This window comes from Monodelphis domestica, chromosome 1 (assembly GCF_027887165.1).
Source record: "Monodelphis domestica isolate mMonDom1 chromosome 1, mMonDom1.pri, whole genome shotgun sequence".
NCBI lineage: Eukaryota > Metazoa > Chordata > Mammalia > Didelphimorphia > Didelphidae > Monodelphis > Monodelphis domestica.
The window spans coordinates 469149047-469221135 of record NC_077227.1 but is presented as its reverse complement, the minus strand read 5'-3'; the positions used below and the strand labels follow the sequence as shown (position 1 = coordinate 469221135).

Below are 72089 nucleotides of genomic sequence, written 5' to 3'. Positions count from 1 at the left end.
ATTGTGGGTGTATAGGGGATGACTAACAGTGATCCACTTTCTTTTCCAAAAAAGCATCATGTTATTTAATCATAACATTTATTAAAATGCCCAGAAAAGAACAAAAGTTCAAAAGGAAGAGCAAACAAGAATTTTGAAAATAGCATAGAGTTTAAGTTATGGGTTTTTAAAAATATTTTTTTAAACCCTTACCTTCCATCTTGGAAGAGTGGTAAGGGCTAGGCAATGGGGATCAACTGACTTGCCCAGGGTCACACAGCTGGGAAGTGGCTGAGGTCATATTTGAACCCAGGACCTCCCCTCTCTAGGCCTGGCTCTCAATCCACTGAGCTACCCAGAAGCCCCAGGGTTTTTTTTTTAAGTAAGCAATGTGGCCAATATAATAGTGCATGCCTTTAATTCTTGTTACTAGAGAAGTTAAGGCTTTTTTAAAGGATTTAAATCTTTATTTACCTTAAGTAAATATTAATTAATATTAAGCAGCACTCTCCAATATCTAGATTTCCTCTCAAGTTTTTAATTCATAAATTCCTATTTAAGGAAAAAAAGAAAAAGAATGAAGGTACTTATATCCTAAAGTTGTTTGGGTCCAGAGGACCTCTTTGTAAAGGTTCTAGAAAAGGGAGAGGGCAAGTCCCAAACTCACTTCCTTATAGAAGAAGAGGAAATAGGATGCATTCCTTAGGGTTAAGCCTCCTCCAAATCCAATCAATCTCGTTCTTGATTGCTATCATATATCAGTGACTCAGTGGATCACTTGTGTTGAGGAGTACTGTGTGTCAGGGGAGCTAAGCCAATTGCAGTTTTGCACTGTCTAATACCAATATGGTGGACTCCAAGAACAGGATACAGGGTATGGGTGACACATCAGGCTGTGAGAAGGGCCAAACAAGCCCAGGTAAGAAATGGAGTCAGTTAAAGCTTGTGTGCCAACGAGCAGGGTGATCAGGCTGTGGGTGTCCACTGTACTTCTATCCTGGGCAAGATGGGATTAGTCAATAAAAACATCTCAAAAAACAAAAATAAAAATAAGCTACATTAAATGAACATTTACAGTTTCACATAAAATCCTTTTTTGTGTATTCTACTTGAATATGTGAATGCTTTTCTTTGGTGTTTAGGTCATTCTTTTTAAATAATTTAATTAAATGTTTTATTAAAACATTATTGTCTGAAAATTCATGTCTTTTTGTAAACACGCTTTTATCAAGCACTTACCATGTATCCTATGATCAGGTCCAGGGAGACCAAAATGATAATAATAATAATAGCTATTATTTACATAGTTTTTTTATACATATTAAGTCACTTGATCTTCAAATGACTATTTTGATCCTTAAATCCTGACTACTCCTGTCAGGCAGATACTATTATTATCCCTATTTTACAGTTGAGGAAACTGAGACTGAGAAAGATAAAACAATTTGCCCAGGGACACATAGCTGGTAAACACAAATCAGAGATGGGATTTGATCTCAAATCTTCCTAAGCCCAATGCTGGATCCAATATACCACGTAATTGCCTGGACAAATATATAATGGTCTCTCTCTTTAAGCCTAGTCGGAGAGACAAACCACACATATGAAATTTTATTAATGGGAATCACAAAACCAAAGCGTTTTTCTAGAGATTAGTCTGGAAGAACTCTGTAAAAGTTACAGAAACAATCATATCCTTTAATCTATTGAAAATATGCCCTAAAAGTGTTAGGAAAAATAAACAGACCAAAAAAAAATCTGTTTTTTAAAGGTTTTCCTAGAAGCATTATGTTGTTCTTCAGTCTTGCCCAACTCTTCATGATCCCAAATTGGGGTTTTCTTGGCAAAGATTTTGGAGTGGCTTGTCATTTCCTTCCCCGACTTATTTTACAGATTAGGAAACTGAGGCAAACAGGGGGAAGTGACTTGTTTAGGATCACCCAGCTAGTGTCTGAGGTCAGATTTGAACTCAGGAAGATGAGTCTTCCTGACTACAGGTGCAGCACCCTCTCTACTGCATCACCTAGCTGCCCAGAAGCATTATATGTAATTATTAAAAACAAACTAGAAGCAATCTAAGTCACCAACAATAGAGGAATGATTAAATTAATTGTGATCCAGTAATATAATGGAATAAAATACAATTAATACTGACAAGGATGAAGAATGCAAAGAAATCTACAAAGTCCTTTTTCTTTATTAAAATAATGCAAAGTGAAAAAAAAAAGTTGACCCAGAAGAATGAAATCCCTTCAAACCACAACCCCACAAGAAGAAAAGTGAATGAGTAAATTGACTAAGAAGAAAATCAAATGAGAACGAATAGATGCCAGAAGAATCTTCAATGAGGGGGATGTGGGAGAGCTGGGTAAGGCAGCTAGGTGGCTCAGTGGATTGAGAGCCAGTCCTAGAGACCAGAAATTCTGGGTTCAAATGTGACCTCAGACACTTCCTAGCTGGGTGACCCTGAATAAGTCATTTGCCCTTCTGTCTCAGAATGGTTACTAGGACAGAAAATAGAAGTTTTTAAAAAGAATCTTAAATTCATTTTATTTGGCATCATTGACAATGTTAAAGGTTTAATAAAACATTTGTTTAATAGATAATAAGTAGCAATAGAAGGGAGCTTATGTTAAGTTCAAGACACAAGTGTTACCTGGGGGTCTAGAAAGGGCAACTCGTGTAATGTTCCAGACCTAAACCTATAAAGATAGCAGGATTTGAACAGGTGGCAGAGGAAGGAAGGGCTTTGAAGGAAGGCAGAATGAAAAGCATCAACAAAGGAGCTGAGGTGGCATGTTTGTGCCACATTTATTGTTCAATCATTTCAGTCCTACTCTTCAGGACCCCACTTTGGGGTGTTCTTGGCAAAGATTAATAGAGTAGTTTACCAGCTCCTTCTCCAGATCATTTTACAGATAAGGAAACTGAGGCAAGCAGGGTTCAGTGACTTGACCAGGGTCACACAGCTAGTATCTGAGGTCAGGTTTGAAGTCAAGAATTTGAGTCTTCCTGACCCCAGGCTCAGCACTCTCCTGCACCACCTAACTGCCCACATCATGTGGCCATATTCACTATCTTTTCATTTTCTGGGGAGAATTCTAGTTCCAGACTGTTCAGAAACCAAAGGGCCAAGGAGCCTGAAAGCAGAATCAAAGCCACATCTCCAGGGTCCAGCTCCTCCTGAAATTCCCTCTACCTTCCCAAAGCCCACAGAAACTGGGCTAACCTACTCCTATACATGCTCCTACACTTCTGGGCTTTAGGTACCCTGGACAGCCCAAAGACTGTCTAAAACACTGTAGTCCTTGCCCTGGAGGTTTTCACTTACAATCTGGTTGAGGAAACAAAATATATACAACTAAGCTTTCTTCTGCTAACAAAACAATCATAACAATAGCTCACACTGGGAGAGAGAACTTTGCATTTGAGCCTCAAAACAATCCTGTGAGTTAAATGCTACTATCCTTTGGGTTTTACCAGTGAGGAGGATTGGAAAATAAGTGACTTGCCTAGGGCCACCCAGCTAGGCAGTGTCAGAGGTGGGATTTGAACCTCGGTCTTCTTGGCTCTATCCATTATGTCCCATTGCTTTAGGTCCTAGTATAATACGTTACCCCTCCAGAAGTCTTTGAAATTTTACTGGCTAACACAGTTATCCAAAGGAATCAATGTGTCATGTTTACCCAACAGGGTAAAATGTTTGTTCTGTACCCCCTCTAAGGCACTTATCATGTAATAGTCTGTGTTATGGAACAGTCAGGTGTTGCCAATAGAGCGCTGGACCTGGAATCAGGAACACTCATCTTTCTGAGTTCAATCTGGCCTCAGACCCTGCCTAGCTGTGTGACCTGGATCAAGTCACTTAACCCTCAGTTTTTGCCTCAGTTTCACCATCTCTAAAATGAACTAGAAAAAAGCAAACCACTCCAAGAAGGGGGATCCCAAAGAATAGGACAATAACAACAACAAATTGTGTATTATATTATTGTTAAATGAGACACTGTTTGTAAAGTGCTTAGCACAGGGGCTGGCACATAGTAGGTGCTTAATACATGCTAATTCCCTTATTGCCTTATCCCTCTTAAGGTATCATCTCTCTTCTCCCCTTACTAGAAAGAAAACTCTGTCTGGGCAGAGATTATAGTTTATCTAAGCTTTATCTTTCTGGAAACCCTTCTCCAGTAGCCTTAAGTATTTAATAAATGTTTATTTATTTGAATTTAAGTGAATGACACCACTGGCTTCTCCATCTAATGAACCCCCCCAAACCCCCTGAAGGCCCAGCCCGAGTTCTAGCTATAAAACCCACAGTTTCTGACACTGAGACTTCCCTCTCTTCTGTAGTCCATCCCACAGAGAGGGAAAGCCCCAAAGTCCTTTTTCCATGGCTCTCCACACGGGTTCCTCACTCCTCTTTTAAAAGACCAGAATGCTTGCCAAGGCTGAAGCAAACGACTTACCAGCTGGAAAGAAAGCAATCAGTATGAGAGGAAGGAAGAGCCCACAGATGGAGCCAACTCCAGACTTGGACAGCATGGAGGCAGAAGTCTCCTTTGCTTTCCAAAAGCAAGAAAAGCAGCTATGGGAGGAGAGAGGCTGAGAAGCCTTGAACACACAAAGCCTCTTCTCTCCAGGGGCCACTTTCCGTGGAGATGATTATCCTGCGATGCAAATGACCATCTTGTTGGGTCGCCTCCTCTTCAAAACAAGAAGAAGCAGTTTGTCAATGTCCATCTAGAAGAGAAGTTACTTAGAAATAAATTGGTATCTTTGTTAGACTCTTCTCTCTCCCCTCTAGAGAATGTTTCTGGATACGCTGGCTATCATGGTGCCATCTTCTGAGTCCACACGACTAAGAAGTAGCTGCTCAGCTCTTGTGGCAGAGGATGAGAGCGCTCAGGTGGAGCCCCTCCGGGGGCAGAAGGGAGGAGGAGATGAGATGCTTCCCCAGCCCCAGTTCTGTTGTTCTTGAAATTACTGACCGTTAATACGATCAAGTTTTAGCTCTAAATCCATTTCAAAATCCTCCAATTCTGGAGGATTAAGGGGGGGTGGTTGGATTATATTCTCCACCCCCTCATCTTTGAGCTTAGCTTTTCATCTTGGAGAATTGAACCATGGTGAAGCTCGCAAGGAAGCTGATTCTCATGGGAAAGAAAATTACTTACAGCAAACCTTAACCCAAAAGTCATACTTGGAGAACAAAGAGAGGTTGGGGCCAATGATATGATTAATTTGATTCAACAAATTTGTTGGTCTTGAATGCCTACTATGTATAAAACTCTGAGCTTGGCTTTGGGAATGGAATGATAAATAGGACACAGATCCTAATTAAAATCTAATCAAAAGGGGGCAGCTGGGTGGCTCAGTGGATTGAGAGCTGGATGTAGAGATGAGAGGTCCTGAGTTCAAATCCAAACTCAGATACATCCTAGCTATGAAACCCTAGGTGAGCCACTTATCCCCCATTGCTTAACCCTTATTGCTCTTTTGTTTGGAACCAATACACAGTATTGATCTAAGATGGAAGGTAAGGGTTTAACAAAAATCAGTGAACAATCATTTAGCAAGGGCCTATTGTGTGCCAAGCCTTATACTAGGAGTTGGAGATATGCTGGGAACCATCAGGCCATGACTCCTTGACAGAGTCACATGTGGTAGCTAAGGAGGCCACAGAGTGGCCCTTGGCAAGATGTGATTGCCCACTCAGTCCCCCCTTATATGACCTCTCTCATCAATGTCCCTTACCTATGAATTGACATGATTATTATTCCCCCTAGTCTCAAAAGGAATAATGCAAAAGCAAAATACCTGTACCCTAATTCTCTAAAACATCACCAAAAGATCAGACCCTCAAACCCTATCCCAAAAGACTATCATGGGTTAACTTTTACTTAGATACATAATCCCCAGTGAAACCATGGCTACAGGCCAAGCCCAAAACTTTTCCACTCACAGAAACCTATTCTCATGAAGTCAGCACACAAATCAATCATAGAGGCCCATACAATAAGTACAAGTACATCAAACTTCAATATGCCTCAGTGACTCGACTTCACAAACCAGTAACTTGCCAGTGGGAAACTCCCTAGTAAGAACCCTGAGAAATGATCAGTCTAAATTTGAATTGTGTCCCCAGTACCCCTCAACCTCAATGATATGATTGTTGAATTGTCTTCTAAGAACTGTTGATTAATTATTCCATTTTATTAAAAAAAATAAGTAATTTTCCTTGATTGTTTGTAAACTCAAAACTCCTCACAGGGTAATGAGAAAATTAATCCACCTGTGACAAAATCATTTATCTTGTATACTGTCAGTAATCACAATACAAGAATATAGAATGTTAATCAAGTGATTTGTTAAAAGTTAATGTATCACTTTTCCAATTATCTCTCTTTGAACATGTATGTTAGGTAATATATCTGTGTGCCAAAAACATGGGTATAAAAATAAACCCCAGGCCTGGGAATGGTGGAGCAGCTATCAGATGCAAAGCAATCCCATGACTGTAATGATTAAGCTGTCTTCCATTTGTTATTTTGACTGATCGTTCACCACCTGTCCAGAACCTCTGGGGTCGAGAGTGAGGCTGGACCTTGTTCGTGGCATTTTTGGCTTCAGAACAGGACCATTCCCGACTTCCCCGAAGCCCTAAAAGTTTCGAACGGATCAGGTTCTCCCCCCAGAAGAGGTCCCGGGCCCCACTGTTGATAGAGCAGAGTTGGGGGGGGAGTAATCCAGGGCTCCCAATAAAAGAGGAGCGGGATCCCAATATAAGAGGAGCAGTTCAGAACAGGTAAAGTCAGGAGAAGAAAAGGGCCACCATGGGACACAGTGAATTGAAAGAAAGCAAGCTATTCACTGAAATAATTAAACACAGTTTTCATAAAAGGGGAGCAAAAGAGAGAAAAGTAATCAAGTCACAGTTGACTAAGTTCTTGGAGCTTATTCAAAATTGCAGTCTGTGGTTCCCCAATGCAAGGTGTTGTGGCCTGATGGCTCCCAGCAGAGATACAGATAAAATAGTCCCTGCCAGGGGGCAGCTGGGCAGCTGGGTAGCTCAGTGGATTGAGAGCCAGCCCTAGAGACAGGAGGTCCTAGGTTCAAATCTGGCCTCAGACACTTCCCAGCTGTGTCACTCTGGGCAAGTCACTTGACCCCCATTGCCTAGCCCTTACCACTCTTCTGCCTTGGAGCCAATATACTGTATTGACTCCAAGACGGAAGGTAAGGGTTTATTTAAAAAAAAAAATAGTCCCTGCCCTTAAAAAGTTTGTTTTCTGGAGGCAGCTGGGTGACTCAGTGAATTGAGAGCCTGGCCTCAAGATGGGAGGTCCTGGGTTCAAATTTGACCTCAGGCATTTCTTAGCTGTGTGACCCTGGACAAGTCACTTGATCCCCATTGCCTAGCCCTTACCACTTTTCTGCCTTGGAACCAATATACAATAGTGATTCTAAAGTGGAAGGTATGGGTTTAAAAAACAAGTTTATATTCTATCAGGAAAGATTATATATATATATGTGTGTGTGTGTGTATGTGTGTGTATGTACATATGTGTGCATATATATAGATGTGCTTTTATATAACATGTGTATGTTTATATATCTATATGTATAATGAGAATTGGCCAATTAAGGCCCAGTTTTTAGAACACTGTACGTTAGGCCCTCTCTGACTTCTAGTCACCAAGAGGCTTGGTGAGCCTGCTTCTGGGCAATGGGATAGAGAAAGAACGTTTTGCAACAAACTGAATGGTGCATAAGTCAGAGTGATTGACAGGCACATGTGACTATATCATAACAGCATGTATAATGGAGGGATGCTTTACCCTCACTTCAGGCCTTTCCCCATGTGCTTAGGTACCCCAACAGTTTCTCATTGACTTATTGTCAACAAAAAATCCTTCTAAATAACTTGAGCTGGAACTAAGTCTAGAAAGGTCTGAGTAGACAAATCATTCACTCTCTTCTGTGACAGCTTTCAAGAAGAAAGAACCCCTGAAAGGGTCCAATTCAGGGGAAAGGGGCTTGTCTATATGCCCATGAGCCCACACATCCCTAATCCTAATATGTTACTTCTCTTCTGCTCTTAGGGAATAATAGCCAGTATTGATACAGCCTCTATCCCAGGTGCTAAGAGGAAAAGCTCATAGGGACAGGCAGCCAGCTGGACCCTGCTTGGGTCCCCCAACAGCCTCCTACTCACACCCAGGTCCACTGATTGCTCCTCCACTCAGCTGCTGCTACCCCAGAGCCTCTTTTCACTGAGCAGCCACCCTCCAGAGCAAGATGCCAGGCAGGAATTGTCAGCTATTCATCTTTCTGTCTAACAGCCAAATCCTACCTCCCAGCCTGATGTGTAATTAATTTCTATACCCTAGAACTCCAATTCCCATCATCCCATGTTCCTTCTCATCTTACGTGCTGACATAGGGGGGATATAAATTTGATGTAGTCCTGCCTTTCGGTCTTTCTTTCAGTGATAGTGAGCTGTGGAGGTGAGGTGAGGGAGAGGCAGGAGAACTTGCTCACATGGTTTTAATTTTGTTAGATAATTAGATTTTTTCCTTCTATCTCCTTTTTTATTCCTTCTACTTCAAGTAATTATTTATAAACTCTATAAAATATAATTCTTGGACTGTTGGATATCAATTGAAATCCTACACTGAGCAGGTTGTCTAGGCAGAACTCCTTTGGTGGATTCTGCATCTCTGCATCCTGCATTTCCAGAAGTTATTGGCCAAACCAAAACAAGAAATTGGAGATAAACTATATTTCGAATACTTTACATACTTTACTTTACATACATCCATACTTTCTGACACAACCTGAGGTTGACTTGATGGATGGCTTTATTGCTGAAGATATCCAATATGTCCACATTTCAACAATAAAAGATTTTAATGGGGGCTGTGGGGGAAAGGTGAGGAAATGTCTTAGAAGGCTTAAAAGGAGCTTTTCATTGAATGCTCCTAAACAAGAAGGATACATACAGAAGAAAAAAAATTGCCTTGGAGGTTTGTCAAAAGCCATTCTTTTCAACCACAGAAAATCATGAAGAGTGAGAGATCATCAAATCACTAAGGATGCTTTGGGACCTGGAGTTTTTTTGTTCCATTTCAGCATTTTCACCAAAGTTCATTGTGGAAAACATGTGAATTGGATGAATGTCAATGTCACAACAAGTGCAAGTGTCTTTACCTTGTGAACAATGTCTCAGCTCTAAAACAATAGGATTTCCAGGCATATCTGCTTTATATGGCCACTGAATGTATTGTGATATGCTTTGATAGACTGTATACATTGAAAGACCAGTCATTTCCTTTTAGACCCTTACTTTCTGTCTTAGTAACAAATCTAAGTCAGAAGGGCAATGGCCAAGCAAATGGGATTAAGTGACTTGCCCAGGGCTACATGGCTAGAAAATAAGACCAGTAGTTTCCAACTGCATGTGTACATAAAGAATTTGTTTCTTACTAACAAGTAAGGAGGCAGTTAGGTAGAAAAGTGGTTATAACACTGGACCTGGGGTTAGGAATACTTGAGTTCAAATCTGACCTCAGCAGAGCAGCTAGGTACCTTGATGGATTGAGAGTCAGACCTAGAGACAGGAAGTCTTAGGTTCAAATTGTCCACAAATACTTCCTAGCCATATAACCCTGGGTGAGTAATTAACCCCACCCACTACCTATTTCATAGTCTTTACCTCTTTTCTATCTCAAAACCAATACACAGCATTTATTCTAAGATGGAAAGTAAGGGTTTAAAAAAATCTGATCTCAGAATCTCACTAGCTATGTGGCCTTAGGCAAGTCATTTAACCATGTTTGATTCAGTTTTCTTACCTATAAGATGAGATGGAGGAGGGGTCATGAAGAGTCAGACAAGACTAAACACCACAAAATGTGTGCTAAACATTTTGCATATATCTGGTTTGATCCTCACAACCCTAGAAGGTGAATTCTATTATTACCTACATTTATGGTTGGTTAAACTGAGGCAGACAACAGGGATGTCACTTACCAAGGGTTAACCACCTACTAAATGTCTGAGATTAGATTTGAACTCAAAGTCTTCCTGACTCCAGATTCAGCTCTCAATCATTATACCACCTACCTGCCTGAAAGAGCATTCTGAGATAGTATCTCCTGAGCAATTGGTGAGATCAGCAGATCCATCCAGCAAGGGTAACTTCCAGATAACCAGAAAAACATAAAGACCCATCCAAGCCATCATAGGTTCTATGGATAAATGGCATCTCACAGCTGATAGTAAATGATCTCTAATAGTATCTTTGCTTCTAGTCTTAAGGTTGGTGAATTTTCTCAACTTTCATTTCTGTGATTCAGCTGGTTAGGGTCATCTGGAAGGCTCTTGGATATGATCTATTAAGGTATGATGATTAGAAAGCCTCTTCTTAACAAGGAACAAGTAATAGCTATCGCCTTGGCTATGAAGCCACTCTCTCTAGTTAAAGGCAGCCAACAAAAGCCAGACAGAGTTTCTTAAAGTAAGATTAAATTTACTCTTTTCAATTCCTATGATTTCTAACAATTTGAACTTTAAGATATCAGACAACCATCTGATATAGGAATAGAAATTTTCATATACAATATGTTATTGTTTAGTCATTCTAATCATGTCCAATCTTTTGTGACCCTCCTCTATTCCTAACACAGTCATATATTTTACTGTAGTAGATCTGTGCTCAACATTATTCTCAATAACAATTCATGAAAATTCCAGGAATATATTTGCCTTCACCTGGAAAGGTTTAAAGGGACATAGTCCAAGTTACCACAAGGCTTCATGGACAGTCCTATGTGGTTCTCGCAAATTCTAAATCAGGGTTTAGAAAATATTAAATTTCAGAATAGCTGTTTGATATAATTTGCAAGTGATCTTCTCTTGGCTTCACTAAATGCCACATTATGCCAAGAAGATAGCAAACATCTTCTTTTAGAACTACATAAGAGAGGCCACAAGGTCTCAAAGGCAAAGGTTCAGTGGTGTCTCCCCAAAGTGAAAATTTTAGTGTTCATTTTAACTGCTGGTGTCCACTCCATATTCCTTAAGTGCATTGAAGATATTCAGAAATTAAGCTCTCCCTCCACTAAGAAATAGTTAAGGGCAATTCTAGGAGCAACAGGGTTCTGTAGACAGTAGATCCCTTGCTATGGGGAAATCACTAAACCCCTTATAACTCTGAAAAAAAAATCAAATCCTGAACTGCTTATATTAGAGGCAGAACACCTGTCAGCTCTTTCAAAATTAAAACAGGCTATCCTGTCTGCCCCTGCTCTAGGCATCCCAGATTACAAAAAGCCATTTACTTTATATGTACATGAATACAGAGTGGTAGCTTCAGGTATTTTAACTCAAACTTTAAGACTTGTTAAACATCCAGTTGCTTACTATTTGGCCCAGCTGAACTCAGTAGCTTTAGGAGCACCACCATGTCTTAGAAACGTAGCTATCATAGCTTTATTAGTAACTAAATCTACTGATGTAGTATTGTGATAACCATTAACAATAATGTGTCCACATGAAGTGAAAACACTGTTGCTTAGCAAGGGCATAGAACACAGGCATTTCCTAATCAAAGACTCGCAAGGTCTGAGGTAACCTTGTTAGGCAATGAAAATATTACTTTAAAACACTGTACAACTCTTAACCCTGCCACCTTGCTTCCAAATTTACCAGTTTCAGGAGAACCATTACACAGTTGTGAATCTTTAGTGTCACCGACTGAAAAGCCTCAATATATTCTCCTAGACACTCCTTTAGACAATCCAGATTTAGTCTTATTCACTTATGATTCTTCTCTCATGAGGGACGGTGCCTGCTACACTGGAACTGCTGTAATCACAGAATTTGCTACTGAGTAGTCAGCTTCACTGCTCTCAAATATAAGTGCTCAAGGTACAGAACTGATAGCTTTAAATATGTCTGTATAATTGCCAAAGATAAGAAGGCAACAATTTATATAGATCCTAGATATGCATTTGGAATATGTCATGCAGTAGGTATGCTATGGCTTCAAAGGGGATTTTTAACCTCATCTGGAAAATGAATCACAAATGCAGAAATAGTTAATGAAGTCCTTTCTGCTCTCCAGCTACTTGAAGCCCTAGCTATAGTTCATTGCTCTGCCCATACAGGTGGAACTGACCCTGTGTCTAGAGGGAATCACCAGGCAGATATTATAGCAAAACTCACTGCCTTAGAAGGGCCTGAATTAATTTAACTTTGGCAGAGCAAAACCTTGTTGACTTCTTATACATGGCATAACTGTAAAGGATCAGTCCAGGCAAAGTACTATCATAATTCCAATAAGAGAGATGGAGATCATAGAGGCAAGGGGAAATAGGGAGTGAGAATGCCAGGAAATAGTCCTTGAAGGAGGTGTTAACTGAGTTGGCCCTTAAAAGAAGAAAAAGCCTGATTCATTCATTCTGTGTTTGATTCTGGCATAGGGTGTGAGATGTTGATCTAAAGCTAATCTCTCCCATACTGTTTTCCAATTTTCCAAGCAGTTTTTGTCAAATAGTGGATTTTTGTCCCAAAAGCTGGGATCTTTGGGTTTATCATAGACTGTCTTACTGAGGTCACTTACCCCAAGTCCATTCCCCTGATCCTCCCTTCTGTCTCTTAGCCAGTACCATATGGTTTTGATGATTACTGTTTTATATTACAGTTTAAGATCTGGTACTCCTAAGCCACCTTCCTTCACATTTTTTCATTATTTCCTTTGATATTCTTGATCTTTTGTTCTTCCAAATAAACTTTGTTACTATTTTTTCAAATTCTATAAAAAAGTTTGTTGGTTGATGAGTATGGCACCAAATAAGTAAATTAGTTTGGATAGGATTGTCATTTTTATTATGTTAGCTCATCCTACCCATGAGCAATTAATGTTTTTCAGATTATTTGGATCTAGTTTTAATTGTGTGGAGAGTATTTTGTAGTTGTATAAAAATGGAAACTTGAATCCAGGACTTCAATTCCCAGAAGTTCTTGCTCCACTTCCCCAGAATGCCCTCTAATCTCACTGAAACCTCACTTGGGCCGAGAGTGAGATGGGGTATTTAACCTGGTTGTAAAAAGGCTCTTCTCTTTTTTTTCCCTACTTCCACTTCGGAGCACACATGGCTCTCTACCTAGCAGGCAAGATGTGAGTGGTTGTGAATAGGTTCTCTGGGCCTAGACACGTGCTTTTCTTACTTGTGTTTTCTTTATATTTTAATCTTCAATAAACCTCATAAAAATATAATATTCCTTGCAGAGAGAAACTAATTTCTACCTGCCTCAGGCTCCCCCCTAAAATTTTAATCTTAACAGTTGTGTTCATATAATTCCTGCGCTTGTCTTGACAGATAGATTCCTAAGTATTTTCTACTGTCTATGGTGATTTAAAGGGAATTTCTTTTTCTAATTCTTGCTGCTGGGATGAGTTGGAAGTATATAGAAATGCTAATGATTTATGTGGGTTTATTTTATATCCTGAAACTTTGCTAAAGTTGTTGATTATTTCCACTAGCTTTTTAGTTGATTCCCTAGGATTCTTTAAATAGAGCATCTTGTCATCTGCAAAGAGTGATAGCTTGGTCTCCTCATTGTCTATTTTAATACCTTCAATTTCTTTTTCTTCTCTAATTGCTACTGCTAATTTTTCTAGTACAATGTTAAATAATAAAAGTGATCATGAGCATCCTTGTTTCACTCCTGATCTTATTGGAAATGCTTCCAATTTATCCCCATTGCAGATGATGTTTGCTAATGGTTTTTAATATATACTGTTTATTATTTTTAGAAAAGGCCTATCTATTCCTATGCTTTCTAGTGTTTTCAATAGGAATGAGTATTGTATTTTGTCAAAGACTTTTCCTGCATCTATTGAGATAATCATGTGATTTTTGTTGGTTTGCTTGTTGATATGGTCAATTATGTGGATGATTTTCCTAATATTGCATTCCTAGTATAAATCCTACCTGGTCATAATGAATAACCCTTGTGATCACTTGCTGGAGTCTTTTGGCTAGTATTCTATTTAAAATTTTTGCATCTATGCTCAGTGAAGATTGCATTTAGCTGTCTCCTGATTATAATAATGAAGGTACTTAGCTCTTCCTTTATTGTGAAGATTGAATTGTAATCCCTGGTCTATTTTTAAATTTTAATTCCCAAAGTGTTAATTCAGTATTTAAAGGGGATTTGCCCATACTAACCACTAAAGGTGCAAACTAACTACAAAAGGTGTTATCTAACCAAAAAAGGTGTGAACACCCATTTCATACATTGAGTGGGCAGTCCTGGAGAAGAGCATCTGCTGTGATTGGTAGACATGAAATTTAGGGGAGGTGACACAAGAGAAAAAAAGTCTTTAAATAGAGGAAACAAAGACTGAAGAGGATCAGTCACCTGGGCTTGGAGGGAAGGATCAGTCACTTGGAGCTGGAGGGAAGACAGACACTTGAAGAGAGACTGGAAGACAGACACTCAGATTTGGCTGTCTAACTTGACCCTGGAGGAGCTCATGCAGGAGACCTCAGACTGCTTTCCTTCTAGACAGTCACCATGGTGAGTGAAAGGCTGACTTGGTTTCCTTGCCCTTTCTGGAGGTATAAACCTCTGAGAAAGGCCCATCATCTTGAAACTCCTTCCCTTGCCTGGAGCTTAGAATTTCTACTTGGCTCAGAGGAAACCAGAGCTCTGCCTCTCTTTCTCCCCTTTTCTCTCTTCCTTAATATCTTCCCTCTATTGTAAAAATAAACTGCCATAAATTCCATTTACTTAAGTAATTCAATTTGGGGTTTAGAAATTAAATCCCTGGTGACCACAAATAATATATTGAGTCCAACCATAAATCTAAAAAATTTGGTTAACACCAATTTAATATTTCAGTTCATTAAGGAAATTTGTCTATAGTTTTCTTTCTCCGTTTTTATCTATCTGACTTTGGAATCAGTACCAAATATTTGGAAGTCTTATATTTTGTTAAGTGCTCATACTTTCCCCTGGAAGTATATAGTCAATTTTGATGGGTAGGTGATTCTTGGTTGTAGACCCAATTCTCTTGCCTTTCTGAATATTGAATTCCAAGCCTTGCAGTCTTTTAGTATGGAGGCTGCCAGATCCTGTGTAATCCTAATTGGTTCTCCTTGATATTTGAATTGGTTCTTTCTGGCTTCTTGTAATATTTTCTCCTTAGCTTGGAAGTTCTTGAATTTGGCAATTTGCTGTGTCCTACCATGGAATTCTTTTGCTCGTTTAATTTTGATTTTGTTGTTTTGAGGCACTCTGTCTCCATCAGTGGAGAGGATAAGAGCTCTGCTTCTACTCAGTAGTCATCTTGACCCAGAAGTCAAGGCTGATTCATCAAGTGAAGATGAGATGGATTGAGGAGGCAGGTACCATTTCTGGCATAAGCCAAGGCATGGAGGCAAGAATTAATAAGACAACAATGGAGAACAATTTGCTTGGAAATGTAACACAAGGTAAGGGCTTGAATTGATGCAATAATGAATATTGAGATGTGAGAGGGTATAATGGTTCTTTAATAAATAGTTTGGGACAGCGAGGTAACACAATGGTTAGACCATCAGGCCCGAAGTTAGAATGACCAAGGTTCAAATTTGGCCTCAGATACTTCCTATTTGTGGAATCCTGGGCAAATCCCTTAATGTCAATTGTCTAGCCCTTGCTACTCTTCTGTCTTAAAAATGATACTGAAACATAAGGTAAGGTTTTTAAAAAAAAAAAGTTTTTTTTAAGAAAAGAAATGGAATACAAGAAGGCTAGTAGCATCAGATAAGAATATAACCATAAGCAATAGATTTGGCCTTCATCAGCATAAAATTTGATAACAGAACTCATAGGAAGGGTGGATTTTAAAGGGAGAGAGAAGAAGCATATTCATAAAGCAGAGAACCTTCAGTATAAAGTTGGAGGGTCATATATTTGAAGTTAGAAAGAACCAGAGAGGACATCAAATCAAGCCGAATCCTTTTACAGATGAGAAAGCTGGGCTTAGGAAAGTTAAGTTACTTGCCCAAGGTAATCAAAGACAGGATTTAAACCTAAGCCCTTTGACTTCACAGCTGGGCTTTCTATATTGTATTAGGCTGCCCACAAAACAAGAGATAGTTATTATAGACTCAGGAGCTTTGTAATCACTGTCCCCTCGTTGTACAGCAGAGGAAACTACGATCTAACAAATCAATCAACATTTTTTAAGCACTTGTTTACTCTCAAGGTGCTTACATTCTATCTCATAAGACATGATATATATGAGTATATGTAGATAAGTAGTTTAAGGAGAGAGGGCAATAGCATTTGGGGGGATAGAAAAGTCTTCATGTGAAAGGTAAAGATTGAACTGGGCCTTGAAGGAATTGAGAGATTCCAAAAGGTCTGGTGGCATCCTCGAGTTTATTCAGTCAGTCTATTAGCATTTATTATTTATTTATTGCTAGCATTTGTATCTGAGGATACAAAGAAAGATAAAAAATGATCTCTGCTCTCAAGGAGCCCACAATCATTTTTTTTTAACTCTTACCTTCTGTCTTGGAATCAATAGCAAGTATTCATTTCAAAGCAGAAAGGTCTAGGCAATTGGTGTTTGTCCAAGATCACCCAGCTAGGAAGTGTCTGAGGCCACATTTGAACCTCTGTCTTTCCAACTCCAGGCTTGGTACTCTATCTACTGAGTCCCCTACCTGCCCCCAGCTCACGGTCTGATGGAGGTGACAACATGCAAGATGCAAAAACAGGAATCAGTATATTCAGAATAAATTGGTGTTCATCTCAGAGGAAGGCATTAAGATTAAGAAGAGCTGGGAAAGGCTTGTTGGAGAAGGTGGAGTGTCAGCTGAGACTTGAAGGAAGCCAGAGAAGTTAGAAAGTAGACCTAAAGAGGGAGAGCAAGCAAGCAGGGAGAATGGCCAATGAAAATGTTCTGAGTTTGTTGATGAGGAACAGCCAGTAAACCAGTGTCACTGGAACATAGAGTATGTGGGAAGAGTAAGATATTAGAAACCTAGAAAGTTAGACAGGGTATATGGAAAATCTTTATGAGATTGCTTATCATCTCAAGGGAGTGGGAGGTTGTGGGGGGAGGGAAGGAGGGAGAGAATTCGAGATCCATTCTTTGAAAAATATTGGAAAGAATTTTTACATATAATTGAGGAAAACTGTAGTTTTTAAAAAAGAAAGTTGGAAAGGGACCAGTTACAAAAGATTGTGCTTTAGTTTTGAATGGTGCCAATTCATTGTGTGATAGTAGGCAAGGCCCTTTATGCGACTTTAGAATGAGAGGATTCATTTGATCCTGAAGGTAATAGGGAGCTAGATGGGACCTGAAAGGTCATTCAGTGGGGCAGATAGGTAGCAGAGTGGATAAAGTATCAAGACTGGAGTTGGAAGGGCCTAAGTTCAAATGTGCCCTTCGATACTTCCTAGCTTGTGACTCTGGACAAGTCACTTAACTCTGATTACCTAGCCTTTACCACCCTTCTGTCTTGGAATTGTTGCTGACAGAAAATAAAGGGTTTTTTTCTTTGTTATTAATAGAATATATTTACAAATTACTCAGCCCCTTCCTCCTCTCCCCCTCCCTGAATCATAAAAGGCATCATCCAGGAGACAGCTATATATACATAAATTATGTCTTTCATGTTTCCATTTTTCAGTTCATTCTCTGGAGGTAACATTCTCAAGTTATTCTTCAAGTATTAAATCTGTGGCTGTGTATAATGTTCTCTTGGTTCTACTTTCACTATTCATTATCCCATGTAGTTCTTTCCAAGTTCTTTTTTTTTAATTAGCCTGCTCATTGTTTCTTATGGTACAGTAGCATTCCATCACAAACCTATATCATAATTTGTTTAGCTATTCCCCAGTAGATGGGTATGCCCTCGATTACAAGTTCTTTGCCACCACAAAAATCACTGCCATAAATATTTTGGAACATAATGGTTCTTTTCCTTTTTCCCTACTATCCTTGGGAAACAGACCTAGCAATAGTATTGTTGAGTCTAAAGGTATACAGTTTCATAACTCTCTGGATATAGAAAGTAAGGGTTAAAAAAAAAAAAAGATCCTATAGTATAACCTCCTCTCCCATCCTTTACAGATGAAGAACTGAGGTCCAGAGCAATTCATCAACTTGCCAGAGTCACTCCCAAGCTTAATGGCAGAGCCAGGACCAAGTAGAATCCTCTCATTCTAAAGCCACATAAAAGGACTAGCCTACTGTCACACAATGAGTCTGCACCAGTCAAAACTAAAGCCCAGTCCTCCCAATGCCCAGGCTAGTGCTCTTTCTAATTGATCATTGTCTGCATTCAATTCAGAGCTGAAAAATGAGTGTCTAATAGTATAAACAATTTCTTTAAATCATTAAGCCACCCGCAGTGATGTACAATGTCACAATTGGCTTTTAAAATAATCTAACCCTGCATAAGCCGCCAAACTAGCAAGCCACAAGTTGGAGGGGGAAAGGCAGGAAATTAGATCAAATGAATTCCTACATAGAATGTGATTATTAAGAGATGAAAGGTTTCCTCTCCTTAACTTAATGGGTCTGTTTTGGTCCAGAAAGGAGGCTGACTGCTGCACATTTGGCCAACAGCCGTTCACACAAAATGTGGCAAGGATACATGAGCAGTGTGTATAATTAGAAACACCAAGCCCAAGAGGATTTTTTTTTTAAGTCAGCTGCAAAATTGAGTTTACCATGCCCTCTAAGTAACAAGCCCCAAAGCAAGTCAAGACTAGGATGCTGATGGTGAATTGATTTCTGGATAATTAACAATTCATTCCATTACTAAATACTCAGCCTCTCTCTTAAACCATTCAGATACCCAGGGACAGAGAAGATCCCAGATTAAAGAAGGCTTGGAGCTAAATCTCTTTTGGAGCTCATCTCCAATCACAAAATCACAGAACATCCAAGCTGGAAGGGTCCTGTCCACACAATGTCAGAACTCTGCAGCTTCCATTTTCTTCATTCCCTCTGAATCTGTTCTTTCTCTGAAGGATTTCAGCCTCTTCATGTCTTCCTAGACTATCTATGACCTCTACTCTCTTTCCTTACTTTTTTCCTTCTTACTCTTGTCTGGGGGTTGATAAGTTCAACAGACAACTAGCCTTTCCTTATTTCTAGGGTCTTTTCTCAACCCTTATTTTTGACAAGGCTGATCAATACCTCTTCATGAATATTTTTTCCTTTCAAGGTATTTGTGACATGACCCTCTCCTGGTTCTATTCCTACCCATCCAATGACTCCTTCTTAGCCTATTTTGCTGGTTCTTCATCCAGTTTACACTTAACTATTTTTCAGTTTTTTCAGACCAACTCTTTGTGTCCTCATTTGGGGTTTTCTTGACAAAGATAGTTGAATGGTTTGTCATTTCCCTCTCCAGCTCATTTTACAGATAAGGAACCAATCAAAAGTATCTGAGGCTATATTTGAAGAAGATGAGTCTTCTAGACTGTTCTATCTATTTTGCCACCTGCCTGCGCTAAGTGTAGATATCCACCAAGGCTCTGTCCTGGCCTCTTTTTTCTTCTCACTCAGTATTTTCTCATTTGGTGATCTCATCAGTTCTCATGGGTTCAACTACCATCTGCATACAGATCTCAATATCTGGCCCTAGTCTCTCTCCCAAACTCCAGTCCTAGATTACCAACTGTCCTATGGAGATTTCAGACTCAACATATTCAAAACAGAATCTGTTATCTTTACTCCCAAAATCTCCCATCTTGGGGGCAGCTGGGTGGCTCAGTGGATTGAGAGCCAGACCCAGTGATGGGAGGACCCGGGTTCTATGACAGAGGCTGGCACTAGAGAAAAAGTGCCAGGCTGAAGAGTATGTGAAATTGATCACCTCGACGGGGGAGGGGCCCCAGGAGTGGAATCGAGAGGAGAAGACTCTGGCTGGGAGAGCAGTGAGCTCTCTTGGTCTTGAGAAGCTGAAGAGAGAAGTTGGAAAAAAGACTTTCTCCTGAGGGTTATCCACTTTTCCTGCTGGTAACTGGAAATCTTTCCTCCCTACTGAAGGGACTTCGGAAGAGAAACCTGAGCAGACTTTACCTCAGCTCCTGTTGCCCAGGGGAATTGACCTGACTTTCTCTCAGGGGGCTCAGGCTGCCATGGCCTGAGTTTCCCCCAAACTCCAGGAGGGAGGGGAAAAGGATTTAGATAGAGACAGGAACTCCCTTTCTCCACTTTTGTTTTCCCATTTTTTCCCTGCCCATTATTTCCTTTTGTATTACCTGATTGAGTTAACATTAAAGTTATCTGTTCCCCAAGGTAAGTGTGAGTGAATGGATCAAGGGGAGACCTTTTGGTCTCGAGTAGTAGAGGGGGGGCAAGAGGGACAAGAGCAAATTGGGGAGAGCAGCTTTAGCTAAGGAGGGAAGGCAGCAGGGGGAAAATCTTCAAACCCCCTCTCCTCTCTCTGAACCAACCTTTTACATCTGCTGTCTCCCCTGAACCCTGCTTTGAGAAAGGGGTTCTCCTCTCTTTCACCCTCCATACTGAAAGTCCAAGCTTCCCTCGGAGTACAAAACTTCCCGCTTTTATCTTTTTTTTAATACAGTTCAAATCTGGTCTCAGACACTTCCTAGCTGTGTGACCCTGGGCAAGTCCCTTGACCCCCATTGCCTAGCCCTTACCACTCTTCTATCTTAGAATCAATACACAGTATTGATTCTAAGACAGAAGGTAGGGGTTTAAAAAAAAAATCTCCCATTTTCTCAATTTTCCTCCTGTCAAAGGTACTGCAAACTTCCAATCCCTCAGGCTTATGACCTCCATGTCATCATCAAATCTTGTCATTTTAGCCTTTACAGCATTTCTTACTTCTTGTTCCCTTCTCTATACTAACATAGCCATCACTCTGGTATTCCTCACCTCTAGCCTGGAGTCTTTCTATTTGAAGTCCCTCCCTTATCTTTTCTATCATCCACTCAGGGAGCAGAATGGTTTTCCTGTCATCTCCCTTCCCAACAAACTCCTTGGTTCCCTATTATTTCCAAGATAAAATAGAAAATCTTTGGTTTGGTACTCAAAGCCTTTCCAGTCTTCTTACACTTAACTCTATTCACTCTACTTGCTGTTTCTCTAGCTGGATTCCCCATCTTTCACCCCTCCCCATATCCAAGCTATTGCCAGGCCTTTCTATTTTACCTTTGCAACATACCCCCTTCTCTCCTCAGACACCATAACCATTTCAGAGCAGGCCCTCATCTCCTCATGCCTTAATTATTGACACAGTCTGCTGGTGCCTACCTCCAGTCTCTCCCCACTCCCAACCCATCCTCCAGCCACTAAAGTGATCTTCCTAAAACTTGGGTCTGATCATATTACCTCCCCCTATGGCTTCCTATTTCCTCCAAGAGCAAACACAAAGTATGTTGTTTGGCTCTCAAAGCCCTTCACAACCCCTCTTCTACTTTCTCAGTCTTCTTACGCCTTATTCTTCTACACAACCTCTTCAGTCCAGTGGCACTGGCCTCCTGGTTATCCCATGAACACAACACTTTAGGCTCTGACCATTTTCTCTGACTGTCTCCTTCCTCCCACCCAATCCAGCCTCATGCTTGAAATTCTTTCCCTCCTCCATCCTGATTTCCTTTATGTCTCCATCCTATCTTCTATATGAACGTTTCCCCAGCTCCTCTTAATTCCAGTGCTTTCTTTCTGTCTTTTAATTATTTCCTATTTATCTTTTTTTTTTTAACTCTTACCTTCTCTCTTAGAATCAATACTGGATATTGGTGAAAGGCAGAAGAGCAGTGTTCTATTCTTTGCAGTGGAATGCAGAATGCATAAAGGGAAGCAAAAGGAGATAGGTCAAGAAAGGAAAGGGGAAGTCAGATTTTGAAAGTAATTTAAATTTCAAGCTGAAGTGTTTATATTTTATCCTAGAGGAAGAGGGATCCAGAGATGTTTTCGAAGGAGACCTGTGTTTGAAGGATTATTAATGTGGCTGCAGTGTGGAGGATGGATTGTAGAGAAGGGAGGTTGGATCAGCAGGGAAATTATTCAAGCTATTGCTATAGTATAGAGTCTGAATTAGCAAAGTAGTCACATAAGTGGATAGAAAAGAAATGCAAGAGGCATTTGGGGAACAGAATTGTCAAGATTTAGCAACTTCCACTATAGGGAAGGTAAGGGGAAAAAAATCAAAGATGAGTCTAACAGCATAAACTAAAAGGATAAAGGCAACCTCAACAGAAATAGAGAAATATGAAGGAGAGTTACATTTAAGGGGAATATAATGAGTTCCATTTTGGACGTGCTGAGTTTGGGATGACAATAGGACATCCAGGTGGAGATGGTTCAAAGAGAGTAGTATAAAGTAAACATAGTACTGGAATGATATTAGGCCTAATATATTAATTTGTGGCTCATCCAATAGAGATATAGTCGTTGAACCAAAGGGAGATAACGAAATGATCAAAGAAGAGAGCATAGTACGAAAATAATAGGGTCTAAGACTGCGTTTCCAAGGATGTCCAAATTTAGGGGGTCAAATCCACTAAAATAAAAGTAACATACTTTTAATCTGATTTTTAAAATGTAAAAATGTATTGATATCATTTTGTTTTTACATCACATTTGCATATTCCTCCTACCCACTCCCTGTCAGTTATCCCTTATAATAAATAATTTTAAAACAGAGGGGAAATTTTTCAGCAAAACTAACCAACACACCAAATAAGTGCAACATTATAGGTAGTGTTCCATATCCATAGTCCCCCACCTGTGCCAAGGAGAAAAGGAAATGCCTTCTCAGACTTCTTCTTTGGGAATTTAACAACATTCTGTTGGGATTGTCCTGTTGTGATACTTTCCTTTGCCTAGTTGTGATATTATTTACATGGCCCTGCATAATTAACTCTTTATCAGTTAATATGATATCACATTTTACTCTGACTTTTTAGAAATGCATACTTTTTTTTTTAACCCTTTCCTTCCCATTGGCTCCAAGGCAGAAGAGTGGTAAGGGCTAGGCAATGGAGGTTAAGTGACTTGCCCAAAGTCACACAGCTGGGAAGTGTCTGAGGCATTGATTTGACCCCAGGACCTCCTGTCTCTAGTTCTGGCTCTCAATCCACTGAGCCACCCAGCTGCCCCCTGCATACATCCCTAAAGCCAGAAAATTCCTTCCTAGAGACCATGAAAGTATTTCTTTAGTAATACATTAAAACAAGTATAATTTGTTATAGTGAAGGATCAACGCCTTAGGGGATGGTAACACAAGATTAAAGTCTTGCCCAGGACACATGGCCAGAGGCAACTTCAACCTTATCACACTCTCATCTCAAATCCCATGCTAAGGGAAGCTCAGTGGCTCAGTGGACAAAGAGCCAGACCCAAGTCCTGGGTTCAAATTAGACCTCAGATACTTCCTAGTTGTGTAACCCTGGGCAAGTCACTTATCTCCCATTGTCTAGCCTTTACCACTCTTCTGCCTTGGAACCAATATACAGTATTGCTAGGGTTCTCGGGTTTAACTGACATTTACAATCCCATCTCAAGACCTATTAAGTCTCTAGTTGTTGGGGCCCTTGGGATTAAATAGCAAGGTTTGCTACTTAAGACTCAGGAAGACTAGTATTAAAAACTCTGCCTCGAGCACTTATTAGCTACAGACAAGTTATTTAACCTCTCTGTGCCTTGGTTTCTTCTTTTGTAAAATGAGGGAGGTTGGACTTCATGACCTTTAGCGTCTCTCCAACTATAAATCTACTTTCCAAGGAATTCAAGACTTGCTGCTCAGAAACAGAAGAATGTATTTTTTGGAGGTCTTTTTCCAATCCTGGTGTTCTAAGAAGCCAGGGAGACCTCATCAAAGCAAAAGACAAAGATAGAAAATAACAACAGCAGTAAAGTAATAATAATTAAGTGGAAAATCTTTAAGGTCCAACCCTTAATGTGGAAAAGATGTTTCAATACTCCCAAATGTCTATGAAAATTATATGCCAATTGATAGATATTAAATTAAAATAAAATAATAATGCATATATAAATATTTATAAAAATAAAATGTAAATATTTATAAAAATAAAATGTAAATATTTTTTAAAGTTTTACGACTAAAAATTAAGGGTTTGTTTTTTTCTTTTAAAAAAGTAAACATCAACAAAATGCAGAAATACTTTTAGAGCAGCTTGCTGACGTGGAGAGACACAAGTTTCAATGTCACTTCTGATCTTGACTTTTAGCTTGGCTTTTAGCAAGTGACTCTCTAAGCCTCAGTTTCCTTACTGTAAAACTGGGAATGATAGTCTTTACTATTTACCACACAGGGTTGTTGCTCGAAGGAGATAATATATGCAAACGCTTTTTGCAAACCATACAACAAAGTAAGAGGAACATCAATTCTTTTTCGTCATCACTCTGTGTTCGCCCTCGACCAAGCTATACTGGAACCAGTGATCTCGAGCGCCCCCAGGCGTCTCATCCCCGGGACCACAAGCATTCATTCTGTGCTAGTTTAGTGCACTAAGCGCAGCACGCGGGTCAAAGGAAGTTAACGTCCTGGTTCTTATTAGCAGATTCGCCCCAATGCATTTTCCATTTTATAACAAAGCTGTCAAACATTTAATGACTCTAATACATCATCTTCGTGTAACAGGTCATTTTTATCATTTTTAAGCCATATTTTAAAGAAAAATTTATCCTCACTGCAATCCTTGTTTTAGTTCCGGCATTTTCGTTGACGCGTTCTTAGCTTGCCTCTGATTGGACAGTCATATGAATATATTATAGACGCAAATAAAAAGATTCGTTTCTTTATAATATCAGTCACAGACGCCACTAAATTTTACAACTAGAATATTTTTCCTTCAAAATTACGTTTGTCTTTTGATAATTAGATTTCTAAAGCAAACCAAAATTTTAACCATAATCAAAAAGTAGTCTCTATTTTGGGACTCTATATAAGTAGTGTTGCAACCTTAAGCTTGTGTTGTATGAAAGGAGAGAAGGTTAGCACTCCCCTTGATAAGGATGGAAGAGGTCCTAGTGGCCTTTACAACACACATACGGTTAAGGCATTGCCACCTACTCTGTGGCATCTAACCATGTTTTTTTCAGACGGGCATTTCGGACTATTTCTCTAAATTAACTTAATTCACTGAATTGCCACGCTAGGAAAGGCGGCAAAGGATCGTGTAAGTACTACTCGTAAGAGAACGGAAGTCCAAGCAGTGTAAACAGCTTGTTTACAGTTGTAGGTATCCTCTATTCGGAAACCCGTACTGAAAGCAGTAGCCCAATTTCTTTACTGGGAACAGAACGAAACCAGAAATGTTCCCGACTTTTCATCCCTTTGATACGTGTATTTTACCTGCTTTGCTAAACTCTGCAGAGTGCTTGTAACACTTTTCACGAAATTGCAGTGAGAAACAAATGAGATGGCAGAGGTTTTGAAAATATTTTTTCTTTCCTAGTTTTTGTTATCGTTGTTACATTAAAAAAAATGTATTTAATAGAATTTATTCCCAGGTTTCTCAGTCCCTCCTCTCCCTCCCTACAGGGATATGTCAACGGGAACTGGAAACCCAACTTTGCTCTTTGTCACAAGAGTTCGACTGGAGGGTGGAAGGAGATCTCAAGACTGAACAATAGACCTTAAAGTAAGTGATGATCAGTTTAGGTGTAGCTTCCCCCTTTGTAGCAGAGATCCGTTCCCAAGAAGACTAACACCTGAACAGGGACTAAGTTCCTTTTAGAATCTATTGTAATTGGGCCACTCCCCGTTAGCCCAGCCTCTAGCTATGATTTTTATTCTCAAACCTGTTTTTATCCCATCAGTGTAGTCTGGATACTCCAATTTCCTTGTAGTCATGGTAATGGCAATCAATCATACTTCCCTGTCCTTGGTTCCCCAAATGGAATATAAAGTTCTCCAATTTCTAATGTTCCTCAGCATGGTGAGCCTCTCAGAGACACATTCCCAGAATTCCAGGCTCTGTGTAGCTGGGAATATTGAAACTATCCCTTTCCTGATTACAGACTTGGTTTTTCTGACTCCTGAAGTACTTTTGTGTTTATTCCAAGTTAACAGATGGATGGATAGACAGATAGATGGATAGACAGGCAAGCAGGCATTGTCTTTCATGTTTCTATTTTTCAGTTAACTCCGGACATTTACAAGTCATTTTTCAAATATTAAATCTGTATCTGTATATAATGTTCTTTTAGTTCTGCTCATTTTATTCTTCATTACTTGATACAGATCTTTCCAAGCTTTTTTAAATTTTATTTTTATTGTCATGCAAAACACACTTTCATATTGGTCATTGTGGTAAGAGCAAAGTCATACCATAGCCAAAACTCCAAATAAGACCATAAATACACTGATATGAAAGACGACTCCACTTTCTCTTGAGGTTTGAAAGTGTTCCTCCTCCCAAGCCTTTCAGGATTGTCCCAGGTCACCACATTGTTGAAAGTAGCCACATTTTCATAGTTGATCATTGTCCAATATTGCTGTTATTGTGTACAATGTTCTCCTGGTTCTGCTCATTTCAATCTGCATCAGTTCATGCAGGTCTTTTCAGCTTTTTCTGAAATTATCCAGTTCATCATTCTTTCTAGCACAATAATATTCCATCACCATCATATACCACAATTTGTTCATCCATTTCCCAATCGAGGGACATCCTTTCATTTTCCAATTTTTTGCCACCACATAAAGAGCAATTATAAATATTTTTGTACAAATAAGTCCTTTCCCATGTTTTTTTTTTGTTGTTGTTGTTATCTCTTTGGTACACAGACCCACTAGTGGCATTACTGGATCAAAGGGTATGCACAGTTGTATACCCATCTGAGTATAGTTCCAAATTACCCTCCAGAATGGTTGGATCAGTCCACAACTCCACCAACAATGCATTAGTGTCCCAATTTTGCCACATCCCCTCCAACATTTACCACTTTCCTTTCCTCCCATATTAGCCCATCTGATAGGTGTGAAGTGGTACCTCAGCATTGTTTTAATTTGCATTTCTCTAATCTAGAGTGATTTAAAACATTTTTTTCATATGATTATTGATGGCTTTGATTTCATCATCTGTCTTTCCAAGTTTTTTTAACAATTAATTTGTTCATCATTTCTTATAGCACAGAAATATTCCATCACAATCATATATGACAATTTATTTAGCCATCCCTCAGGTGAGAACATCCTTTAGATTTCAAGGTCTTTGCCACCACAAACAGAGCAGCTATAGATATTTTAGAATCTTTGGGTTCTTTTCCTTTTCCTTTTCCACCATCTCCTTGGGAAACAGATCCAGCAATTGATCTATGAGTATACACAGCTTTGTTTTCACTCTTGGAATATTGCTTTCCAAAATGGTTGCATCAGTTCACAGTTCTGCACTAACAGTATGGAATTATTAGTATTCGTGTCCCCATTTTCACACATCCCTTCTAATGAGGCATTTTGCCCTTTTATCATTTTAGGCAATCTGATGGGTGTGAGATATCTCAGAATTGTTTTGATTTACATTTCTTTTGTTGCAATTCTGTTATCCTGTTTTGCATTTCTCTTTGGATTTCTCTTTTAGAACATTTTTTGTATACCTACATATCACCTTGACTTATTCATTTAAAACCATCTGTTCATATCTTCTTTTGCACATTTGTCAATTGGGGGATGGCTCTTATTCTCATAAATTTGACAAAGTTCTCTCTCTATATGTGTGTGTGTGTGTATACAATATATATATATATATATATATATATATATTTTTTTTAACCCTTACCTTCCATCTTGGAATCAATACTGTGTATTGGTTCCAGGGCAGAAGAGTGGTAAGGACTAGACAGTGGGGGTTGCGTGACTTGCCCAGGGTCACACAGCTGGGAAGTGTCTAAGGGCAGATTTGAACCCAGGACCTCCTGTATCTATCTCTATATATTTTAGATACGAAACTCTCTATCCAAGAGACTGTCTATGAAAAAATTTCCCCAAATTTTTGTTTTCTTCTAATCTTGGCTATATTAGAATTATTTCTACACAAACTTTTTAATGTAATCAAAATTATCCAGTTTACATCTCACAATTCATAAATTCTTCTCCTATCCATAATCTGTATGTTCCCTGTTCTCATTTGCTTATAAATATCTCCTTTTATGTCTAGGTCATGTAGCCATTTTGATCTTATCTCAGTGAATGGTGTCAGATATTGGTTTATACCTAGCCAAACTACTTTCCAATTGTCCCAGCAATTTTGATTGAACAGTGAGTCCTTACCACCAACACTTGGATCTATACTTCTGTCAAAACCAAGATTACTATAATCTTTTATTGCTGTTTGTGCTATGTCTATTCTGTTCTGCTGATCTACCTTTCTATTTCTTAGCCAGTACCAAATATTTTGAAATTTACTGGGTTTTTTTTTAGTTTAAAATCTGCTACTGCTAGAGTTCCTTCCTTTATATTTCCCCCATTAATTAATATTTTATATTCTTGATCTTTTGTTCTTCCAAATGAATTTTGTTATTTTTTTCCTGGCTCAACATTTTGGTAATTTAATTGGGATGGCACTGGATAAACAGATTAGTTTAGGTAGGATTGTAATTTTATTTATTTTATCTGTCAAGGTAAGATAGTTTTTGTGATTTTTTCTTTTCATTTGAGGGTGTAATTTGAATAATTATTTGATTTATTATTTTAAGTTGATAAATACAAAATAATGAAATGATTATTAATAGAATTGTTAAGGCTCATGTCAAAGTATTTTTTTTTAAACCATTACTTTCTATCTTAGAACCAGGGTTCTAAGGCAGAAGAGTGGCAAAGGCTAAGCAATGGGGATTAGGTGACTTGCCCACAGTCACCCAGCTAGGAAGTGTCTGAGGTCAGATTTGAACCTAGGACCTCCTGTCTCTAGGCCTGGCTCTCAATCCACTGAGCCACCCAGCTGCCAATATTGTACTTTTAATTATTTGACTTTGCTCATGTATGAACAATTAATATTTCTCCAATTACTTAAGTCTGACTTTATTTGTGTAAAGAGTGTTTTATAATCATGTTTGTGGAGCTCCTGGGTTTGTGAGGCTTTGAAAATCTTAAGGGGCTATGTAAATGTTAGTATATTATTATGTAGGGACCCGAATTCAAGGGATTTTTTGCTCAGCTTGCCAGGTCAAGACAATCTGACTTTTCAAGTACTGCTACAACAGAGGGAGAAAGGATGGTGGGGTGGAGAATCCTGTATCCAATAGTCTAATGTTATGAATTGTCCCCAACCCCCCTGGGTGACCTAGGACAAAGCATCTGCTAAACATTAACTGAACATTTGGCAAATCCTTTATCTTGGCATTTCGAGTCCTTCCTGGCTCCAACGCCTTGCCAGTTAGTGGTGTCTCCGACTATTTTATGCACACAGAGAATCACAGAAATGAAAGGGACCTCTGAGCTCCTGATCCTGAACAGAAAGACCTTTCTAGAGCATCCCTAATGTGTTATCCAACCTTCCTTTGAAGATCCTGAAAGGCTGAGAGCGGGTCACCTTCTGAGGCAGCCCGTGCCTCCAGGGATAACTCTAGTGAGCAGGAAGTTTCTATTTCCATCCAGCCAAAAATCTAACTTTCCACAGCTTCCCAACTCTGCCGGCTGGAACCAAACAGATCCAAGTCTAATGTACTTCTGTTCACATAACAATCTTTGGACGGATTTGATGTCGTCTTGAATATATCCCCTACTTTCTTCTTCACAGAGTTCACCATCCCCAGGTCTTCTGCTCTCCTGACTCGTTTTCTCTTCACTGTGAGCATCCACCCTACCTCACCATACAGCCACTGGAAATTATTTTGCATAGTCTTTGTGTGTGTATATATATATATAATTTTAATTTATTTAAATTATGTTTACATTATGATATTTATTATATATTTATATTAAATTATATTTATAAATTAAGTTTACATATATATATATATATATACATATATATATATATATATAATTGATTTCTGTGTTCAGGTGATTTATGTTCCAGTAAAATAGAAGTTCCTTGAGGGCAAAGTGTTTCATTTTTGTCTTTGTATCCCCGAAAGCCAAGCACAGAGCCAAAGGCATATTCCTGAAACCCACGTGTGACCACGTCACTCCCCTGCTCAAAAAACTGCAGCGACTCTCTATTGTCTCTAAAATCAAATACAAACTCTTCTCGTTGAAGTCCTTCCTCTAGGGATTTCAGTCTTCCTTTTCAGCTTTATTCTTCCAAACTGGCCTTGGTGCTCCTCTCACACAATATTCTTCCACCTCTGCCTTGTACAAATCGTCTTTCAGACCCGGAGAGCATCCGACTCCGTCTCCGTCTCTGCCTCACAGAATCCGAAGCTTCTTTCAAAGCTCAGTTCAAAGACCATCTACTCTAGGAGACCCGCCTCCTCAGCGAGTGCCCGCCCCCACCAAATTTTCCTGCACTGATTGTACATTTGTATCCTGGCATCTAGGACCGGACCGAGCACGTGGCACTCGGAAGTGGACAAGCACTCGTGAATTGACTCCCACTTGCCAAATGACCAAATGAACCACCTGGCCCTAGAACAGCAGGATCTTCCCGCGCCCGCGGGAGCCGACTTCTCTACGCACGCCCAAAGCCTGCCAGGGTCTCTTTGAAGTGTGGTAGCCCCAGCCGAACCCAGAACTTCAGTCCTGCTCCGACTAGCAGAGAATGAGACTAAGTGTCCCGCACCTCGGCCCGGGCACCCGGACCCTATTTAAGAGCAGAGGGCGCCATGTCGCGTTTATGTTGCCGATTGTGAAATGCACTCGGACCCGGGGGAGCTCTCTAGTAATAGTCAAAGAATTCAATAAGAGTCTGAAAGCTCAGGCAACATTCCTCATTTGCAACACCTCCCCAGATCCTGCCCCATGAAACAGTTACTCTCCCTGCCACCCCGTGGGGGCGGGAAACAGCCCCACTCATTCTCAAGACAAGTCTAGTCCAGCAAAAAAGGGCCCCCAATAGAAATATGTGCATCACGTGTATTTCAAGATGTTTGCAGGTGGGTATATGTGCATGCATGTATTATATGCATATAGGTGTACATGCATGTGCACGCACGTCTATTTTGTGATTGTGTTGTGTGCATACATGCCTTTGTGTATTTGTTTTATTGCATTGTGTCTGTACAAGTGTGTATACATGTGTGTTTGTTTTGTGTATGTTCATGTGTGATGCATGTACATTTTATGTATATCGCGTAGTTTATGTATATATGCATTGTGAATATGTGCATATACACGAACATGTTTTATGTGTATATTTATGCCTTTATGAATGTGCCTATATGTATGTGCATATAACGTGCATGTTTGTGGATATTGCTGTATTTATATATATGCATATATGTATTGTGTGTATATTGTATTTTATGTGTTGGTTTCTGTGTTTTGTGTATGTGCACATGTATGGCATGTGTATTTCTATATTTATGCATGTGTCTGTATTATAAGCCTTGCACATACATAGATGTAGATATTGCTGTATTTTTGTATATATAGTGTGTATTTCTGTATTTTATGTATGTGTATAGGTATTGTATCCATATGTATGTGTATGTGTGTGCCTGTTTGCACGTATGTGTGTGTATATCTGTGCGCATGTTATGTATGTATCCACGTATGTTTCCCCTCCCCCTTATACACACAGACAGACACATTTCTGCACCAAACAACCTTCGCCTCCGTCACGGAGAGCATGCTTCATCATTAATTCTCTGGAATCGAGGATGATCATTCTAGCGACTGCTGTTAGTTCTTTAGTGGCTTGATTGTTGCATCCACTGTTCTCCAGGTTCTGCTCATTTCATTCTTCACCATTTTGCCAAAGTTTTCAAAATTGCTCATCCCTGTGCCATCAATGCTTCTTACAAGTATCCTGGATCTGCTCACTCCCTGCTACATCAGTTCATATGATTCCAGCCAGTTTTTGCCATCACAAGTCAGAGCTGCCCAGAAATCCTTTTGTACATCCAGGATCTTTTCTCCTTTTCTTTTATCTCTTGTGTAAGCCCAGCACTGGTATTGCCCAAAGAGCAGGCGCTGTTCAGTGTGTGCCTAGAAACTGCTGAACCAAAGGCTTATATCCATTTACAGCCCCATCAACACTGTAGCAATGTGCTTGTTTTCCCAGTCTCTCAGTTACTTTAATTTGCATTTCTCTAGTTAACAATAATAACCAGCTTCATATAGTGCTACAAGGTTTGCAAAGCAACAACTCTGGGAAGTAGGTGTTGTTATTCTTATTTTACAGGTAATGCCAACAGAGGTTAAGTGCCTTTCCTAGGATCACAGAAATCGTCAGATGTTGGATTTGAACTCATGTCCTCCTGGTCTGACCTCATCTCATGACTCCAGGCCCAATGTGCTATCCACTGAACCACCTTAGCACCTATTAGTTAGCAGAGATTTGGAGAATTTTTTAATGTGATTTCTTCCCTTGATAACTCCATTAACCTTAGAATTGGGAAACTGCCTTTTTTCTTCCCAAACATTTGAATCAGTTCTTTGTCTTGGAAATGAGACCTTCATCAGAAAACACTTGCTGTAAAGATTTCTTTCCCCCATTGTTTCCCTTTGAATGTTAGCTTTATTGGATTATTTATACAAAACTTCTTAAATGTATGTGATCAGAATGACTCATTTTTCTTTATTTGTCATGAACTTTTCTTCTGTCATAGATCTGATTATTTTCCTCCTACCTTTCTCCAGGTACCCTCTTGGAGTTTTTTTGGTTTATAAGGGGGGAAGTACTGCTCTAAATTCAATTTCTTCCATACTGCTGTTGAATATTCCTTTTGTCAAATTGAAAGCTTTCATCCCAATAGTTAGGATCTTTATGTTGATCAAATACTAAGATATAGGTTTGCTTCTGTGAGTTTTCTATCTAATCTGTTCCACTGATTGAACTATTTTTAAACTAGTATCCAATTGTTTGATAATTACTTCTTTGTTGACTAGTTTGAGATCTGAAACTGCTAGGTCTTTTATTCCTATTTCTATTTCATTATTTCCTTAAGAATCCTGATATCCTCCCCACCCACCCCAACCCCTGCCAATCTAAATTTGATTACTGTCTTTTCTTGTTCAATAAAGTAATCCTTTGGTAATTTGATTGCTATGATAATAAACAAAATATAGGTAATATCATTTGTATCATATTGGCTCATCTAGGATATAAAATACATAATCTATTTTTCTTCTTTTTCTTTAAAACTGTAAAGGGTGAATATTATGGTTGAGACTGAAAAAATCTCAATTTAAATGGTCACCAAGGGAAATTCCAAATAACAAAATACTCAAGTCAGCTGCCAAATTTTTATGGTGATTTAATTACAACAGGAGGAAGAAAATATTAGAGGGAGAGAGAGAGAGAGAGAGAGAAGGAAAGAGGAAGAGAAGGAAAGGAGTCTAACTCAGAACCACTCTGGCTCAGGCTGAACCAAAGCGGGTGTTAAGGCCTTCGAAAGCCAAGGCAAAGGGGTCAGTCCTTATCACTCACTGTAATTGGTCTGAAGGAAAGCTGTCTGTGGGGCTCCTCCAAGTTCAAGCTCCAGGATCGAACTGAACTCTAGCCCTCCCCAGAGGAAGTCAAGAGAACTCCAGAGGCTGTTCTCTACCTCACTTTCTGCATCTCACATGTGCCAATGGTGGCTCAAGCTTGACTTAGGACAGCCCAGAGGTCTGTCCTTTTTTTTTGCATATGTCTGTTGAAGGCCATTTTCTCAGATAATTAAATTGTGAGTTTAATGCAGACCTTCCTAATCTTATTAAACTAAGAAGGGAGGAGAAATGTAGTTTCCAAGACCTGATTCTATTATTCCAAGTATCTCTATTGTTATTGATCAGGAAATAGCTAAATCAGATCTTCTAAAGAATGGTCTGATTAGGGTGGAATAGTTTTGAAATTCACACTCTCACCTTTTGTCTTAGAATCTATACTGTGTATTGGTTCCAAGGCAGAAGTGTGGTAAGGGCTAGGCAATGGGGGTTAAGTGACTTACCCAGGGTCACACAGCTGGGAAGTGTCTGGGGCCAGATTTGAACCTAGGACCTCCCATCTCTAGGCCTGACTCTTAATCTACTAAACTACCCAGCTGCACCCCATAATCTATTTTTTTAATTATTTAAATCTGTCTTGATTTCTGTAAACAATTGTTTATAATGCTTGTGTGTAATTTGGGGAGGAAACTCTCATGTAGCTCATACATTCTGCAAAAAATTTAAATGGGATATCTCTAACCCTTCCTCCTTGACTTTATTACTAATATATATTTTAAGTATTGTATGTTTGCTGGAGTTATTGTTTTATTTAAATTTTTAGTTGACTTTTTAGGGTTAAGTACACCATAATATCATCGACAAAAAATTGGTCATTTCTTTCTTAATTACCTACAATTATTCTCTCAATATCTTTTTATTGTCTTTGTTAGTATTCCTAGTACTGTCCACTAGAAGAGGTAATAATGGACATACTTGTTTCTCCTCTGAATTTTTTGGAAAGGATTCTACTTTATTTCCATTACATAAAATGGTAGTTCTTGATTTTAGATATATCCTGTTTATCATTTTATGGGAAAGATAATGGGTATCATATTTCATTAAAAGTTTTTTCTGACATCTCTAGGTATAATCATTTTTGTTGATATTATTGTTTGTGGCTTCCTTTTTTTTTATCCTATATTAAATCAACACATTTCTGGTATAAATCCAACTTGGTCATGGTATGTAATCTGTGTAATATTGCTTTAAACTTTTTTGCTAATATTTTATTTTAAATGTTTGTATCTATTGGATATTGGTCTATAGTTTTTGTTTCATCTCTCCCTAGTTTATGTATCAAGACCATTTCTGCATCTGGGAATTTGGTAGGATCTCTTCTATTGATATATAAAATAATTAAAACTCTTATCTTCTGTCTTAGAATCAATACTGTGTATTGGTTCCAAGGCAGAAGAGTGGTAAGGGTTAGGCAATGGAGGTTAAGTGACTTGCCCAGGGTCACACAGCTAGGAAGTATCTGAGGTCAGATTTTAACCTAGGTCTGGCTCTATCCACTGAACCACCCAGTTGCCCTCCAGCTGCCCCCCAGCGATATTTTAAAAAACAATTGATGTGATACTGGAATTACTGGTTCTATGAATATTGGGTTACAATTTACTTGTGAAGCCATTTGGATCCAGAGTTTTAATTTGGGTGTTTTCGATTTTTGTAAATATGTATTTAAGTTGTTGGTTTTACTGGCATATTGTTGGGCAAAATAATTTCTAACAACATACTTTTTTTCACTTGCTGTGAATTCTTTTTTGATACTAGTAATGGGGTTTTTCTGTTTTTTAATCAAATTAATGAATGGTTTATCATTTTTATTGTTATTCCTCCCCACAAAAAGTTCCTAATTTTATTTATTAATTCAATGGGGTTTTTGTTTTTAATTGTTTCTTTAATTTTCAGGATTTTTATTTTGGTGCTTAATTGGGATTTAAAATTTGGGGGGTTTTCCGGTGTTTTTAGTTGCATTTCCAATTATCTGTTCTTTCTTTTTTTTTGTTAATAAGAATGTGGAGAGATAGAAAATTTCCTATCAACAATATTTCCTCCAAGAACTGTATTAACTATGCAGGATGTTGTCCCATCTTTGTGTCAACTTGGAATCTAGAAGCCCCCAAACTTGTAGCCTAGAGAGACTAAATGAACTGCAGTTTACTTAGCTTAAGGGTGAAGGCTCCGGGTTTGACCTTGTCACAGGAGTTTCTCCCCAAGGGAAAGCCCTACTTCACTGGTCTCAGACTAACAATAGACTTTAGGATGTCAAGTGACTCTCCTTGTCTCCAGAAGCCTCTCCCAGTATAGCCCACCCTCCTTCTGAGGATAGAACTCAGGACCTTCAGCTTGCTGCCTACTGTGCCAAGTCTTATATCTCGAATCAATATCTCGAATGAAATTATGGATCATTTAAAATACTTTCTCTTTGACCCATCATTTCTTTAGAATGTTTAGGTTCTAGCTATAGAACTTTTTAAAAGTAGGCCTTTATTTAGTATAATTTTTATCACATTGTGATCAGTAAAAGATTTGCATTACATTTCTGCTTTTCTGGATTTGCCAGATTTCTGTGTTCAAAGACAATTTTTATAAGGATGCTAGAAATATGTACACTCCTTTCCATTCACTGACTGCTAAAGGTCTATCATAGCTCATTTTTCTAAATGTCTATTCAGGTCCTTAACTTCCTTATTTATTTTTTGGTTAGATTTATTTAGGGCTTATAGAGATAAACTGAGGTCTCCCCTCTATTCTAGTTTTTCCTTAAGTACATGAAAAAATCCAAAAAAGCATCCAAAAATTTTAACCAATAAATGAGGCCATTTCCCCAAGAAATAATATTGCTAGGGGACAGCTGGGCGGTTCAGTAGGTTGAGAGCCAGGCCCAGCAGTCCTGGGTTCAAATCCGACCTCAGACAATTCCCAGCTGTATGACCCTGGGCAAGTCACTTTAACCCCCTTTGCCTAAACCCTTACTACTCTTCTGCCTTGGAACCAACACGTAGTACTGATTCTAAGACAGAAGGTAAAGGTTTTAAGAAAAATAATATTGTTTATTAATGGAACACATGGTCCCTGAACAGAGAATAGGTCCTTGCATCAGCCTCTCATGTAAAAGACACTCCCTGAGCCCTGACATGCTCTCTTACAGGAAGGTGTGTACTCTTTCTAACTGGCCGGACAGCTCATCACTTGGATCTCCCTGGGCAGTCAGTCCCCTTTGGTGAGTATTTTGAAAGAGAAGGTAGACTTCAAGATCTCAACTCCACCCTGATCACCTCAACCCAGGGGAGTAGGACCTTAATCAAATTAAGAAAACACTGACCCACCCGACTTTCAAATGCCTTAGAGTATTCATGATTATAGATAAGGCTCTGCACAAAAGACAAAAGGTCTGAGCCCCATCTAGATGCCCTGAGACTGGCACTATTTCAGCCTGACCTTGGAAAGCCAAGGAGATTTGGGGGAAATGAATTCCCATAGAAATATAAGTAATAATTGGTACAATTCAGCACTAATTCTCCTCAGTAGATAGAAGCTGTGTCACTGAGTATATTTATGTAAAATGTTGAAATCAATTCATTATCTATTACCTTTCATCAAAATGCCACGTCTCCATTTAAGTCCATTTTTGCTGTTGCCTTGTCTGAAATTATATTGGCTACCCTGTTTTTTTATATTCAACAGGGCCATAATATATTTTGTACCTACTCAGTTGAACCGTGTCTTTATGTTTCAAGTTTGTTTCCTGGAAACAAATTGTTTTTGCTTTTTAATCAATTATGCTAGTTGCCTCTGGCGAGTAAATCCATCCCATTCAGTTGGGGGTAATTATTTCCTTCCATTCTATTCTCTTTTTCTTCTCTATTCTCACTTCTCTATTCCTCACTTTTTTCTTCTCTTTTTCATCTTTTTTTTGCTATCTTTTCTTTCCTAGATTCAAGTTAGTTTTGCTCATAACTAATCTTTCTTTGAATCTTCCATTTCTTTAATATTCTTTTTCCCAATTCCTGTTCCTATTGATATCCTTGATGAGCTAAATGTATTTTTACAATAAACCCTATATATGTTGTGCCTTCTTTTGATCGCTACTCCCCCACTCCCTACCAATGAAGCCTATTCAGTTCCTCAGTTACTTGTCACTCTATTAACCCTCTGAACTTTGCTACCTCTATGGTCTACTCAAATGTGGCTGGTCATATTCGGATTGTTTTGCCAGCTCCTGCCTTGGTGCACTCATTACTATCACCCCCCTGCCTACACAGAAACTTCCCTGCTTCTCTGGCACTTAAAGGTCCAAGATCTGGCGAGGCTAACACTTAATAATATTAAACAACTTCTGAAAAGTCTTTCTCAAGCCTAAGTAGAAATGACCAGTAGATGAGCCCCAAAGCCACTATTTGAACATTCACATTCACTTAAATGTACACCATGTTTATTATTATCCCTCCGTGCCCACTGCAAGTATTGCCCATTCCTTAAGAACAGGGACTCTCATTGTCTAGCTTTGTAATGTCCCCAGAGCCTAGCAAGTAAGTAAAACTTGTTCAGGCACTTCAACAATGTCTAACTCTGCAAGACTCCATTTGGGGTTTTCTCGGCAGTTACCTGAGTTTTAAAGAACTAGGGTTAGGACAAAAGAAAGGTAAAAATGATTGCCCAAGGCCTCTTCCAATGGGTGGAACTAACTATTATTACTCTAGGGAACACCTGAGGCCCACAGAGAGAACTCCCAATGGCTTCATTTTGCTGTCACCTAAGTATGGTTCTAGCCCCAAGCTGGCCCATACCCATTAAAAACAATAACAAGCTCTAGGATGCACATTTTTGCTGTCTGTTGAGAATTAACATGCTCTCTGATTTTTATCCAGGATTTTTATCCACAATGACTTCCTAAAGGCCATTTAAATCTGGATTGCCCCCACATTCAGGGAGGCTGCTCTCAGTCCTGGCTCATAGAAACCCTGAGGCCCAAACAGAAATGTTACTTTTATTGGTACCTGTTTTAAGGTGGGCCATTCTGTGAAACCAGTCCAGTTTTTCTAAACCCAAAGGGATTTTCCTATCCTTTAGGACAGTGATGGCAAACCTATGGCACAGATGCCAAAGATGGTGCTCAGAGCATTCTGTGGGCACCTGGCAACCCTCACCCCCCCCCCCATCCCAACCAGAGTTATTAGAAAGTCAGAGGGGGCAGTTGGGTGGCTCAGTGAGAGCCAGGTCTAGAGACAGAAGATCCTGGGTTCAAATCTGACCTCAGATACTTCCTAGCTGTGACCCTGGGCAAGTCACTTAGCCCCCATTGCCTAGCCCTTACTGATAGTACACAGTATTGATTCCAAGATGGAAGGTAAGGGTCATTATTATTAAAAAAAAAAAAAAAAGCAGAGGGATTAAAGGTGGAGATGTTCCTCTTCCCCTCTCCATGGTGCCTGATGACATTTTTGACTTGTTCTGCCCTTCTGCCTAGCAGCCAATGAAAGCACACAGTGGAGAAGGTGGGCATCTCACAAGCTGCAGAGCAGAATGCTCAGGCCACTCCCCTCCCCTCTCTACTTGCTCTAGACATTTCTCACTTCACCCACCCCTTTTGCCCAGCAGCCCAGCAGAAGTGCTTCCTCCCTTGTGTGGGATAAGGTGTGTGTGTGTGGTGCATGTGGCACTGGGGGGAGGGGAAGGGGAGGCACGGCATGCAGTCTGGGGAGGGGAAGCATGGCCTGGCACTGTCTCTAAAAGGTTCACCCATCACTGCTCTAGGATATGCTTTCTGATTATACTCAGCAAAAAGACAAGAATTTAACACAAAAACCTTATGACAATAGTAAATTTCATTAAAAAGTTCATATTTTAAATGATAAACTAAACTAGGTAAAATAAGTTTACCTTCCATCTTGAACCTTACAATAAAATTGTGAAAGGGGTAATAGGAATATTAGCCTTATAGCTGAGGAAAACTAGAGGGTTAAAGTGACTACTTGCAGCCAGTAATCAAACCCAGCTCTGTAATTCCTGCCTCCCCCAACAAGCTATAAAGCAAAGTTGTCACAAGGTGTGTCAGGCATTCTATATGAGCTCCTCCTCCAGAGCTGGGCTGTCTTTGGCCTTTCTTTGTACTTCTGGTGCTTAGCACACTGCCTGGCACACTGTAGGCACTTAATAAATGCTTACTGGCTTGACAGCCATTTAATTCCTCTCAAAAGTTCAAATCACCTCCTCTAAGTTTTGAATTACAGGCAGTTTCAGCCAGGAAACCAATAGAAAATAGAAGATAAACATTGTTACAAACATAGAAACAGACCAGATATGTCTGGGGATTTCAAATATGTTAAGAAATTGATCAATTTGTGACACATTGTAGACATGGAAATCTTTATTCTTTTTAAAAAAAAGGCATGTGCTTTTACATAAATCTACAAAGAATTCAAATGTAGAAAAAATAAACTATATGCAGTGATAGGAGCTTTGCATACAGCTCACCTCATTCCTGCAAGGACTTATGGCAGGAGAGCAAACTTGGAAAAAACAAAAAACCAAAAAACCATTCAGATATACCTAAGAGAATCAAAACTGACGTGGTTTTAGTTCAAGTTCAAGTTGACTCACAAACACAGAGACTCTTTTTTTGCATTCAATCATGTCTAATAGGCTTATATACAAGTTTTTTTCTGACCCTCAGGCTTACAACGTCTTTACTGAAAGAACAGCCAACCTAACAGACGTGTGCTGATACCGGCACGCTTAGAATGTGGACACGCACTGTCAGAAGCTACTTTCCAAGTGCCCGGACAAAGAGCAGAAGATATTTTAGAGAATTGTTGCATTTTACAGTTAATTCGGCTGCCCAGTTATTAGCAAGAGCTACATTCGGAGCCTAGTCCCCAGGAGAGGCTACAACGGCTGTATCTGACCGAGTCAGAATGTATAGGATTAGCACCAATTCCAAAAGAGCTCATGGCTCCATTCTGGCAGTTTTAACAGAAACAGAACATTGACTTTTCCTATAGGAAACTAGCATCAGTCTCTTTAGCAGCATGCAATCACACTAACACTGTCTATAGAGGTGCATATTGATAAAATGGCTTGTGGCATTCCATGGGGTAATACATCTCATTCAGATTTCGAACAAGGTGGAAAGCAAGACCCAAACTAAAAAAACCTGACCTAGGCATCTAGGCTAAAATGCTCTCAATCCCTGCCCCCGGCCCCCACCCTGCCCTCCGGACTCAATGAAGATTTTGATGAACACCAGGGGATTGTTTGTCACAAGAACTACAAAATCCGGTTCTTGCGTGTTCCCTATAGCCTAGTTTTACCACGGCATCCATGCCAGACTCTCTTCCCAGGTGAATCATTAACTAGTTCTGAAGTTCAATAGAAAATGACTAAGAAAGCCCTCCAGGCTCAGAAGGGCAAAGGAAGTTAAAATCCAACTTGGGCTAGAAAAAACTCAATAGCCGCATTATAATGAGAAGTCTGGACTTAATGCTTTGTGCCTTCCTGAAAGATATCACGCCACTGAACCTTCTAGAAGACAGAGAAGTGCCCAAACAGGGAAACCTGGGCACATCACACTTATAAGCTTATTTTCCCTGAAAGAGAAACTTAGTAGACCTCCCAAGACCTTAAATTTTTTTAATTGGAAAAAGCCAGTAGACCTCCGAGACTTTTCTGTTTTAGGAAAAGTACCAGGAGGCCAATACTGAGAGATTGAGTGTGACAGGACAGACAATTGGAGCTGTGCCATTCACAATCAGCTACACAAATGACCACTAATTTGCTCTTTAGTGGGAGCCATTTTGGCAATTGATATGCTATTGCTTCTCACATTTGAGGTGTGGCTTCTTTCCCTGTCTATTCCACTGAGATGTAGTATCCTTTTCATAATTTCACAAGTATAAAATAGAGCTTGAAACATTCCCTTCAAAGACAAACTTATGGCTACATGTCACGTAAATCCAGAATAATGAGACTGAATAAACCACTAGGGCAATTATGTCTTGTCAAAGAGTTTTCTGCCACTTGTGAATGCAAGAAACTAAACAGACACAAACACTGCATATTAGCACACAGCTGCCACACATGTACACAAAATCCCACCTTTTTATTACAGCACATGGTACTGTCAGATGTGTAAACAATAGTGTGACAAACGGGAAAATATTGAGGCTGAAGTATACAGTCATGCCATTAACAGTTCCATACTATGAACTTTAAAGATACAAAATTGTCTTTACATTGAAAAAACTTTACAATGTTCTGAGTTTTGTTTTGTTTTCCCCAGAAAGACTTGAAAATGTGCTGCAAACTTCTACAAGCAGGAATTAATGGTTGGGGGAAGGGAGGGGAGAGGGAGTAGACAACTTGTGATATAATAGTATCTATTAAACATACATAGCAAGAGGTAAAACTATACAGAAGATTAAAAGATATTTCACTACAAGGTCAGTGAAACTGGGGGATAGAAAGCCAAAAACTTACATGGCTGTATTTGGTCACAGAGTTAGAAGTGGGTAAGTGTAAGTGATATCTTTAAAAAAATTACAGAACACTTAGTTGAGGAGAAATTCATTGATGAAATGAAATTTATCCTTCTGTAATAAAAAAATTAAAAATTCAGGTTTTTGCTGACTCTATTTATACACAATATAGATTGAAACTCTTCCTTTGACAGCATCGGGAGAGTTGGCAAGAAGCATCACCAAAGTCTTTTGGGACCTTCTAGTAATACAAGCAAATTTTTTCCCCTTAACAAAAAAAATAAGAAAAGGATTCATTTGTCAAATAAGGCAGATGCTGCCTCTTCTCACAGGCTACCCATTTCAGGGAAGAAAAAAAAGGGGATTTTCCTTTAGGCCAAGAAACCATTCTCAAATATTTTCGTTTCTTGCCTCATAGGATCTACTTCTTGATAGAGTCTCTAACATCAAAAGGGCTTAACAGTCACTCTTCCAGAGTTTAATCGTTTTGTCATTTTCTAACGCAGCTGATGCAATGATGTTTTCCGTAGGGTGACAAGCTGTTGAAATCACAACATCTGGAAAAAAAAAAAGACAACTCCATTGTGTGCAAGCTGTTCATATATGGTCCTCATGACTGACCGGCTATCTACCAGGAAATGTGCCTCTAAGCTGTCCCCTAGCAAAAGAAGTGGATCCTGCACCCATCAGTCTATATCCATCTCACTCTCCTTCAAAACCAAAGGCTACATTTGAACTGATAGTCAAATCTTTGGTACTTTGGCTCTAATTAAGTTATCTGATTTTGAGAGAAGTCTACTGGGGATGAGGGGAGGAAAGGAAGAGCTAAGCAGTCAGCTGAACCTAATACTATTCCTCACTCTTAGAGCATTATAAGTAGAGCTAAAAGTGAACAAAATATGATACATATTAAATTCAATCTTAGAAGTCAGGAATTTCTTCAGGCAAATTATAGAGCTTAAAAACAAAAATTTCAAAAGGGACTTAGCTTTTGTTTCTGTGTTTAAAAGAAAGCATCTTTTAGATCTACACTACAGCATTCTACACTACAAACCCTTTTGTGTTCCAGTCTCTTCAAAAATGAAAAGAGCACATCATGTGAGTTTTCAGGACATGAGAAGAACAACCAATTACAGGGTCTCTGTACATGAAGTACATGAAATGTGAAGACCCAAAGGAACAATCTATCAAAAATTTAAATATAATGGTCAGATGAGTAAGTACTAAAGGAATATCAATGATAAAAGCAGCAAGCCAAACCTATATCTTGACTTGTTTTACAAATTTAAACTTGCCTGTCAATTAATTGAGAAGCAATTAAGCATTTCTGTAGATAGCACTGTGCTATGGGTAGTAGAATATAAAGAAGATATGATGTCTCATAGAACAAAGGACAAAAATATATTAGAAAGAAGAACTGGGTACACAACTGTGTGATAACAAAGTATAACAGGAATTAAGAGAAGAAATTGGCATAGGCTAGAGTGTCAGAGAATGTTACATGTAGAAGCTAAACTAGACTTTAACCCTCATTGCCCAGCCCTTACTGCTCTTTTACCTTGGAACCAATACACAGTAATTTTTTTTTAAACCCTTACCTTCTGTCTTGGAATGAGTATTAGTTCCAAGGCAGAAGAATGGTAAGGGCCAGGCAATGGGGGTCAAGTGACTTGCCCAGGGTCACACAGCTAGGAAGTATCTGAGGTCAGATTTGAACCTAGGACTTCCCATCTCTAGGCCTGGTTCTCCATCCACTGAGCCACCCAGCTGCCCACCAATACCCAGTATTGATTCCAAAACAAAAGGTAACGGTTAAAAAAAAAGTTAATGAGAACTGCCAGGTTAGACCTGTATATGAAGGTACCAACATGTTATGAGATTAAAAAGATACTCTGAGATGGAACACTAAGCTAACTATAGTTCAGAAAAGACCTTCACATGCACACACAAATCAAGAACACTGCATATGGCCTGGCCAAAGGTAGAGAAGAGAATGCTTGTCTGATGCCTTTAATGGTGCAGAAAGAGCAAAAAGGGGAACCACAGACAAGAAGCCCCATTTGTTATGTTAACAAGCTGTCACACGACTCAGAACAGATAAAAAAGATTCAGATTGATAGTTTAAGAAACCAATAAAAGAGGTTTTTTTCCTCACCTGTATGGCCTTGTAATTTCTGTACAATCTCTTTTGTCTGAAGGTTCCAAATGTAAACCAGGTTATCTTCTGACCCAGACACAATCCACTATGTAATACAAGGAGGTAGGGTTAAAAACATGTGGAGAGAAGTTATGTACTTCCCCAAGTTAAAGTATTCAATTATTAAGCCAATCTTTGAAGAATCATTTCATATTTTTACAATATACAAAGTTTCAGAACTGCATTCTTCTGATAGGCTTATGATGTATAATTGATAGTTATTGGTAAATTCAAAGTTATCTGGGCAGACTTTAGATATATTTACTTTCTTTTGGATTATTTAGTTCCTGCATGGCAGAAAAGTCTCCCTTTCATTTTTTAATATACTTCCAAATCTCTTGCTAGAAAATAAGTTCCTTGAAAGCAGGGATTTTTTTTTTTTTGGTCTCCCGGGGGCCAGGTCTTCAAATGCTTGATTCAGGGAAAATAAATCTTTTACAGAACAGGTATTTTGCATAAATCAAGTTACAAGTCTTAGAAAGATTTAAGCTTTCTCCCATCACTAATTTACTTCTCACCTGCCTTTGAAAGGCCCAAGGACCATAAAAGTAGCCACATGAAACATACCTTTCCACCAGTTACTGAAAAATTAGCAAAAATGCAGTATTTCTCATTCTTGTGACCAGTGTATGTCTTCAGGCACTAAAAAAATGAAAATTATTCTCAGACTTAAGGAAAGCATAGTATGTCACCCCAGAACCCACATAAGTCAGTCATTTTATTCTTAATTTCATTTGTATCAATCAACCCTAGACACCAAGCATAGTCAAAGATCATCGCTGCCATAATTCCATTTGTCTAAAATAACTGGGTCATCTACAGTATCTTACTACATCAGTCCATCCATGTTTAATAGACTCCTATTCTTTCCTATATAAACTATTTAGTGAAATCACCAAACATTTATTAGGTACCTACTACATGCCAGGTATTGTGTTAAGTGCTGAAAATACAAACATCTCATGAGTCTTTCCTTCATACAATGCACTGACTGGCACTTCTGCCACCCCCAACCTTTGGAAGGGCTTCTTAAAAGTAACAGCAGCAGCAGCTGGTGTTTAAAGAATGCTTTAAGTTTCACAAAGCCATTTAGAGTTGTCATCATATTTCTGTAGAGTTCCAATGAAAGACCTTTGTTCTCTATTAGGGACCAGTAAATAGGTAGGTAGAAAAGCAGAGTTGGAAATTCTTCATTTTCAAGGTAATTTAAACTTTAAGTCAACATTTTGTTGCTGTGATTGGAACAATTCTAGTCATTTTGTATTTTTCCAGTGCATTTTTCATTCATACTTTTATCCTGCTTAAATCAGCTACTAAAGTAGCCTAATCCTAGTAGTGTTTCAACATCCAAGCCTTCTACAAGCATGTAGATATGGACACACTTTTTTATTACTCCTAAACTTGAAACTTTGTATTTTATTACCATGTAAATGCATCCTCCACCAAAATCCTCCTCAGAAATAAAAAGTGGCCTTGAGTTTTCAAGTTATGACAGATAGTGTGAAACTATCAAAGACCATCTAAGTCAGACAAGTACCCATACAAATGAGTCTGCAAATGCCTGAAATAGCTTATTAAGTAAATATGTTCCTGATCTCTTACAACTTTTATATGTAAGTGTCAATCTGAAGTTCAAGTTTTAGGCAGTGTGGCCAAGTCTATGAAGTGCCTAGCTTCCACTAAGATTTTCCCTTTTAATTTGTGGCACTACTAATCATATAATAACTATCCAAAGTAGAAAACCTGGTGGAACAATACTTTTATTGTCTTTATAATTCACCTAATTTATATCACCTCATACCTATCAGTGGCCTATATGATTAAAAAGGAAAATGATAAATGTTGGGAGGGGATATGGGAAAATTGGGACACATATACTGCTGGTGGATCTGTGAACTGGCATAGTCATTCTGGAGAGTAATATGGAACCAGGCTCAAAGGGCCACAAAACCATGCAGATCCTTTGATCTAGCATACCACTACTGGGTCTGTATCCCAAAGAGATCAGAGAAGACTTAAATGAACTGAAGCAAAGTGAAGTGAGCAGAACCAGGAGGACAGTGTACACAGTAATACAAATCTTGTAGGTTATTCAACTGTGAAAGACTAAACTATTATCAGCAAAAAAAAGTTTGAAGATAACTCCAAGGGACTCATAATTTAAAAAAAAAAAGCTTTCCACAGCCAAAAGAAGGAACTGTAGGGATCTGACTGCTCTTTTTTCACTTTATTTCCTTCAAGAGTTTTTGATTGTATATGTTATGTGTCTTCAGTTGTAGCATGGGGAATATGAAAAGAGATATTGAATGAAAGCACTGGTATCACCTATATCAGACTATTTCCTGCCTCAGGGAGGGAGGTAGTAAGAGAGGGAAGGAAGGCGAGGATCTGAATAGAAAACTGTCACAAAACAATCATCAAAAATTGTTTCTTCATCTGATTGAGAAAAAAATTTAATTACAAAAATAATAATTCTTCCAATTTAAACAAGTGCTTACCTTCCCTTTGCTGTAGTCCCATAGCTTAAGAGTGCTGGAGATAAAGAGAAAGTAATGAATCAATTTTGATGTCAGGTCAGTATCTTCAACTAAATTTGCTTCTAGTGCTGGTCTACTCAAAAGATTTTCTACTGAAATAAGAGTACCCATATTTGAATTTTACTTTTCACTTTATAATTAGAACTCAAGGACTATAAACAAGAGTACAGAACTTATTTATTTAACTCATTCTGGCAAAATGAGTAATCCGAACCTGCTCCCAAACTTAAAATAACACATTCATGCCTATAGGGTTTAGATAGCTAATTAGCTGGGGAAAAGATTTCTTGTTTTGAAGTAACCCTTACCTTCTGTCTTAATATCAGTTCTAAAACAGAAGAGCAGCATGGGCAAGGCAATTAGGGTTAAAAGACTTGCTCAGGGTCGTACAACTAGGATGTATTTGAGGTCAGATTTCAACCTAGGCTTTCCTCCAAACTCCAGGCCTGAAGCTCTATTCACTGTGCTACCAGGTCTCAGAGCAGAGGAGCTTCCTAATATTATGAGAAAAGTAATTCTCCATAATTATTACTATTCAGCACACAACTTTAAGTCATTATAGACAAGTAGGGACAAAAATTCAAACCAAGTTGCCAGAGAATACATTTTAAAATAAACAAATCACAGGCCCTCATCAAATCTACCCCGCAGCAGGATAAGATGAAATTTCTACCTTAGAGGTACTGACCAACTTTTAACTCCCAGTCAATGTGATTCTGCTATACTATCAATCTTACCCTATTCATTCACTTGCAACCAAGAAATTAATAGTGTTAAAAGTTATTTCAAAGATGAAAGTGACTACCACGCCTCTTTACAGTTAGACTTCCCAGTCTATGAAATGAAGGAGCTGGCCTAGAGCACAAGTCTCTCATAACTCTCATATATTATATATTAAGTGCTCAAATTTTAAAATAGCATTCTCATTTATACACTTGACCAATATGACTACTGTGAGAATCGTAATAGATATAAAGGAAGTCCTTTTTGTAAATGTTTTCTTACAAACAAACAAAAAAGAGAATAAAATACTTACTTGTCCAGAGTTGCAGCAAGAATATATTTACCATTTGGAGAGAATTTCACAAAAGACACAGGAGGATTATCATCATCTGTATTAAAAATAAAAATCCTGAGATATTTAAACTGTTTGGTCTATTTTATATTATATTATTATGCCACTATCCAAATACAGGAAGAAATTCTGTACAAGATACCACCACCAGTACTGAACATTAGATTTTTTTTGTGATACTCTTTAAAAAGAGAATTTGAACTTACTTTGCCTAGGAATACCAAAGGAGGGAGAGGAGAAAGGGGGGAAGGTATGTCAATTATTTCTTTGATCTACTAAGTAAGCCATTTACATAAACAGAAAAAGATAGTCTTAAATTTCCTACTTATGTATTCTTTTGGAAACTAATCCTCCATTTGTTTTAGAGCAAATTACTTTTTGTAGATTCTTCTAGAAAAATTTTAACTTCAAAAGTACCAAAGCTCTCAAAGAAATAACAAACTGGAGGAATTCCATGTGAACTGGAACAACCTCCAGGAAGTGATGCAGAGTGAGAGGAGCAGAGCCAGGAGAACATTGTACACAGAGGCTGATACACTGTAGCACAATCGAATGTAATGGACTTTCCCATTGGTGTCAATGCAGTGATCCTGAACTTGGAGGGATTTATGAGAAAGAATGCTATCCACACTCAGAGGAAAAACTGTGGGTGTAGAAACACCAAAGGGCAACTGGCTAGATTACATGGGTCGATGGGGATATGATTGGGGATATAGACACTAAAGGAACATCCTAGTGCAAACATCAACAACATGGAAAAAGATTCTGATCAAGGACACATGTAATACCCAGTGGAATTGCGTGTCAGCAACGGGAAGGGTGGGGGGAGGGAAGGGAAAGAAAGAATATGATTCTTGTAACCAAGGAATAATGTTCTAAATTGACTAAAAAAAAAAAGTGCCAAAGCTTAGGATGCTGATCAGAAGCCTATCAAGTGGCAGCTAATGAACACGGTGGATAGAGCACCAGATCCGGAGTCAGGAGGTCCTGGGTTCAAATCTGGAATCAAATACTTCCCCAGCTGTGTGACATTAGGTAAGTCACTTAACCCCAATGCCTAGCTCTTGCTGCTCTTTTGTCTTAGAAAGGATATCAAGACACAAATTAAGGATCTAAAAGAAAACCCTAATAATATTCACCTCATCCTCTCTGGCATTCTGCTCTAGGGTGATGGACAATGCTCCATACAAAAGTTTTGCCAACATCCTATTAAAATTAATAGTTCCGGGGGCAGCTGGGTAGCTCAGTGGATTGAGAGACAGGCCTAGAGATGGGAGGTCCTAGGTTCAAATCTGGCCTCAGCCACTTCCTAGCTGTGTGACCCTGGGCAAGTCACTTGACCCCCATTGCCCAGCCCTTACCACTCTTCTGCCTTGGAGCCGATACACAGTACTGACTCCAAGACAGAAGGTAAGGGTTAAAAAAAAAAATAGTTCCATCAAACTCAATATCTTTTATAGTTTCTTGATAAGAGAACTGAAACTTGAGACAAATCTCACTCTGACCCTTATTATGTGACCCTAGCAAATCACTTAAACCCTCAGCCCCAGTTGTCACAACTTTAAATTAAAGAGGTGGGTGGTTGGACTCAATAGCCTCTAAGATCTAACTCTAAATCTAGGATGCTAGGTATGATATACTAAGAGAAGGACACAAATATTGGCATATAGATCCAAATGGCTGAAAAACAGTATAGATTAAGAAATGGCAGATCTTCAGCTATTTTAGGTGGGAAGGAGGGGGAGTGAAAGAGTGGTAGTGAAGGCCTCTGATTCTATTGTTGTGGCAAACTCCCAAGTTGGAAATTCCCTCTATGAAAGATAAGCAACTTCAAGTCATATTTGCCTTCAAGAGTTTTAGTGTGTAATATTTAAAAATAAATAATATTTCTTGCTACCCAGAGGTATATATTTTATAAAGTTTATTAGGATGGGTAGACAATCATTCCTAAGTAATCCAGCTGCATGCTAGCTTAGCTGGCCTATCTCTTTCTACTCCCCCTCACCTCGTGGTCCTTCTAGTTCATCTCATCCTTTCTCTTGTTCATCTTCCTGGTTCTCGTTGCTCCCCCTGTCCTGCCCCAAACCTTCACTTTTAATGACGTACAGACGTATGCCGACGCAAGCCGACGCAAACCTGGCGTAACTGTAGTATGTCAGGAATGTTTGATGGACAGGTAAAGTTACTCAGGAAGGGGGACGGGATGAGCTTCCTTGCACAAGTGACTTGCCACCATTACACAGTTAGTATGTATCAGAGGTGGGATTTGAAAAATGTTTCTGACTTCAAGGTTACCTTCTTAATCTAAGTGTAATAATATCACTTAATCCTCTAATTCTCTGAACTGCAACATCCAAGTTTTTCCCTCATAAGATCTTAGATCTAAACCTTACCATGTTCAATATTCAAAGGTTCCTAACTATCCCTCATAGTTCACAACTAATTTCATCCTTTCTTTTAACAATCTATTTTGAAAGTGAGAAAATATGCCCAGAGTGCCTGGGTACCATACACATTCACCTTCAAGTAACAGTGAAACACATTTCATTACCCAATTTTCTGGTAGGCTTAACACACTTATCAATCTTTGGAATTGAAGGATATGCCATAAGTGGTGTGAAGTATCCAAATACAGTGCCCTATGTTAAATGTTCATTTAATCCTATCTATTTCATTCCATTCTACTTAAAATGTAAACACAAGCATTTCCTGGGCAGCTGCCTTTTATCTCTTGGTATAAGTATCAATGATAGTAAAACTTCTTTGAATGGAACTAAGGACAAGGACAAAATATATCTAATTCTTAAGAAGCTTTGAAATCCAGTAACAAAATACATAAGACTTCTGAAGACTAATTTAAAATCCATACTCAATTGTCAATAGGGCCTATTTCACCTAAGAAATTCCATAAAAACAAAACAATTAAAAAAATGTTCCTTTATAGGCAGTTCTCAAGGGAAGAAATCCAAGCTATCTATAGCTACATGAAAAAAATGTTCCAAATCAAAAATGGAAATGCAAATTAAGCAGTTCTAATGTTTTACCCAGAAATACGAAGTTGAAACAAAAAAAGTATACATAAAACATTTTACTTAAATTAACAAATTTGGGGCCTCACAACAGTCCTATGAGGGAGGTGCTGTTATCTCTATTTTACAAATGGCAGAGAAAAGTTAAAGTGATTTGCCCAGGGTCACATACTAATGTAAGTGAATGATGACACCAAGTCCAATATTCTATCCACAACTAGGTGGTTGACTAAAATGACAAATATTAGGGTGACTATAACTAAACCAGCACAGTAAAGGAGGCATAAATTAGTGAAGATATCATGGAAAGCAATTTGGGCCTAAGTCCAATGAGTTACTAAATGATCCGGTAATATTTCTATTAAGCCTATACCCCAAAGAAATCTAAGAGGAAAAGGTCATATCTGCAGATTTGTAGCAGCCAATTTTGTAATTGTATATAACTAGAAATTATGTGAGTGCTCATTAATTGATGAATGGCTAAACAAAGTAGGGTAGATAAATGTGATAGAATATTATTTGCTATAAGAAATGAAAGGGAAGGTTTCAGAGAAACCCAAGAAGACTTTTTGAAAGATCTAGAAACTGATCAACATGATGATTAATAATAATTCCAGAAAAATGATCTATGTAATGTTACCTACTGCCTAGTAAAAGGGGATGGTCTAATGTGCATAAAAAGATATATTCTTGGATATGATCAATATGGACATTTGTTTGCTTAAATTGATATCTGTAGCAAGATTTTTTTTTCCCAATGGGGGGGAGGTAGAGATGGAAGGGAGAAAAATGCCAGATGATTTAAAAAGAAATTATTGTAAATGCTTTTTGGTAGAAAAAATTTTAACATTAAAATAGCTCTTTTTTTGAAACCTGAGCAAATCAAAACAATAGGACTAAGTTGAGGAAGTCAGATTCACTAAAGCCTAAGATGTTAAGAAGCATTTTAACTGTACTTTATAAGATATTCTCTGAGATTTGCATAAAGAACATCTTCTAAAACATCCTTTGAAATACATTTGTGGGGCAGCTAGATGGCTCAGTGGATACAGCCAGGCCTGGAGACAAGAGGTTCTGGGATCAAATCCTGAAAATTATTATTCCATGGAATTGTAAAAATATCTTAACAAAAAAAAATTATAATAGTTAAGAATGAGCAAAAATGTAGATGAATTAATAAAATAAAGACTAGCTAGTAGAACTGCATCAGGAGAAAAGTAAGGTAGAATCTTACTCCTGTTTTCTATCTAGGAAGGAGAGTCAGGACTTATTCAGCAAGCCACATTTACTCAATCATCAAGTTTACTCACAGAAAGCCAACATTTCAGATCTTTGAACCCTAGTTCAGTAGGGCTTTTCAGAATCCTTTTGTTATAGTAATCCCCTGGAGCCAAGCTGATGTAAAATGATTGCAGTAGGCAGTTTCTTTTGGTTCAGCCTTATCCCAACTCTTAACATCCCACCAAAGGTATTAGCTGACAAAGGCTTTATAATAGAGTTGGGATAGGGAGAAGGAGAAAGATATAGAATAAGTGTGACAAAAGTCTACAGTGGGATTTGATGCAATAGACAATACTGTGTATCAATGTGTATTTTTCCACATAGGAACTACAAGAAAGTATTAATGAACATTATCATAATATGTATAGGATGGATTCAAGGGGCAGAGAAGAACTGGAAAAGAGAGATTAAGGGACTGACACAGAACACCAAGTGGAAGCAGATCCAAGAACAAACCAAGTATTTTAAAAGAATTCAATACAGAGAAAGATTTAACAATGTTTTTATAAGGTTGGCTAACAGGGACGAGAAAGAAAAGGGAACTTAAAAAAAGTATATATTCAATTTCAAATGTATATTTTCATTTTTCAAGAGTAACACACAAATGTAAAGTTATATACATATAGATGACATTAGAAAATAAACAAGGTTAGAACAGTTCCAGGAAGAACTAAAAATTAATAGTATGGAGAGAAGAAAAGAGAACAGAAACAACCAGAACAGTGATGCCATGTTATCACAGGCAAGCAGCATTAAAGAGTAACAAAGAAAAGGATGAGAAAAAAAAACCACTAAGTTTGGAAAGGAGATCATAGCTAGTGATGTTAGAAAATATACTGACCTAACAGGGGAAATAAATGGAGAGTACAAATTGCCTCTCAAAAGATAAATGGGATGCCAGTTCCATGGACAAAATTGTTTAAAAAGTATCACTCCAAGACCAGAGATGTACAGGGACTCAAGAGAAGATGGAAGAAATTTAGAGAGATTCTGGGCCCATGCCAGGTCCTAGAGGACAAAGATCAAGTCATTCTCAACTGTGTATTCCTAGAACCTAGTAGAGTACTTGCAAATTGAGTGTTATCTGATCAACTATAAGCTATGTTAATGATACAGAAGATGAGTTCAGAAGGACAGCTGTTGGAGGGAGGAATTAATGAGAACTTTCTTAGATGACATAGTAAAAAATGGGAGGCAATTTGAAAGAAAATAAATTTCTTTTTGTTTAACCTAAAGATTCAATTAACCTCTAGGGAAAGGACTGGGAAAATAGAGGGAAGATTATCACTCCCATCCCCCTCTCCCCCCAACATCAATTTAAATCTCACCTGAGATGCATCAAAACCCAAGAAATGTCAGTGAAGGAAAAAGTTAGGAAGCGCTAAGAAGTCAAAACCAAGTTCTCCATTTACATTTCAAGCCACCATGCCAAGAACAGTTATTACTGCAAGATTTCTTTTAACTAACTTTGTCCTTCATAAGAGAAAAGTAATAAGAGTAGAGGCAGAACAGACAAGATGAAATTTCTCAGAGAATCCCATTAAAGACAAACAAAAATGAGCTTTGTTTACTTACCAATAAGTGTTTTTAAACATTGGCCTGATGCTGTATCCCAAATTCGACTTAGGAGGAAAAAAAATAGTGTGTTAATATAGGTGAAAAATTGATAGTCTGAAAATTTTAAGAATTGGAATATGAGCAAAAAAAAACGAAATTATTTTCATTTTTAATGCATTAAAATTATCATTAAAAGTAAGTAATCAAATATAAATTTTGTTCTGTCCCATTCCAATTATAAAGTCCTACTATCTTTGGCTTTGATAATTACTCAGTAAGTATATGTACAAACAGCCCTGACCTCTTCACAAAAATCTTTCATATTTCATAAGTTTTATTTTAAAAATTGCTTTAAACTCTTTTATAACATTCTCTAATGTAACAAACCATTTCTGATTACTGAACATAGTCTGACACTTTTTTACAATTATAAATATTTTTATAAAAAATCTTTTCCCCTTTTCTTTATATTCTAGTTCATTCCTCTTAACTTTCCCACCTCCTGTGCTTGAACCTTTTAAAAAAACAGAAGTTAGCATTTATAATGTAATATAAGGTTGGCAAAGTGCTTTACAAATATTTCATTATCTACTTACATCTTATTTTCTTGGTGATAGGTGTTATCATTATCCCCATTTTACAAATAAAGAAACTCAGGTTGAGACTAACTGACTTGCTCTGGGCTCTGGATCATATTCATTTGCTTGTCTGAAACTGCATTTGAAATCTGATCTGCCAGACTACAGAGGTCCAGTCTCTAACCAGTGCACCAACCTAGCTGCCCTTAGCAAAAAGAAAAAACTCTTAAGCAAAATCAACTAACACTGAAAGCTTGCCTGGCAATGGATTCTGCATTACCATCCATGGTCCTCAGCCAGGAGGGAACAATGTCCGCCAAGCCTACTCATTAACATTCTGCTTGACTTCATTAATGTTGTTTCGACATTGTAGCCATTTTGTAAATTATTCTCCTGGGTTTTTTTCTAACTCTGCATCACTTTGTGCAACTATTCCCATGTTTCCCCGAGCCCATTTTTTCATTGTTTATATTACATTCACAATTTGTTCGGTCAACCCTATTTTCTTTCTAGTTTCTTGCTACCAAAGAGAATGCCACAGATACTTTGTTATTAAATATAGGATCTATCATTCACCTCCATGAAGTTCATGCTCAAAATGGGTCTATTGGGCCAAAAGATAGCACTCATGTAGTCTCTTTTTCTCATATAAATCCAAATTATTTTTCAGAATGTTTGGGCCAATTCATACCTCCCCAATTAGTGCAACTCTCTACACTAACTGCTATTCTGTTTCATCATTTGCTGATTTTCCTTTATAAGATTCTAAGGATAAAATCCTAGGCAAATAGAATTGATAAACTGAAAGGCATTCATTATGATTTGTTTCAATGTATGCATTAATCAAAAGTCCTACTAATAATGTATTATATCATCTGTTGTCAAGAGTGATTTCATTTTTTGGGTTATTTTTTGATTCTGGTGGCTATTAATGGATATCTTAAGGTTGTAGTGATTTCTTTTCCACTGGTTACTAAGGAATTTGGGTAATTTTTCCTTATATCTTCACCTTTAGAACCCATCCAAATGCTGGAAGGGATGTAGGAAAATTAGGACACTAATGGACTATTACGCTGATAGGGTTTGATCTGGTCCAACCATTCTGAAGAGCAAGTTAGAACTATACCTAACGTGCTCTAAAACTGCATACTCTTCCACTATTTCCCAAAGAGATCAAAAAAAGGGGGAAAGAAACTATTTCTACAAAAATTTTTATTGAAGTTTTTTTTTTGGAAATAGGGATATTGTCCAACAGTAGAGGAATGGCTGGACAAGTCATAATGGAAAACTACTGTACTACAAGAAATAAGCAGAATGATTTCAGAAAAATCTGGACTCACATGAACTGATGTAAAGTAAACTGCGCAGAACCATTATACAGTGACAGCAATTTTTTTAATGAAAAATTGTGAATGACCTATTTCTCAGCAGTGTAGTGATTCAAGCTAATCCCAAAGACTCATGATAAAAAAAAAATGTGATCTGCCCTCAGATAAAGAACTAGAGTCTGACTGCATATCAAAACATACTTTATATTATTTCACTTTTTCTTCTTTTTGTTTGAGATCTCTTCTACAAAATGTCTAATATGGAAAAATATTTTACATGACTTCATGTAAAATCTACATCAGATTATTTACCACCTCAGGGAGGGATGAAAGGGAATGAGAAAGGGTGGGAAGGAAGGAGAAAATTTAGAACTCAAAATTTTTTAAAAAATGAATGTTTAAAAAAATTGTCTTTACATGTAATTGGATAGAAAAAATTTTTAATGTTTTAAATAAAGAAACTTAAAAAAAACCCTTCATCCTCTAATGATGGGAGATTTTTTAAATCTCATATTCATCAGTCTATTGGATCCTGGATTTAGATTTTGAAGGGAATTTAGGGGTATAATCCAAGTTCCTATCATGGATAAAGAAATTAGTGATGGAGGTGAATTACTTGCTCAATCAGTTACTCATACTAGTAATAAACAGACTCAAATCCACACCATACAATTTCAAATCTAGTACCCTTTCTATTGAATCATGCCACTTTTTTGTCAAACCTGCATTTTTCAATAACATTTTAAGTATCATCCATTGATATGTGCAAAGAAATTGTGTTAAGATAATGGCTAATACAAAATTTATACTTACCAGAGACCATCATAACTACTTGACACTATCAAGGATCCATCGCGATTAAAATGAACCTACAATTGAGGAAGAAATAAAACAAACACTTTTAAATAAACCAAATCACACCCATTTCTAGACTAAATATCATGAACAAAATAGTTTTTTAAGATGATAACTCAGGGATAACTTTCTGATATTCAAATCACTCATATACAAGGTGAATCAGAACCATAATTCAGGTAATATTTTTAAAAATAGAAATGGTGGATTTATGATTTATTTTAATATATGGTTCTCAAAATTATCTGCTAAATCTAATGACTTTTACTCATTGTCCAATCTTCCCAATTTTTTTTCTTTTACAGTTTTGGACATTACTCAACAATCTGTTGTCAAACTACTCTGTGGATGTTCTTTTCCTCCCTTAGCTTTTAGTTCTTGGTTCTCCTATTAGACTGTTCCTTTTCAGTTTCCTTTGCTAAATCATACTTCATGTCCTCCAAGGATGTTTCACAAGGCTCTTTCCCTCCACCCTCTTGTTAGTTAAACTTACCAGCTACCAAGAGTTCAATTATCATCTTTAGCCAGACAACTCCAACATTTATATATCCACTCTTCATCTCTTGAGCTCTACTCCCATATAATCAACTCCCTAAAGGACATTTTCATTTAGATGTCCCATAGTAATTCAAACTCAGGGAGAAAACTTAACCTGTTTTTCCAACCTCCACCCAAAACCCTCCCAAAACCCACTTTTTCTGATCTCCCATTTTTGTTCTAACATCACCATCTTTCTAGTTACTACAATTTACAGCCTTGGTCACCCTCAGTGCTTCAATCTTTATATTTATTCAGTAGCCAAGTCTTATTGACTCAAATGCTGACTCATCCCCTCTTCTGGACTCCCTAATTCAAGGCATCACCTCTCACCTGAACTACTCAACATTCATCTTCCTACAATCATTCAACTATTCATTCATTCTATCTAGTCTCTTTGCCTATCCTCTAAATAGCTACCAAATTAATGTTGCTAAGATATTTGGCCCTATTTCCCACCAGACCCTCAGGCTCTCTATTTCTTCTAAAATAAAATACAAAGTCTTCAGCCTCATATTTAAAATTCTCTGTCATCTAGTTCTCACCTACCTTTCCAGACTTATTTCATATTATTCCCCTTCCCATATATTCCATCTCCCTTCTCTGTGCTTTTGCATGAGTGGTTCCCCATGCATGAAATGCACTCCTTCCTCATCTTCAAGTTGAAGAATCCCAACATTCCTTCAGGTGTCACCTCTTACATGAAGCCTTTCCTAATAATAATAATAATAATAATAATAGGAGTAGCTAGCATTTATTTAGTGTTTATGTGCTAGAAACCATGCTAAGCATTTTATAAATATTTTGTTTGATCCTTAACAACACCCCCAGGAGATTAGTGCTTTTATGATTCCCATTCTACAATTGAGAAAATGAAGGCAAAAAGAGGTTAAGTCCTATAATAACACAGCTATAAATCTCTGAGGCTAGATTTGAATTCAGGCCTTGATTCAAGCCCAGCACTCTATCCTTGTACCACACCTCACTGCCTTGATAATAATTCTGCTCTCCCTTTCCTCTCACAAGTTATTAATGCTCTTGTCTTCCTGAAATTGTTTTACATTTACTTTGAAACATACTGCCTTTAGAAGAATTTAATTTTTTTTCCTTTTAGGCAGACTGTCCGTTTATCTTTGTATCACCATGTAAATATAATGATAGCATTTATGGATATGCCTAATTTAGTCTAGGATTCAGTAAATATTTATTGAGGAAATCTAAAGGCAGTCTTGATCCTTTTAACTACCAGGGAATATAGATATGCATACAAATAACTATTACTTCATCCTACCACTCCATATTTTCCCAGTGGGGTAAGGTAAAAATATCCAGAGGTGTTCTGAAAGACTAGACCAAACCATCTGATTGGTCTGAATTACCCTCTCAACTTGGAATAAAAAAGAATATTTATTTTAGTTTTAGTTTCTCCACTTAAGGCAGTGAAACTGAATTGTTTCTCTTTGAAATTTAAAAACCTTGTCTTTGTCAAAGATAACTAGGTCCAACATAATAGACATCACATATCCACTTAGGCCCAAGCTCATTGCTCAGGATGTTCAGAGAAAGCTTTTTTAACATTCTCTTTGGTCTATGTTCACCACTTATTCCCAAAGTGGCCAGTATTCCCAACACATGCTCTGCTCATTCCCTTTTCCCTATCCTGACTGAAGCTTACATCCTATAAGGCCTAAATGAAATTCTATACATATCCCCTTTAGTCCTTTCCTCATCACTCTAGCTCACAATATACTTTCCATTTTTTTCAATGGCACTAGCATTGGCTAATAATCCACCCTACTTTCTTGTATTTATTAAGCACTTTGAAATTTTCCCAATTATTTAGCACAAGGGTTCTTAATCTAGAATTTATGAACTTTTCAAACAAAACCATTTTGATAATTGTATTTCTATAATAGATTTCCTTTCTAATCTATGTATTTTTTGTATTTAAAAACAATCTAAGAAAAGGATCCATAGGTTTTACCAGACAATCAAAAAAAACATGGTGTAAGCAAGGTTAAATGTACTTAAAGTCTAGATGTTTTCCTACCCTTTATCATATTTTTGTTTCTCCAAATACTGTGAATAGGGTTCCTGTTGTTCCTATTTTATAGCTAGGCAAACTAAGGCATAAAAGGACTAATCAATGGTCACAAAAAATTTGAATTACATAGTTTAATGCTCAGTTCTCCAAGAAGATAATAAATACCTAGAAGGAAAAAAAAACCACTTGCCTATCAATTCCATAAATGATCCTTTTCTCATAAAAAAAAAAAGATATGTGATTTCATTCACTTAGGGAACTCTCAATGAGGAAACTCCCTCTTGCTAATGAAGACTACTAGCTTTTATCTTATAGTCTTAGGGAGTTTTTAGAGGACACTGTCAGGTGAATTGCTTTGTCTTGGGTCACATACAGAAAAGGTAAGGCTAGAATCCAGATCTTCCTATCTCTGAGGTTAGCTTTCTATCCATTGTGCCAGGCTATGTTATAATTAATTAGTTAATATATACATATATATACATAAAAGGACTTACAGCTGAAACTGGATCAGAATGAGCAGGTAAAGTCTTGAGGCACTTTCCTGTTTTCACATCCCATATCCTTACACTTTCATCAAACTAAAGGAGAAAAGCAAACATTAAATAGTCAAAATGGAGATTTCTGCAATATTGCCAATTACAAGAGGCAATATTGATTCCCTAAACATACATAGATCCCTCAAGTGACTAAAAACTAATGCATGATAGAAAACTGTCCTATTATATTGATTGCACATGTTCATAATACAAGTTACTTGCCATAATTAAAAACTTACAGAGCCTGAAACGATGAGATTGGATTGGGGATTAAAGTTGCAACAAAAGACATAATTACTGTGACCCTTCAGCGTTTTCAGACACTTCCCCTAAAAAAAAACAACAACAAAACAAAACAAAAAACATGAGACCAAGTTGTTTTCTTTAAAAAAAATTCACTATTTGAACTAAACTTATAGAAAGGTTAAGAAAATATCCTAGAATGTCTTGAAATTCATACTTATATGAATAAACAGCTCATAACAAAGATTTATACAGCATCACAAAATTGAACTAGTTGGCCAACGATCCCTTTGGAAATTCTTCATTTTACTCATTCTGAAAGGGAGAAGGGATATGCCCTAAAGTACACCTACTTACAAAAATTAAATCCTTGTTCATCCTTCAATTATAGACAGCCAATAAGTAATTAGGGAGAGAGAGGAGAGGGAGGTATATGTAGAATCTAACCAACTACTTACAGAGCTAACATCCCATATCTTAAGCGTTTTATCATCAGAAGCAGACACAAGAAGATTGGAGTCTGAAGACCAAGCAACATCTGAGATTCCCTTAAAAAAAAAAAAGCAGATTACTCCTAGGTGAGAGGCCAAGAGATATAAAAAGAAATAAGCACTAGGCACTTCATTGAGAAAAACCTTAGCCAATGCATTAATACATTAATACATAAGATATATGAAGTCCTGTGAAGACACGCAATTTAGTCATTTTGTTCAAAGTTAGCAACCACTGGTGAAATAGGCATGAAATGACATATTTGCAATAAACGACAAAGACAAAATGTATAGCAAAGCTTTAAATTAAATTAGTTTCCAAATCTGAAACCAATAAGCCACACATTTTAGCTTTTAAAATGCTGTTATCCTCTTAGGTTCCACTGTACAACATTAACTTATATTTTATAACAAACTCCAAAAGAGGTATTTTTTAAAAAAGCCTACCAGTTTGTGTCCAGATACTGTTTTCTCAAATTTTCCATCATATGCTCCCCAAATTTTAATGAGCTTATCTGCAGCTAAAAGACAAAAATATTTATTGTTAGTCTATCAGAGATAGGTAATAACTTTGGCTTTCACAGGATTCTCTTTTGATGCTCAGAGCTACATTGCGAGGTAAGCAGTTGGTTACTCTCCCCACCTCCAGCTTCTGGTGATGAGTCCATACCCAAGTAGAAAAAAAGTTGTTCTGACTACAGCTAAAAGTTTGCATTTATCCCTTTATTAGATTAATGGCAAGCAGTGAGATCTTTTCTAACTGCACCTGCAATAACAAGAATGAAAGAAAAACTGACATTTCTCAATGAGTACACAATACATTCCCCAAGAGGTAAGGAGGCCCCTGTGGGTTTTCAGACTACAGACTGAGGAAAACTGAGGGACAAAACACTGCTTTAGTTTTTTACTTCATACAGTGTGAAATGAATCTCAAGTATGAAATAAATCAAATAGGATTTAAATGCCTACCTACCTCTACCTTTATGTAACTAATAACTAAGACTATGATTTAATTTTTTTTTCAATTTCAGAAGTACTCTGAAAACATTACCCTTGTTTAATTATTAAAGTACAATTCACTGTATTCCAGATAACAAGGGGAGTCAGGAATAACCAGTCTAAAAGAGTGATTATTAATAAGTTCAAGTAAACCTAGAAGGAGATCTCTAAATGGAATTCCCCATAGCATTATACACCATTTTTATCAATGAATAAGGATGATGATACATGCCTGTCAAGGGCTTGAGGCTGGGAGACAAAGTTAACACAATGAATGACAGATGCAGGACACCAAAAAGCTCTAACACAATAGAACAGTAAGCCAAATCTATTAAGATTAAATTTATTTTTATTTAATTGTATATAAATGGGAAAAAATTCAACTACAAAGGTAAAGAATGGAGGAATATAGGGCTATACAAAAGTTTATATAAGAGATCTGGGAGTTTTTTGGAGACCAAGTTTTACATGAACATAACATGGCAGCTGAAAAAGGTTAATTCAAACTTACTTTGGGAAGCTAAAATTTCATTGATATGCAAACAGTAATCACTCTTTGCCTTAGTGGATGGTATTCATGAGTTGTTATGGCTGAATTATCAGGCAGTGAATCAGCCTTTCAGTCTTAGCCAAGACAATTCTCAGAGAAGTCTTAAGGTTTATATTCAAAGTCTTCCCAACTAACTTGGGCAGACCTCTAAGAGTGTGTGCTCTATTGATGGTTTTTAAGAGCCCAGGCACCTCCACACAATGAAGTATTACTTGGATCAAACTTTAGTAGAGGAATGCAATCTTAGCTGGGACACTATGCTTTTATTAATGCACAGAACAAAGGAAGAGATTACAATAAAATATAAGAGGATTGTATTTGAAGGTCTACATCCAATCTGGATAAAATTTTTAAAAGGCACTTTAAAATTATATCACTGGATTAGTTAAAAAAAAAAACTGGGGGGGGGGGGGGCAGCTGGGTAGCTCAGTGGATTGAAAGCTAGGCCTAGAGATGGGAGGTCCTAGGTTCAAATCTAGCCTCAGACACTTCCCAGCTGTGTGACCCTGGGCAAGTCACTTGACCCCAATTGCCTAGCCCTTACCACTCTTCTGCCTTGGAGCCAATACACAGTATTGACTCCAAGACAGAAGGTAAGGGTTTTAAAATGTAAAAAAAAAACAAAAAAAAAACTGGGGGTCCTCAACTTAAGACTTGGAAGAACATTGCATAACTTTGATACAAGTCACTTACCCTTGCTAAGCTAAGGTTCCTCTTCTGTAAAATGAGAGGGTTGGACTATGTGGCCTGCAAGGTCCCTAAAAAGCTCCAGATATAACATCCTAAGATAGTTTAAGAACTATCATATGAAAGAAAGATTAAACTTGTTCTCTTTGGTTTCAAAGGGCAAAATTGGAGCCAAAAGCTCAGTTTCAAAGAAGCAGATTAAGGCAAGAGAAACAAATTTCCTAAATGGAAATAGCCAAAAGTGGAATGGGTTTTCTCCAAAGCAGATTTTCCCTCACTAAAGTTTTTAAGCAAAAGTCTAGATTAACAATAAGAATGGTTATTTTATAGAGTTCCTTTCTGGATATGGGTACCAAAGTATCTCGAGTTCTCTTCAACTCAGATTGTATGAAAATATTTAAATGCTGGCTATATGTGATTAAACTAGGAAATCTACTTAAGAAGTTATAAGCAATGGAATTCCCACTTATCCCTTCAGCAATACTGATGGAACAACTTAATATGGGAGGGGAGGGTTGCTAAAAAAAAGTGGTACCTCAAAGACTGAAACCTCAGTCTCAATTTTCTCAACAATCAAATTAGATAGTGATGTTATGTATTTATTGGGAATTATACTTACAAGAACTTGCTAACCATTCTCCATTTGGACTAAATTTTACTGAAGATACAGCTTTAGTGTGTCCTGCTAGTGTGAACTTTAATGCGTAGTTTGGCTTTACAGGTGCAGGCTAGAAAGAACAAAATTATACATCAGAAAGTAACCATGGTCAATCAACCTGGATCCTTACAAAATTAGAATGGTGCAAAAATAATATTGATAGCATTTTACTTCACTGATAAAAGAGAAACAACAATTTTCAATAATATATCAAGTGGCCAAGAGATCACTACAGGTATGCAGGTAAATGTTTAATAACCTACTCTGGGAAAAAATGTATTCATGAAAACACTTTCAAGATTAATTACATTATTAACATCCCCATCATTTCATCCAGATAATCAACAAGACAATAAATCAAACCCTGATTTGTAACATTAACCAGATTTCTGAGGTGTTAAGTGCTCACACTAAAAATTTAGTTGCTCTGAGCTTAGGGCTAGCATACTCACCTCTGGATTAACCTCACCTCAACAGAAATCTTTACATGCTTATTTTCACCTGGAAGTACATCAGATCTATTAAGAAACACACCTTGCTCTGATTGGTTGATGAAGAAGGTGTAGACTGTGTTTTTGTGGCTTCTGCCTCTGGTTTCTTTTCTTCTGTTGCCATGGTTCCGAAACTAGTAAATTAATCTGGAGGTGCTTAAGGATGAAAAGATGATCAACCAGAATGCTTCAAAAGTGAAAAGAAAACCTGTGTTTGGCAATTTGAACCTGTAAGGGGGACAGGAAGATGTAGGGAGAACCACTATTAAAAGGAACTTTTATTTAAAATAGCAATATCTCAAAAAAGTTAAAAACAAACATTTAGCCATAATACTGAATGCTATCATGCAAAAACTTTTAAGGTTAAGAATAAATTAAATTAATTTATTATATAGTAGTCTTTCATTCCCTGTTCCTACCTTTCAGTTTATTAGGGCCAAGCTAGCCCTGAACTATCTTTGTGTTCCATGTTGGTAATATCCAAAATTATGAAGGAATGTTCATTATGTTATTCAAAAGTCTTAAGAACACTGTTGGGAAATCCAGTATTTCTTTAATGATTATTTTTAAAGTGTTTTTTAATTCATAAGATACTAAGTGACAGGAGGAAAACTAAATCCCTGCAGGATATAATAGTTTCAGAAGTCACCTAGGATTCAAGACATACACCATGTGAGACAAGTTAAAAAGATACACCAAAATACAAGCCTAGTATACTTTAGAAGTCTTATGGATATAATCTGCTGCTTCAACTTCATACTATACACACAAGGGTGTTTTCTAGAATGTTTCCCTAGTGAGCTGAGAAGCTTATTTGCTTATGAGATAACCAGGAAACAGCTGAAATGCGCAAGTCAAAGTCAGCTTTGTGTTGGAATTTCAACTGCCTTGCCTTCTGTAGCAAAGCTTGAAATGCTGCACTGATACTCTGCAATCAAGACTCATACTGCAGATGAGAAAAAAAAATCTCTACTGCAGCTCAATTAGATTTCAGCTTGACAAAGGGAAGTATTGAAAATCTGTACAGTAAGTAATTATTTCACCTGCCTCTTGGATCAGTATCTCTGGATATGGCCTCAACACTAACTTCCATTACTTGACTATCAAGCACATACCAGTTTAATGACATGAGGTAAATGTCTATTTTAAAAACCTAGTATTTTCTCCATCAAAAAGCCTTAAAATCACCATGCTGGAATCTATAATTTCTGTTTAATTTAGATGGAACAAATTCTAACAGTTTAAAATGTTTTACCAGAATTTTTGGTTGCTCTGAGGGGAAATAAACCATTAAAAATAATACTAAAATTGGCCAGTCATTGAAAAAAGAGATGGGTGGAGGTGGGAGGACTTACATATGCACCCACTTTGCAAGTCTTCTAGCAAAACCAAAAACACAGATATCAAACTGACAATTAAGGTGTTTTTTTTTTCTTCCATTATAACAGGTTTTAATCAGCAACCCCCTACCCCTAATATATCTAGGAAAGGCTTAGGGGTTTGGTGGTCATAACCTGGCAAAGTTTAAGGTTTTTTTTTGAGATCTGAAGGAAAGTTAGAATGGCATCAGAAGGATGAGGAGAAAAAAAAATTTAGTATCTGGCCTAGCCACTTCTACGAAATAGAAAAATATATGAGTAAGGGAGAAGACCAGTATGAACTCAAGTCAGACTACTAAGGGCTACTAGGTGAAGAAATGAAGAGGCAGAATAGCACTACTACCTCTGCCCTCAAATGCATGAGTCAGCCTCAGGTGAAAGGGCTAGAAACCTAACTCTCCCAATGAAAGATGGAAGGAGGTACCCCCTGAATGGGGGAAATCAAGTCATTTCAAAAATGTGACTCAAAGAGAAAAGTATGATTGGGTGGGAAGGAAGAAAAATATGCAATTAGGAGGGCAGAGATCCCTGAAAACAGGGGAAGCTCATCCTACAGTTTGACCCCAAATTAAGGATTGAGTACTGAGATACGGCGAAGTGAACTGGGCCATGGCTACCTGGGAAGAAGATACTGTTGAGGAATCAATAAAGAAAAAAGAAGTCTGCTCCCTATTCACACCTAATGGTGCACAGAATTTTTAGGGAAGAGGCAGTCAGAATAAGGTCAGGCTGTCTGTGTAAGTAAATGGAATGGAGAAAAAGTTATTCAAGAAAAAAAGGAATGCCACCCTCTTAAGTTTTCACACGGTTGTTCCAGGATAGTCTTTTCTTATGGGAGATAAGGGAGAATATTGGGGGTTTGGCTGCCAGAACTTAGACTGAACTAGAGGTAAAAAAGTAACAAAAATGTCTGCATTCCTTCTTGAGTCCAAAGCCCAGGTGTTTCTACATGAGGTAAAGAATAAAAATCAGGATTCAACTATAGAACTAAATTCAAACCCAGATGTTTCAAAGTGGAATTTATTTTTTTGAGGGTTAGGGGATAGGGTGGATCATATGCTTAGGTGGAAATGATTTGTCCCTCCCTATCGGTCTGGAAAAGTGTGTGGTCGGGATGGCTCTCCAAGTACAATCCAGAGGTTTCAAAGTAAAGGGAAGGTGGTGTAGTTATGAGAAAGAATGGAGGATAAAATTGAGAGGTACCCTCCCAATTCACAGACAGGTTTTTCTGAGGGTGGAAAAAGAGGGAAAAGCAACTTGGGCTTGGCTATTTAGAGGATACAGGGAAGAAGATTTGGGAAATGGGGGGCCTTGTCTCTTAAGTATTTACCAGGATATTTCTAGAAAGGTTGAGGGAAGACGGTGAAGAGGAACAAACTGGGGCCTATCCTTCGGGGACGGGGCACAAACGAGGTACATATTCAGGGGTAATGGGGTGGGGTGATAAGGGGAGACTTGACGGTGTGGTTAACTAGAAGGAATTAAGTATGGGCACGGGAGCAGCCAGGATTGGGGGGGTGGCTTTCAGGAAGGCATGCTCCCCACTCCTATCCCTTGCAGGCTGCAAGGAGGTGGGGGTGGAGGACACAGGGGCCCCCAGGGGAACCAGCTTCTCGGTGAAGAAGGAAATCAGGGGAGGCCTTTGAGGGGTACACCCCGGGCCGGCGGACAGGCGGCTCTGGCGGCCCAGGCCCGTCCCCCGCGGTCTGGCAGACGGCCGGGGGCCGGGGGCCGGGCGCGGCCGTCCCCCCGGGCTCACAGGCCCAGGCCCAGGCCGGGCTCAAGCAGGCAGACGGACGCCGCCCGCCGCGGGCTTACCTCACCTCCGCTTGGGGCGAAGCTTCCTCAGCCGCCGCCGCTCATGAGGAGCGCAGCGCGGCTGGGCCCGGGCGAGGACAGACGACCAAGCGCCAGCCGGGACGAAGTGGAGGTGGCAGCGGCAGCGTAAGCTCCTCCTCCCGGCGCCAGGCGGGTAATGTGGACAGGCAACTACCCCGGGCGCATGCGTGGCGACGGGGCGGGGGGGCGAGCGCAGGGGCGGAGCGAAGGAGAGGGAGGAGAAGGAAAAGGAGGGAGGAAGGACACAATACTAGCCTGCTTCCGAGACAGGCTACGGAAAGTCGCAGGGAACTAACTTCTCAAATGTCCCAAACTGCTTAAAGGATTTCCAAGTCAGCGTGTTTGCAGAGTCTTAATGGCCTAGTTAGTAGGAAAGAGAGTTTAGACTGCACTTGGTTCAAACCCGGCGTTCTACCCAGGAGCCATACGAAGTTCAGGGAGAAGTGACTTGTTCTTCTGAGTCTTTGAACTGGAAGGCACTTTACAGATCCCCTGAACAGGAGGGAGCATAGGAATGAGACAGACTAAGGCAGAGAGACAGAGACCGAGAGGGAGAGACAGCGATGGAAATCAGAGATGGAGGGAGAGGAGAGAAAGAAAAAGAATATTATTTATATGTACACGTAGATGTATATGTCTCTGAGGAATAAACATAAGGAAGCGGGGAACTCCGTAGTATGGTGGAGAAAACGTTGCACTGGGAATTGATCACTTAAGTTCCCAGCTCCAAAACAGTACTCCTGTACTTTGGTTTCCTCATTTGTAAGATTAAGGTAATAATAACTTCACTACCCATATTACAGAGTTGTGAAGACATTGATTTGGAAACTCTAAAGTGATTTATATGTAGTTGTATATATAAGCTATCAATATTACTATTATTCTAGCTGTAGGGTGGGGGGAAGAGAGAGGAGAGGGAGGGATTGACTGGTCAGGAGCCACAGAGGAGGGAAATAGAATGTTATGTCTGGAGATCAGCTAGTTTGACTGGAACCTAGAGTTTTTTAAGGGAGAAATAAGAAAGCTGGACAAGGAGCTAGATTATAGAAAGCATCGAATGCCAGACTGAGGAGTTCATCTCTTATCCCAGGGAGAATGGGAAGGGTTTTGTGTGTGTGTGTGTGTGTGTGTTTTGTTTTGTTTTTTAGAATGGGAAGGTTTTTGAGAAAGAGGAATGACATGGTTATACTTGTGCCTTAGCAAGATTAGATTGCCTTGTGACATGGTTATACTTGTGCCTTAGCAAGATTGGTAGGTAAGTGGAGAATAGTTTAAAGAAGGAACCTAGGTTTAGAGATCACCTCATCTACTGGTTCATTTTTATAATAAGGAAACTGAGGCCCAGAAAAGTGAAATGACTTAGCCAAGTTAGAACAAGTTACTATATGGGTGAATACAGTCAGTGTACTTTTCACTGTGCCACATTATGCTGCCTATTGGAGAGACTGGATACTGTGACAGCAATTAGATGGCTATTATAACATTCCAGGCAAGTGACCTGAATTGGGGGAAGGGTGCCAGACTGAAGAGAATGCATATGAGAAATGTTAAGTGATTTGAATCCACAAATCTTGGGAAATGGTTAGACATTGAGGGGTTGGGAGTGAAAGAGAAGGGAGAGTTAATTATTGCTTCAAATTACATATCTGAGTGACTGGAAAGACAATCGAATCCTAAGAAAAAAGGGAAATTTGGAGGAGAGACAAGATTTAGGAATGAGAGAAAAAATAGTTAGTTCTATTTTGGATGTGTAGACTTTAGCTAGCCATACAATTAATTACTTTCTCTTCACATCAGATGAGAATTCCTGAATGTTTCTGAGGATTTATGGCTTTCATAAATTATTATTTGACATTAAGATTAGGGGAGGAAATATGGTGTAATGGAAAGAACACAGTTGGAAGCATAAATTTCGGTTCTGGTTCTGACTTTGTCACTTATCTATATTAATTCACTTTCTCTCAGTTTATATATTTATTCTGGAAAATAAGATTGGACTATTTGGAATCTTAAGGTCCCTCCCAGCTTTACTTCCTCTGTAGTATTTCCACAGGTTACAGTCCTCTCACAACATCCTTAATCTGGTTAGTTAGAACTTACCCCATGGTTAGTAATGTACCCCATGTTGGGAAATATCCTTTCCCAATAAGGGTATATTACTGAGCAACCTAAGACTCTCTTGGGATTCCCCTTAGTCACATAGCCTCAACTCACCACCAATGTTTTGGATTTTGTGACACCCTCCCCGTATCCATGTATGGGAAGAGTTTGTGATACCCTTTCTATGTAGGTGGGATATGGGCTTCATTTAAAGACCTGATAGGCAAAAGCAGCATAAAAACATATAACATGAACAATCCCATTCAATCCCATTATGCATTATAGTTTCAAAGTACTTTCACATTCTTTGTCCTTTTACAAATCTGTGAAGTTAAGTAGTAAAGTGAAATAATTTTTAAAAAGCATTTATTATTTTCTGTTTCCTGATACTATACTAAACACTGGGAACACAAATATAGCAATTTCTTCCCTCAAAGAAGCTTGCATTCTAATGGTAGTCAAAATATAAAAGGAAGTAGTGGCCAGGGAAGGATTTTTATGGTATGGAAAGTTATAAGAAACTGAGTAGAACTATTAGGGAGTAGATTGACACACCTTTTCTAGGAGCAATGGAAGTATTGATTTTGATTAGTTCTAGTTCTAGAACTAGAAATGGGAAGTGGGGGAAGGGAGAGAAGACAAGTGTCAGAGGTAGGAGAGATAGTCAGAAGATGGTCTGTGTATAAAGGGAAGCATTTCTTAGCCTGGCTTGAGACAGTGGTCTATGTGAGGCACTCACAATTCCAAAGAGCAGGATCCCAGGGTAGAAATTCCACTGATTGAAAAAGTTAAGGCCACGATATATTCTCTTCATGGGGACAAGGGTAGTTGTTCAGTCAACAACCACTAAATGCCTACTATGTGCTAAATGCCTAGTATGCTGTGCTAAGCTCCAGGAAAACAAAGATAAAATAAAGTCTCTGACCTTAAGCAGCTCACAACAAGGAAATAATAGAAGAGATGACTGAAGAGTCAAGCATTATCTCCATTTTACTGATAAGGAAATGAAAAGTCATACAGGAAGTGACAGAGCTAGAATTAGAACTCAGATTTGGAACTTTTTCTGATAGTGATTGGGATGTGTAATTTCTCAAGAATATGAGTTTTTGCCCCGAGGTAGATGAAATTAGACTGGTCCAGTTAGACAATGAGTGGCAAAGAGTAACAAAAGAGTTCATCTTAAAAGCTGAAAAAGGATAATGGTGATGATGATGATGATGATTCCCAACATTTATTAAGCTACTGCTTACCTCCTCCTCTGATGCCTCATTGGGCATAGAGATGGCCCTGAGCTCTAAAGGAGTATGCCCATGCATCTTGAGCTCTGGAAAATCTTATTAAACTGGAAAGGCATCAAGGACTACAGTGGCAACAGATTGTATCTCCTCTCTGAGGACCAGACTAGATAAATCCAGAGAGATTTATCACCAGTAGTTTGGTTACAGGTTACATACAGCAAGATACATTATTTGGACATGGAAAAAACTAAAGAAGGTTATCTTGGATATGAGGTGGAGATCGGAAGTAGTTTACAAAGTGGGGGATGTGATCTGACCCCAAATGGGCTCCAGTTTGACCCCAAAGAGTGTGTGGTCAATTTAGAAGATAGTTGGGAAGATGGAGTGCATGTGCTCCACCCTCCTGAACTATCTCCAAAACAACCATACTTACCCTTGACCTCAATACTCTCCTACTCTACCATTTCTCTCCTTATATGAGCTCCAACCTCCTGGGGAGGAGGGGAGTTTCAGCACCCCAGGCCAGTTTTAATCTAATCACTCTCCTCGCACCCATAGCATCATCTGTGCAGATGCCAGTGGGAAAATTCAAACCTTTCCCCCAATCATACCCATCCCCTGCCTCCCAAATAACACCAAATTGCTCTGGCGAGTACCCTGAGAGAGTGGGTTCTGTCTTCCAGGGAGGTGATTCAAGAATAGGGCAGTGACTAGTGAATAAAAGGCCTGCTTCCCCCTTTTCATTTTAGGTGGGCTAGAGTGAGTTGTGCCCAATGTGCAGGCATGGATGGGTTGTAACAGACTGCAGATTTCATTACATTATCTGCCCCCCCCCCCCCACCACCAACTCAACACTCTTCTAAACTTCCCTACTAGTATCAGTGATTCTACCATCCATCAAGTTATTCAGATTCACAACCTAGGAATTGTCTTCCCCTCCTTATTCTCACTCATCCTAAATATCCAATCATTTGCCAAATTTTGTAAATGCTGTCTCTACCACATCTCTCTCATGTCTTTCCTCTACACTCACATAGCCACCACCCTCATTCAAACTCACATCACCTCTCTCCTGGGTTACTTCAATAGGTTTTTATTCTGTCTTCCTGTTTCAAGGCTCTCCTTATTCTACTCCATCCTTCACCCAGCTACCTTTCATAAAAGGCATGTCTGATGTTACCCCTTCAATCGACAAAAAATCCAGTGACTCCCTTTTGCCTTAAGAATTAAATACAAACTTATATTTGACTTTTTAAGGCCTTTGCAATCTGGTCTCTTCCTACTTCCCCAGTCTACTTATTCCCTCTTCTTCTTGCATTCTAAAATTCACCTATATTAGCCTACTTGGCAGCTGGTGGCATAGTTAGAAAGTACCAAGCTTGGAGCCAGGAAGACCTGAGTTCAAATATGATCATAGACATTAACTAGCAGTGTGACTCTGGACAATTCACTTCCCCTCTGTCTGCCTCAGTTTCTTCAACTGTAAAATGGAAATCATAATAGTTCCTACTTTACAAGGTTGTTGTGAGAACCAAATGATATATTTGTAAAGCACTTAGCACATTGGCTGGCATACAGTAAGCTCTCTGTCTGTGTTTGTCTGTCTCTCTATATCTATATATATATTTATATGTATGTGTGTGCTTATTCCCTTCCCTACTTGCTATTTCATACACATGATACTAAATCTCCTGCCTCTATGTCTTTGTGCTAATGATTCCCCATACCTGGAATGCCCTCTCTCCAAAGATCCTTTTAGTTTCCTTCAGGACTCAACTTAAGTGCCATTTTCTTCAGGAGGCCTTTCCTGA

General features: G+C 38.4%; 1 protein-coding gene and 1 non-coding gene across 3 annotated transcripts; one reads left to right on the top strand and one right to left on the bottom strand.

Moving 5' to 3' along the window:
* Positions 1-24965: 24965 nt before the first annotated feature.
* LOC103101688 (U6atac minor spliceosomal RNA) lies at positions 24966-25093 on the top strand. Its single transcript, XR_458381.3, has one exon. It is a non-coding gene; the product is annotated as a U6atac minor spliceosomal RNA (small nuclear RNA).
* A 16561-nt stretch (positions 25094-41654) lies between these two features.
* WDR5 (WD repeat domain 5) lies at positions 41655-67110 on the bottom strand. 2 transcript variants are annotated; one of them, XM_056812674.1, is made up of 14 exons: positions 66920-67110; positions 63766-63950; positions 63193-63301; positions 60785-60858; positions 60305-60394; positions 59843-59932; positions 59562-59645; positions 56445-56500; positions 53744-53790; positions 47820-47895; positions 46745-46778; positions 44814-44888; positions 44205-44292; positions 41655-42606 (listed from the first exon to the last, which is right to left on the bottom strand). In XM_056812674.1, exons 2-14 carry the CDS (start codon positions 63844-63846, stop codon positions 42506-42508), a joined length of 1005 nt encoding a protein of 334 aa, XP_056668652.1. In that variant the 5' UTR covers positions 63847-63950; positions 66920-67110; the 3' UTR covers positions 41655-42505. The 2 variants fall into 2 exon arrangements, with proteins under 2 accessions (XP_056668652.1, XP_056668653.1); XM_056812675.1 differs by having other exon boundaries at positions 66925-67098.
* Between the last annotated feature and the right edge of the window lie 4979 nt (positions 67111-72089).

What these genes read in the sequence shown, in the direction of transcription:
- WDR5 (XM_056812674.1), bottom strand. Translation starts at nt 63,846, where the DNA reads ATGGCAACAGAAGAAAAGAAACCAGAGGCAGAAGCCACAAAAACACAG. An exon ending in ATCTCATCGTTTCAGGCTCT is followed by an intron (nt 59,646 to 59,842) that starts GTAAGTTTTTAA and finishes TTTCTCCTTTAG; the next exon opens with TTTGATGAAAGTGTAAGGAT. An exon ending in AGTAGTTATGATGGTCTCTG is followed by an intron (nt 53,791 to 56,444) that starts GTAAGTATAAAT and finishes TTTCCTCCTAAG; the next exon opens with TCGAATTTGGGATACAGCAT.